This window comes from Barbatula barbatula (assembly GCF_947034865.1).
Source record: "Barbatula barbatula genome assembly, chromosome: 24".
NCBI lineage: Eukaryota > Metazoa > Chordata > Actinopteri > Cypriniformes > Nemacheilidae > Barbatula > Barbatula barbatula.
This window is the reverse complement of record NC_136787.1, coordinates 7,717,493-7,789,581: the sequence shown is the minus strand read 5'-3', so window position 1 is coordinate 7,789,581 and position 72,089 is coordinate 7,717,493.

Here is a 72,089-nt window from a genome sequence, read left to right as displayed (position 1 = left end):
CTCCCACACCTTCATCGGAGTTAACGGCTAATGATTTTGCATCGTTCTTCGTAAAGAAAACTACCGCCATCAACAGCCAGATTTCTACACCACCATCACCCGCCTTTTCTCCTCTGTCTGAAAATGATGTTTCCAAGGTCATTGGTTCCAACCACCCTACCACCTGCCCACTGGATTCCATTCCCACCCATCTCCTCCATGCCATCTCTCCGGCAGTTGTGCCTGATTTGACCCACATCATCAACTCTTTGCTCACCACTGGGACATTTCCCACTGCGTTCAAAGAGGCCTGCATCACACCGCTACTGAAGAAACCCACTCTCAACCTTACACTGCTAGAACACTACAGGCAGGTGTAGTGTGTGAAAATGCATATCTTCTGTCAAAATGTAGATGACTGATTTTAACCTCTAATTCTTTTCTGTATTCTTAAAAAAAAAATAATGTTTTTACTTACCTCACTATTCTTAGCTTTGTCTACTTTGCTAGGCTTTAATGGACTGGATTTAATTAACTTATGCATTTTGTTGCCTATATTGTTATAATTGCTTCCAATGTTTCCTCGTCTGTAAGTCGCTTAAGATAAAAACGTCTGCTAAATGACTAAATGTACATTTTATGAAATGTGTAATGTCATGTGTAATGTGTAGTGTGTGGCCTTGAAATTTTAGCATGTCTACGTAATCATGAATAAATGCTTCTTGAGACACACAGTGTTGCTTCTTTGCATGCATCAAACAAATTGTTTCTGGCTATATGCATCCATGCATCAGTTTGAGAGGGGTGGAAATGGGACACTTGGGTGAAACAAAACTGCCCCAAAAGTACCCCCACCCACTTTAAATACAGTTTTTTCTAAGTCAATTTGGTACATTTCTCAGATCCGATTTGAAATTATCAAAACTTCTTGTTCAATCCTTACATCCTTGTGTCACTTGTGCACATCAAACAAGCATTTTCTCATTTCTTTGAACAAGTTGCAAATGCTTTGGTACATCCATGCAAGTGAATATGACACAATTCTGTGCAGATTCCTACATTATCAATTGCTCATGTCATGTTGATCAAAATGCATTATAATGGGTCTCTGTTGAATAGTATAATCCCCCATGACATTTAAGCACTAGTTTTACAATATACAGTAAGTATAATTTAAGTAAACAGTGGCATTTTATTTTACTCAATTTAGTGTTTTGCATTACTAAATTCTTTCCACATAGGATTGCAAGACAACTTCAATGTGTTGCAGACGGCCCCTTTTCACACCTAAACAGTCTTTTGGCACTCTGTACAGGGATCACATCAGGATTCCCTCCCTCCTGCTTTTCCTCTGCTGTCTTTTCTGCACTCCCCCCCTCTGAGGAGCTCTCTCTTTTGAATACCAACAGTGCCACAGACACTCTGTGTTCCACGCTTACATCCTGCTTGGACAACCTATGCCCTCCTACATCTGGACCAGCCCGTGCATCCCTGTCTGCCCCCTGGTTATCGGATGTACCACGTGAGCATCGCACCAGCCTCCAGTCAGCTGAGAGAAAATGGCCCAAGTCAAAAGACCATACTGACCTCTCTCCTGACTCTCACACACTCTTAAAAACCTTCTCTGCTCTCCTCTGTCCGTCTGCTCCCACACCTTCATCGGAGTTAACGGCTAATGATTTTGCATCGTTCTTCGTAAAGAAAACTACCGCCATCAACAGCCAGATTTCTACACCACCATCACCCGCCTTTTCTCCTCTGTCTGAAAATGATGTTTCCAAGGTCATTGGTTCCAACCACCCTACCACCTGCCCACTGGATTCCATCCCCACCCATCTCCTCCATGCCATCTCTCCAGCAGTTGTGCCTGGTCTGACCCACATCATCAACTCTTTGCTCACCACTGGGACATTTCCCACTGCGTTCAAAGAGGCCTGCATCACACCGCTACTGAAGAAACCCACTCTCAACCTTACACTGCTAGAACACTACAGGCCGGTGTAGTGTGTGAAAATGCATATCTTCTGTCAAAATGTAGATGACTGATTTTAACCTCTAATTCTTTTCTGTCTTCTTAAAAAAATATTTTTTTTACTTACCTCACTATTCTTAGCTTTGTATACTGTGCTAGGCTTTAATGGACTGGATTTAATTAACTTATGCATTTTGTTGCCTATATTGTTATAATTGCTTCCAATGTTTCCTCGTCTGTAAGTCGCTTTGGATAAAAACGTCTGCTAAATGACTAAATGTAAATTTAATGAAATGTGTAATGTCATGTGTAATGTGTGGTGTGTGGCCTTGAAATTTTAGCATGTCTACGTAATCATGAATAAATGGTTCTTGAGACACACAGTGTTGCTTCTTTGCATGCATCAAACAAATTGTTTCTGGCTATATGCATCCATGCATCAGTTTGAGAGGGGTGGAAATGGGACACTTGGGTGAAACAAAACTGCCCCAAAAGTACCCCCACCCACTTTAAATACAGTTTTTTCTAAGTCAATTTGGTACATTTCTCAGATCCGATTTGAAATTATCAAAACTTCTTGATCAATCCTTACATCCTTGTGTCACTTGTGCACATCAAACAAGCATTTTCTCATTTCTTTGAACAAGTTGCAAATGCTTTGGTACATCCATGCAAGTGAATATGACACAATTCTGTGCAGATTCCTACATTATCAATTGCTTATGTCATGTTGATCAAAATGCATTATAATGGGTCTCTGTTGAATAGTATAATCCCCCATGACATTTAAGCACTAGTTTTACAATATACAGTAAGTATACTTTAAGTAAACAGTGGCATTTTATTTTACTCAATTTAGTGTTTTGCATTTTCTAAATTCTTTCCACATAGGATTGCAAGACAACTTCAATGTGTTGCAGACGGCCCCTTTTCACACCTAAACAGTCTTTTGGCACTCTCTACAGGGATCTCATCAGGATTCCCTCCCTCCTGCTTTTCCTCTGCTGTCTTGTCTGCACTCCCCCCCCTCTGAGGAGCTCTCTCTTTTGAATACCAACAGTGCCACAGACAATCTGTGTTCCACGCTTACATCCTGCTTGGACGACCTATGCCCTCCAACATCTGGACCAGCCCGTGCATCCCTGTCTGCCCCCTGGTTATCGGATGTACCACATGAGCATCGCACCAGCCTCCAGTCAGCTGAGAGAAAATGGCCCAAGTCAAAAGACCATACTGACCTCTCTCCTGACTCTCACACACTCTTAAAAACCTTCTCTGCTCTCCTCTGTCCGCCTGCTCCCACACCTTCATCGGAGTTAATGGCTGATGATTTTGCATCGTTCTTCGTAAAGAAAATACTGCCATCAACAGCCAGATTTCTACACCACCATCACCCGCCTTTTCTCCTCTGTCTGAAAATGATGTTTCCAAGGTCATTGGTTCCAACCACCCTACCACCTGCCCACTGGATTCCATCCCCACCCATCTCCTCCATGCCATCTCTCCAGCAGTTGTGCCTGGTCTGACCCACATCATCAACTCTTTGCTCACCACTGGGACATTTCCCACTGCGTTCAAAGAGGCCTGCATCACACCGCTACTGAAGAAACCCACTCTCAACCTTACACTGCTAGAACACTACAGGCCGGTGTAGTGTGTGAAAATGCATATCTTCTGTCAAAATGTAGATGACTGATTTTAACCTCTAATTCTTTTCTGTCTTCTTAAAAAAATATTTTTTTTACTTACCTCACTATTCTTAGCTTTGTATAATGTGCTAGGCTTTAATGGACTGGATTTAATTAACTTATGCATTTTGTTGCCTATATTGTTATAATTGCTTCCAATGTTTCCTCGTCTGTAAGTCGCTTTGGATAAAAACGTCTGCTAAATGACTAAATGTAAATTTTATGAAAAGTGTAATGTCATGTGTAATGTGTAGTGTGTGGTTTTGAAATTTTAGCATGTCTACGTAATCATGAATAAATGCTTCTTGAGACACACAGTGTTGCTTCTTTGCATGCATCAAACAAATTGTTTCTGGCTTTATGCATCCATGCATCAGTTTGAGAGGGGTGGAAATGGGACACTTGGGTGAAACAAAACTGCCCCAAAAGTACCCCCACCCACTTTAAATACAGTTTTTTCTAAGTCAATTTGGTACATTTCTCAGATCCGATTTGAAATTATCAAAACTTCTTGTTCAATCATTACATCCTTGTGTCATTTGTGCACATCAAACAAGCATTTTCTCATTTCTTTGAACAAGTTGCAAATGCTTTGGTACATCCATGCAAGTGAATATGACACAATTCTGTGCAGATTCCTACATTATCAATTGCTTATGTCATGTTGATCAAAATGCATTATAATGGGTCTCTGTTGAATAGTATAATCCCCCATGACATTTAAGCACTAGTTTTACAATATACAGTAAGTATACTTTAAGTAAACAGTGGCATTTTATTTTACTCAATTTAGTGTTTTGCATTTTCTAAATTCTTTCCACATAGGATTGCAAGACAACTTCAATGTGTTGCAGACGGCCCCTTTTCACACCTAAACAGTCTTTGGCACTCTCTACAGGGATCTCATCAGGATTCCCTCCCTCCTGCTTTTCCTCTGCTGTCTTGTCTGCACTCCCCCCCTCTGAGGAGCTCTCTCTTTTGAATACCAACAGTGCCACAGACACTCTGTGTTCCACGCTTACATCTTGCTTGGACAACCCATGCCCTCCTCCTACATCTTTATTTTACTCAATTTAGTGTTTTGCATTACTATATTCTTTCCATATAGGACTGCAAGACAACTTCACTGGGTTGCAGACGGCCCCTTTTCACATCCCTGAACAAGAGAGGGGGCAGATTGGAGATGACCTGCCAAAGTACGTGTTAGTTTGGGACAATGTCAGTTTCCATCGCTCCAACATCATCAGGCAATGGTTTGCGGCCCACAACAGGATGCTGGTGGAGTTCCTCTCACCCTACTCAACGCCGTTGAGGAATTTTTCTCAGCATGAAGATTAAAAGTATATGATCGCCAGCCGCATACACAGATGACCCTTCTGGCTGCCATGGATGTAACGTGTGATGAAATCACAGCTGATGCCTCCAGAGGCTAGATTAGACACTCTGAAAGATGATTTTCACGCTGTATCGCAAGAGAAGATATTTGTTGTGATGTGGATGAGAATCCGTTGCCCAAAAGACAGGAATGTCAGGAGGTGTAGGAAGACTGCACTGTAATTCCACTGCACTGCATGTACAGTTTTCCCTAAGGAGATTGTCTTATGTTCAGATTTCTACATTTGTTTGTGCTATGCAGTGCTGTCTTTTCCTGTCTGCATCGCAATGACACTGTCTGTCAATAAATTATTGTACAAACAGTAAAAGCGTTAACGTGAATCATGTGCCGTCTCTTGCAATAAAACAATCAAAACCAGAAATGCACTTACTGTTTTGCAAATGTCAAGGATGATTCGAGAAATGCTCCACTCATCACTCTCAGGTCACTCCGCTGCACACGTCTGATCACTTCTTTGTCACCCCCGACCTCACCGCTCCCGACAACGCAGATGTCTTACCGCTGGTCACTTTCCGGCGCTACCTACTGTCCCTCCCTCCTGCTTTTCCTCTGCTGTCTTGTCTGCACTCCCCCCCTCTGAGGAGCTCTCTCTTTTGAATACCAACAGTGCCACAGACACTCTGTGTTCCACACTTACATCCTGCTTGGACAACCTATGCCCTCCTACATCTGGACCAGCCCGTGCATCCCTGTCTGCCCCCTGGTTATCGGATGTACCACGTGAGCATCGCACCAGCCTCCAGTCAGCTGAGAGAAAATGGCCCAAGTCAAAAGACCATACTGACCTCTCTCTCTACCAGTCTCTTCTCTCTACTTTCTCCGTTGACCTCACCTCTGCAAAAACTGATTATAACCACTCGAAGATCAGCAACTCTCCTGACTCTCACACTCTTAAAAACCTTCTCTGCTCTCCTCTGTCCGCCTGCTCCCACACCTTCATCGGAGTTAACGGCTAATGATTTTGCATCGTTCTTCGTAAAGAAAACTAACGCCATCAACAAACAGATTTCTACACCACCATCACCCGCCTTTTCTCCTCTGTCTGAAAATGATGTTTCCAAGGTCATTGGTTCCAACCACCCTACCACCTGCCCACTGGATTCCATCCCCACCCATCTCCTCCATGCCATCTCTCTAGTAGTTGTGCCTGGTCTGACCCACATCATCAACTCTTTGCTCACCACTGGGACATTTCCCACTGCGTTCAAAGAGGCCTGCATCACACCGCTACTGAAGAAACCCGCTCTCAACCTTACACTGCTAGAACACTACAGGCCGGTGTAGTGTGTGAAAAGGCATATCTTCCGTCAAAATGTAGATGACCGATTTTAACCTCTAATTCTTTTCTGTCTTCTTAAAAAAATTTTTTTTAGTTACCTCACTATTCTTAGCTTTGTATACTGTGCTAGGCTTTAATGGACTGGATTTAATTAACTTATGCATTTTGTTGCCTATATTGTTATAATTGCTTCCAATGTTTCCTCGTCTGTAAGTCGCTTTGGATAAAAAATTCTGCTAAATGACTAAATGTAAATTTTATGAAATGTGTAATGTCATATGTAATGTGTAGTGTGTGGCCTTGAAATTTTAGCATGTCTACGTAATCATGAATAAATGGTTCTTGAGACACACAGTGTTGCTTCTTTGCATGCATCAAACAAATTGTTTCTGGCTATATGCATCCATGCATCAGTTTGAGAGGGGTGGAAATGGGACACTTGGGTGAAACAAAACTGCCCCAAAAGTACCCCCACCCACTTTAAATACAGTGTTTTCTAAGTCAATTTGGTACATTTCTCAGATCCGATTTGAAATTATCAAAACTTCTTGTTCAAACCTTACATCCTTGTGTCACTTGTGCACATCAAACAAGCATTTTCTCATTTCTTTGAACAAGTTGCAAATGCTTTGGTACATCCATGCAAGTGAATATGACACAATTCTGTGCAGATTCCTACATTATCAATTGCTTATGTCATGTTGATCAAAATGCATTATAATGGGTCTCTGTTGAATAGTATAATCCCCCATGACATTTAAGCACTAGTTTTACAATATACAGTAAGTATACTTTAAGTAAACAGTGGCATTTTATTTTACTCAATTTAGTGTTTTGCATTACTAAATTCTTTCCACATAGGATTGCAAGACAACTTCAATGTGTTGCAGACGGCCCCTTTTCACACCTAAACAGTCTTTTGGCACTCTCTACAGGGATCTCATCAGGATTCCCTCCCTCCTGCTTTTCCTCTGCTGTCTTGTCTGCACTCCCCCCCTCTGAGGAGCTCTCTCTTTTGAATACCAACAGTGCCACAGACACTCTGTGTTCCACGCTTACATCCTGCTTGGACAACCTATGCCATCCTACATCTGGACCAGCCCGTGCATTCCTGTCTGCCCCCTGGTTATCGGATGTACCACGTGAGCATCGCACCAGCCTCCAGTCAGCTGAGAGAAAATGGCCCAAGTCAAAAGACCATACTGACCTCTCTCCTGACTCTCACACACTCTTAAAAACCTTCTCTGCTCTCCTCTGTCCGCCTGCTCCCACACCTTCATCGGAGTTAACGGCTAATGATTTTGCATCGTTCTTCGTAAAGAAAAATACCGCCATCAACAGCCAGATTTCTACACCACCATCACCCGCCTTTTCTCCTCTGTCTGAAAATGATGTTTCCAAGGTCATTGGTTCCAACCACCCTACCACCTGCCCACTGGATTCCATCCCCACCCATCTCCTCCATGCCATCTCTCCAGCAGTTGTGCCTGGTCTGACCCACATCATCAACTCTTTGCTCACCACTGGGACATTTCCCACTGCGTTCAAAGAGGCCTGCATCACACCGCTACTGAAGAAACCCACTCTCAACCTTACACTGCTAGAAAACTACAGGCAGGTGTAGTGTGTGAAAATGCATATCTTCCGTCAAAATGTAGATGACTGATTTTAACCTCTAATTCTTTTCTGTCTTCTTAAAAAAATATTTTTTTACTTACCTCACTATTCTTAGCTTTGTCTACTGTGCTAGGCTTTAATGGACTGGATTTAATTAACTTATGCATTTTGTTGCCTATATTGTTTTAATTGCTTCCAATGTTTCCTCGTCTGTAAGTCGCTTTGGATAAAAACGTCTGCTAAATGAGTAAATGTAAATTTTATGAAATGTGTAATGTCATGTGTAATGTGTAGTGTGTGGCCTTGAAATTTTAGCATGTCTACGTAATCATGAATAAATGCTTCTTGAGACACACAGTGTTGCTTCTTTGCATGCATCAAACAAATTGTTTCTGGCTATATGCATCCATGCATCAGTTTGAGAGGGGTGGAAATGGGACACTTGGGTGAAACAAAACTGCCCCAAAAGTACCCCCACCCACTTTAAATACAGTGTTTTCTAAGTAAATTTGGTACATTTCTCAGATCCGATTTGAAATTATCAAAACTTCTTGTTCAAACCTTACACCCTTGTGTCACTTGTGCACATCAAACAAGCATTTTCTCTTTTTTTTGAACAAGTTGCAAATGCTTTGGTACATCCATGCAAGTGAATATGACACAATTCTGTGCAGATTCCTACATTATCAATTGCTTATGTCATGTTGATCAAAATGCATTATAATGGGTCTCTTTTGAATAGTATAATCCCCCATGACATTTAAGCACTAGTTTTACAATATACAGTAAGTATACTTTAAGTAAACAGTGGCATTTTATTTTACTCAATTTAGTGTTTTGCATTACTAAATTCTTTCCACATAGGATTGCAAGACAACTTCAATGTGTTGCAGACGGCCCCTTTTCACACCTAACCAGTCTTTTGGCACTCTCTACAGGGATCTCATCAGGATTCCCTCCCTCCTGCTTCTCCTCTGCTGTCTTGTCTGCACTCCCCCCCCTCTGAGGAGCTCTCTCTTTTGAATACCAACAGTGCCACAGACACTCTGTGTTCCACGCTTACATCCTGCTTGGACAACCTATGCCCTCCTACATCTGGACCAGCCCGTGCATCCCTGTCTGCCCCCTGGTTATCGGATGTACCACGTGAGTATCGCACCAGCCTCCAGTCAGCTGAGAGAAAATGGCCCAAGTCAAAAGACCATACTGACCTCTCTCCTGACTCTCACACACTCTTAAAAACCTTCTCTGCTCTCCTCTGTCCGCCTGCTCCCACACCTTCATCGGAGTTAACGGCTAATGATTTTGCATCGTTCTTCGTAAAGAAAACTAACGCCATCAACAAACAGATTTCTACACCACCATCACCCGCCTTTTCTCCTCTGTCTGAAAATGATGTTTCCAAGGTCATTGGTTCCAACCACCCTACCACCTGCCCACTGGATTCCATCCCCACCCATCTCCTCCATGCCATCTCTCTAGTAGTTGTGCCTGGTCTGACCCACATCATCAACTCTTTGCTCACCACTGGGACATTTCCCACTGCGTTCAAAGAGGCCTGCATCACACCGCTACTGAAGAAACCCGCTCTCAACCTTACACTGCTAGAACACTACAGGCCGGTGTAGTGTGTGAAAAGGCATATCTTCCGTCAAAATGTAGATGACCGATTTTAACCTCTAATTCTTTTCTGTCTTCTTAAAAAAAATTTTTTTAGTTACCTCACTATTCTTAGCTTTGTATACTGTGCTAGGCTTTAATGGACTGGATTTAATTAACTTATGCATTTTGTTGCCTATATTGTTATAATTGCTTCCAATGTTTCCTCGTCTGTAAGTCGCTTTGGATAAAAAATTCTGCTAAATGACTAAATGTAAATTTTATGAAATGTGTAATGTCATATGTAATGTGTAGTGTGTGGCCTTGAAATTTTAGCATGTCTACGTAATCATGAATAAATGCTTCTTGAGACACACAGTGTTGCTTCTTTGCATGCATCAAACAAATTGTTTCTGGCTATATGCATCCATGCATCAGTTTGAGAGGGGTGGAAATGGGACACTTGGGTGAAACAAAACTGCCCCAAAAGTACCCCCACCCACTTTAAATACAGTGTTTTCTAAGTCAATTTGGTACATTTCTCAGATCCGATTTGAAATTATCAAAACTTCTTGTTCAAACCTTACATCCTTGTGTCACTTGTGCACATCAAACAAGCATTTTCTCATTTCTTTGAACAAGTTGCAAATGCTTTGGTACATCCATGCAAGTGAATATGACACAATTCTGTGCAGATTCCTACATTATCAATTGCTTATGTCATGTTGATCAAAATGCATTATAATGGGTCTCTGTTGAATAGTATAATCCCCCATGACATTTAAGCACTAGTTTTACAATATACAGTAAGTATACTTTAAGTAAACAGTGGCATTTTATTTTACTCAATTTAGTGTTTTGCATTACTAAATTCTTTCCACATAGGATTGCAAGACAACTTCAATGTGTTGCAGACGGCCCCTTTTCACACCTAAACAGTCTTTTGGCACTCTCTACAGGGATCTCATCAGGATTCCCTCCCTCCTGCTTTTCCTCTGCTGTCTTGTCTGCACTCCCCCCCTCTGAGGAGCTCTCTCTTTTGAATACCAACAGTGCCACAGACACTCTGTGTTCCACGCTTACATCCTGCTTGGACAACCTATGCCATCCTACATCTGGACCAGCCCGTGCATTCCTGTCTGCCCCCTGGTTATCGGATGTACCACGTGAGCATCGCACCAGCCTCCAGTCAGCTGAGAGAAAATGGCCCAAGTCAAAAGACCATACTGACCTCTCTCCTGACTCTCACACACTCTTAAAAACCTTCTCTGCTCTCCTCTGTCCGCCTGCTCCCACACCTTCATCGGAGTTAACGGCTAATGATTTTGCATCGTTCTTCGTAAAGAAAAATACCGCCATCAACAGCCAGATTTCTACACCACCATCACCCGCCTTTTCTCCTCTGTCTGAAAATGATGTTTCCAAGGTCATTGGTTCCAACCACCCTACCACCTGCCCACTGGATTCCATCCCCACCCATCTCCTCCATGCCATCTCTCCAGCAGTTGTGCCTGGTCTGACCCACATCATCAACTCTTTGCTCACCACTGGGACATTTCCCACTGCGTTCAAAGAGGCCTGCATCACACCGCTACTGAAGAAACCCACTCTCAACCTTACACTGCTAGAAAACTACAGGCAGGTGTAGTGTGTGAAAATGCATATCTTCCGTCAAAATGTAGATGACTGATTTTAACCTCTAATTCTTTTCTGTCTTCTTAAAAAAATATTTTTTTACTTACCTCACTATTCTTAGCTTTGTCTACTGTGCTAGGCTTTAATGGACTGGATTTAATTAACTTATGCATTTTGTTGCCTATATTGTTTTAATTGCTTCCAATGTTTCCTCGTCTGTAAGTCGCTTTGGATAAAAACGTCTGCTAAATGAGTAAATGTAAATTTTATGAAATGTGTAATGTCATGTGTAATGTGTAGTGTGTGGCCTTGAAATTTTAGCATGTCTACGTAATCATGAATAAATGCTTCTTGAGACACACAGTGTTGCTTCTTTGCATGCATCAAACAAATTGTTTCTGGCTATATGCATCCATGCATCAGTTTGAGAGGGGTGGAAATGGGACACTTGGGTGAAACAAAACTGCCCCAAAAGTACCCCCACCCACTTTAAATACAGTGTTTTCTAAGTAAATTTGGTACATTTCTCAGATCCGATTTGAAATTATCAAAACTTTTTATTCAATCTTTACATCCTTGTGTCACATGTGCACATCAAACAAGCATTTTCTCATTTCTTTGAACAAGTTGCAAATGCTTTGGTACATCCATGCAAGTGAATATGACACAATTCTGTGCAGATTCCTACATTATCAATTGCTTATGTCATGTTGATCAAAATGCATTATAATGGGTCTCTGTTGAATAGTATAATCCCCCATGACATTTAAGCACTAGTTTTACAATATACAGTAAGTATACTTTAAGTAAACAGTGGCATTTTATTTTACTCAATTTAGTGTTTTGCATTACTAAGTTCTTTCCACATAGGATTGCAAGACAACTTCAATGTGTTGCAGACGGCCCCTTTTCACACCTAAACAGTCTTTTGGCACTCTCTACAGGGATCTCATCAGGATTCCCTCCCTCCTTCTTTTCCTCTGCTGTCTTGTCTGCACTCCCCCCCTCTGAGGAGCTCTCTCTTTTGAATACCAACAGTGCCACAGACACTCTGTGTTCCACGCTTACATCCTGCTTGGACAACCTATGCCCTCCTACATCTGGACCAGCCCGTGCATCCCTGTCTGCCCCCTGGTTATCGGATGTACCACGTGAGCATCGCACCAGCCTCCAGTCAGCTGAGAGAAAATGGCCCAAGTCAAAAGACCATACTGACCTCTCTCCTGACTCTCACACACTCTTAAAAACCTTCTCTGCTCTCCTCTGTCCGCCTACTCCCACACCTTCATCGGAGTTAACGGCTATTGATTTTCCATCGTTCTTCGTAAAGAAAACTACCGCCATCAACAGCCAGATTTCTACACCACCATCACCCGCCTTTTCTCCTCTGTCTGAAAATGATGTTTCCAAGGTCATTGGTTCCAACCACCCTACCACCTGCCCACTGGATTCCATCCCCACCCATCTCCTCCATGCCATCTCTCCAGCAGTTGTGCCTGGTCTGACCCACATCATCAACTCTTTGCTCACCACTTGGACATTTCCCACTATGTCAAAGAGGCCTGCATCACACCGCTACTGAAGAAACCCACTCTCAACCTTACACTGCTAGAACACTACAGGCAGGTGTAGTGTGTGAAAATGCATATCTTCTGTCAAAATGTAGATGACTAATTTTAACCTCTAATTCTTTTCTGTCTTCTTAAAAAATTTTTTTTTAGTTACCTCACTATTCTTAGCTTTGTATGCTGTGCTAGGCTTTAATGGACTGGATTTAATCAACTTATGCATTTTGTTGCCTATATTGCTATAATTGCTTCCAATGTTTCCTCGTCTGTAAGTCGCTTTGGATAAAAACGTCTGCTAAATGACTAAATGTAAATTTAATGAAATGTGTAATGTCATGTGTAATGTGTAGTGTGTGGCCTTGAAATTTTATCATTTCTACGTAATCATGAATAAATGCTTCTTGAGACACACAGTGTTGCTTCTTTGCATGCATCAAACAAATTGTTTCTGGCTGTATGCATCCATGCATTAGTTTGAGAGGGGTGGAAATGGGACACTTGGGTGAAACAAAACTGCCCCAAAAGTACCCCCACCCACTTTAAATACAGTTTTTCTAAGTCAATTTGGTACATTTCTCAGCTCCGATTTGAAATTCTCAAAACATCTTGTTCAATCCTTACATCCTTGTGTCACTTGTGCACATCAAACAAGCATTTTCTCATTTCTTTGAACAAGTTGCAAATGTTTTGTTACATCCATGCAAGTGAATATGACACAATTCTGTGCAGATTCCTACATTATCAATTGCTTATGTCATGTTGATCAAAATGCATTATAATGGGTCTCTGTTGAATAGTATAATCCCCCATGACATTAAAGCACTAGTTTTACAATATACAGTAAGTATACAGTGGCATTTTATTTTACTCAATTTAGTGTTTTGCATTACTAAATTCTTTCCACATAGGATTGCAAGACAACTTCAATGTGTTGCAGACGGCCCCTTTTCACACCTAAACAGTCTTTTGGCACTCTCTACAGGGATCTCATCAGGATTCCCTCCCTCCTGCTTTTCCTCTGCTGTCTTATCTGCACTCCCCCCCTCTGAGGAGCTCTCTCTTTTGAATACCAACAGTGCCACAGACACTCTGTGTTCCACGCTTACATCCTGCTTGGACAACCTATGCCCTCCTACATCTGGAACAGCCCGTGCATCCCTGTCTGCCCCCTGGTTATCGGATGTACCACGTGAGCATCGCACCAGCCTCCAGTCAGCTGAGAGAAAATGGCCCAAGTCAAAAGACCATACTGACCTCTCTCTCTACCGGTCTCTTCTCTCTACTTTCTCCGTTGACGTCACCTCTGCAAAAAACTGATTATAACCACTCGAAGATCAGCAACTCTCCTGACTCTCACACACTCTTAAAAACCTTCTCTGCTCTCCTCTGTTCGCCTGCTCCCACACCTTCATCGGAGTTAACGGCTAATGATTTTGCATCGTTCTTCGTAAAGAAAACTACCGCCATCAACAGCCAGATTTCTACACCACCATCACCCGCCTTTTCTCCTCTGTCTGAAAATGATGTTTCCAAGGTCATTGGTTCCAACAACCCTACCACCTGCCCACTGGATTCCATCCCCACCCATCTCCTCCATGCCATCTCTCCAGCAGTTGTGCCTGGTCTGACCCACATCATTAACTCTTTGCTCACCACTGGGACATTTCCCACTGCGTTCAAAGAGGCCTGCATCACACCGCTACTGAAGAAACCCGCTCTCAACCTTACACTGCTAGAACACTACAGGCCGGTGTAGTGTGTGAAAATGCATATCTTCCGTCAAAATGTAGATGACCGATTTTAACCTCTAATTCTTTTCTGTCTTCTTAAATTTTTTTTTTTAGTTACCTCACTATTCTTAGCTATGTATACTGTGCTAGGCTTTAATGGACTGGATTTAATTAACGTATGCATTTTGTTGCCTATATTGCTATAATTGCTTCCAATGTTTCCTCGTCTGTAAGTCGCTTTGGATAAAAACGTCTGCTAAATGACTAAATGTAAATTTAATGAAATGTGTAATGTCATGTGTAATGTGTAGTGTGTGGCCTTGAAATTTTAGCATGTCTACGTAATCATGAATAAATGCTTCTTGAGACACACAGTGTTGCTTCTTTGCATGCATCAAACAAATTGTTTCTGGCTATATGCATCCATGCATCAGTTTGAGAGGGGTGGAAATGGGACACTTGGGTGAAACAAAACTGCCCCAAAAGTACCCCCACCCACTTTAAATACAGTGTTTTCTAAGTCAATTTGGTACATTTCTCAGATCCGATTTGAAATTATCAAAACTTCTTGTTCAAACCTTACACCCTTGTGTCACTTGTGCACATCAAACAAGCATTTTCTCATTTTTTTGAACAAGTTGCAAATGCTTTGGTACATCCATGCAAGTGAATATGACACAATTCTGTGCAGATTCCTACATTATCAATTGCTTATGTCATGTTGATCAAAATGCATTATAATGGGTCTCTTTTGAATAGTATAATCCCCCATGACATTTAAGCACTAGTTTTACAATATACAGTAAGTATACTTTAAGTAAACAGTGGCATTTTATTTTACTCAATTTAGTGTTTTGCATTACTAAATTCTTTCCACATAGGATTGCAAGACAACTTCAATGTGTTGCAGACGGCCCCTTTTCACACCTAAACAGTCTTTTGGCACTCTCTACAGGGATCTCATCAGGATTCCCTCCCTCCTGCTTTTCCTCTGCTGTCTTGTCTGCACTCCCCCCCTCTGAGGAGCTCTCTCTTTTGAATACCAACAGTGCCACAGACACTCTGTGTTCCACGCTTACATCCTGCTTGGACAACCTATGCCCTCCTACATCTGGACCAGCCCGTGCATCCCTGTCTGCCCCCTGGTTATCGGATGTACCACGTGAGCATCGCACCAGCCTCCAGTCAGCTGAGAGAAAATGGCCCAAGTCAAAAGACCATACTGACCTCTCTCCTGACTCTCACACACTCTTAAAAACCTTCTCTGCTCTCCTCTGTCCGCCTGCTCCCACACCTTCATCGGAGTTAACGGCTAATGATTTTGCATCGTTCTTCGTAAAGAAAACTAACGCCATCAACAAACAGATTTCTACACCACCATCACCCGCCTTTTCTCCTCTGTCTGAAAATGATGTTTCCAAGGTCATTGGTTCCAACCACCCTACCACCTGCCCACTGGATTCCATCCCCACCCATCTCCTCCATGCCATCTCTCTAGTAGTTGTGCCTGGTCTGACCCACATCATCAACTCTTTGCTCACCACTGGGACATTTCCCACTGCGTTCAAAGAGGCCTGCATCACACCGCTACTGAAGAAACCCGCTCTCAACCTTACACTGCTAGAACACTACAGGCCGGTGTAGTGTGTGAAAAGGCATATCTTCCGTCAAAATGTAGATGACCGATTTTAACCTCTAATTCTTTTCTGTCTTCTTAAAAAAATTTTTTTTAGTTACCTCACTATTCTTAGCTTTGTATACTGTGCTAGGCTTTAATGGACTGGATTTAATTAACTTATGCATTTTGTTGCCTATATTGTTATAATTGCTTCCAATGTTTCCTCGTCTGTAAGTCGCTTTGGATAAAAAATTCTGCTAAATGACTAAATGTAAATTTTATGAAATGTGTAATGTCATATGTAATGTGTAGTGTGTGGCCTTGAAATTTTAGCATGTCTACGTAATCATGAATAAATGCTTCTTGAGACACACAGTGTTGCTTCTTTGCATGCATCAAACAAATTGTTTCTGGCTATATGCATCCATGCATCAGTTTGAGAGGGGTGGAAATGGGACACTTGGGTGAAACAAAACTGCCCCAAAAGTTTTTTTCTAAGTCAATTTGGTACATTTCTCAGATCCGATTTGAAATTCTCAAAACTTCTTGTTCAAACCTTACATCCTTGTGTCACTTGTGCACATCAAACAAGCATTTTCTCATTTCTTTGAACAAGTTGCAAATGCTTTGGTACGTCCATGCAAGTGAATATGACACAATTCTGTGCAGATTCCTACATTATCAATTGCTTATAATGGGTCTCTGTTGAATAGTATAATCCCCCATGACATTTAAGCACTAGTTTTAAAATATACAGTAAGTATACTTTAAGTAAACAGTGGCATTTTATTTTACTCAATTTAGTGTTTTGCATTACTAAATTCTTTCCACATAGGATTGCAAGACAACTTCAATGTGTTGCAGACGGCCCCTTTTCACACCTAAACAGTCTTTTGGCACTCTCTACAGGGATCTCATCAGGATTCCCTCCCTCCTGCTTTTCCTCTGCTGTCTTGTCCGCACTCCCCCCCTATGAGGAGCTCTCTCTTTTGAATATCAACAGTGCCACAGACACTCTGTGTTCCACGCTTACATCCTGCTTGGACAACATATGCCCTCCTACATCTGGACCAGCCCGTGCATCCCTGTCTGCCCCCTGGTTATCGGATGTACCACGTGAGCATCGCACCAGCCTCCAGTCAGCTGAGAGAAAATGGCCCAAGTCAACAGACCATACTGACCTCTCTCTCTACCAGTCTCTTCTCTCTACTTTCTCCGTTGACCTCACCTCTGCAAAAACTGATTATAACCACTCGAAGATCAGCAACTCTCCTGACTCTCACACACTCTTAAAAACCTTCTTTGCTCTCCTCTGTCCGCCTGCTCCCACACCTTCATCGTAGTTAACGGCTAATGATTCTGCATCGTTCTTCGTAAAGAAAACTACTGCCATCAACAGCCAGATTTCTACACCACCATCACCCGCCTTTTCTCCTCTGTCTGAAAATTATGTTTCCAAGGTCATTGGTTCCAACCACCCTACCACCTGCCCACTGGATTCCATCCCCACCCATCTCCTCCATGCCATCTCTCCAGCAGTGGTGCCTGGTCTGACCCACATCATCAACTCTTTGCTCACCACTGGGACATTTCACACTGCGTTCAAAGAGGCCTGCATCACAACCGCTACTGAAGAAACCCACTCTCAACCTTACACTGCTAGAACACTACAGGCAGGTGTAGTGTGTGAAAATGCATATCTTCTGTCAAAATGTAGATGACCGATTTTAACCTCTAATTCTTTTCTGTCTTCTTAAAAAAATATTTTTTTTACTTACCTCACTATTCTTAGCTTTGTCTACTGTGCTAGGCTTTAATGGACTGGATTTAATTAACTTATGCATTTTGTTGCCTATATTGCTATAATTGCTTCCAATGTTTCCTCGTCTGTAAGTCGCTTTGGATAAAAACGTGTGCTAAATGACTAAATGTAAATTTTATGAAATGTGTAATGTCATGTGTAATGTGTAGTGTGTGGCCTTGAAATTTTAGCATGTCTACGTAATCATGAATAAATGGTTCTTGAGACACACAGTGTTGCTTCTTTGCATGCATCAAACAAATTGTTTCTGGCTATATGCATCCATGCATCAGTTTGAGAGGGGTGGAAATGGGACACTTGGGTGAAACAAAATTGCCCCAAAAGTACCCCCACCCACTTTAAATACAGTTTTTTCTAAGTCAATTTGGTACATTTCTCAGATCCGAATTGAAATTCTCAAAACATCTTGTTCAATCCTTACATCCTTGTGTCACTTGTGCACATCAAACAAGCATTTTCTCATTTCTTTGAACAAGTTGCAAATGCTTTGGTACATCCATGCAAGTGAATATGACACAATTCTGTGCAGATTCCTACATTATCAATTGCTTATGTCATGTTGATCAAAATGCATTATAATGGGTCTCTGTTGAATAGTATAATCCCCCATGACATTTAAGCACTAGTTTTACAATATACAGTAAGTATACTTTAAGTAAACAGTGGCATTTTATTTTACTCAATTTAGTGTTTTGCATTACTAAATTCTTCCACATAGGATTGCAAGACAACTTCAATGTGTTGCAGACGGCCCCTTTTCACACCTAAACAGTCTTTTGGCACTCTCTACAGGGATCTCATCAGGATTCCCTCCCTCCTGCTTTTCCTCTGCTGTCTTATCTGCACTCCCCCCCTCTGAGGAGCTCTCTCTTTTGAATACCAACAGTGCCACAGACACTCTGTGTTCCACGCTTACATCCTGCTTGGACAACCTATGCCCTCCTACATCTGGACCAGCCTGTGCATCCCTGTCTGCCCCCTGGTTATCGGATGTACCACGTGAGCATCGCACCAGCCTCCAGTCAGCTGAGAGAAAATGGCCCAAGTCAAAAGACCATACTGACCTCTCTCCTGACTCTCACACACTCTTAAAAACCTTCTCTGCTCTCCTCTGTCCGCCTGCTCCCACACCTTCATCGGAGTTAACGGCTAATGATTTTGCATCGTTCTTCGTAAAGAAAACTACCGCCATCAACAGCCAGATTTCTACACCACCATCACCCGCCTTTTCTCCTCTGTCTGAAAATGATGTTTCCAAGGTCATTGGTTCCAACCACCCTACCACCTGCCCACTGGATTCCATCCCCACCCATCTCCTCCATGCCATCTCTCCAGCAGTTGTGCCTGGTCTGACCCACATCATCAACTCTTTGCTCACCACTGGGACATTTCCCACTGCATTCAAAGAGGCCTGCATCACACCGCTACTGAAGAAACCCGCTCTCAACCTTACACTGCTAGAACACTATAGGCCGGTGTAGTGTGTGAAAATGCATATCTTCCGTCAAAATGTAGATGACCGATTTTAACCTCTAATTCTTTTCTGTCTTCTTAAAAAATTTTTTTTAGTTACCTCACTATTCTTAGCTTTGTATACTGTGCTAGGCTTTAATGGACTGGATTTAATTAACGTATGCATTTTGTTGCCTATATTGCTATAATTGCTTCCAACGTTTCCTCGTCTGTAAGTCGCTTTGGATAAAAACGTCTGCTAAATGACTAAAGGTAAATTTTATGAAATGTGTAATGTCATGTGTAATGTGTAGTGTGTGGCCTTGAAATTTTAGCATGTCTACGTAATCATGAATAAATGCTTCTTGAGACACACAGTGTTGCTTCTTTGCATGCATCAAACAAATTGTTTCTGGCTATATGCATCCATGCATCAGTTTGAGAGGGGTGGAAATGGGACACTTGGGTGAAACAAAACTGCCCCAAAAGTACCCCCACCCACTTTAAATACAGTTTTTTCTAAGTCAATTTGGTACATTTCTCAGATCCGATTTGAAATTATCAAAACTTCTTGTTCAATCCTTACATCCTTGTGTCACTTGTGCACATCAAACAAGCATTTTCTCATTTCTTTGAACAAGTTGCAAATGCTTTGGTACATCCATGCAAGTGAATATGACACAATTCTGTGCAGATTCCTACATTATCAATTGCTCATGTCATGTTGATCAAAATGCATTATAAGGGGTCTATATTGAATAGTATAATCCCCCATGACATTTAAGCACTAGTTTTACAATATACAGTAAGTATACTTTAAGCAAACAGTGGCATTTTCTTTTACTCAATTTAGTGTTTTGCATTACTAAATTCTTTCCACATAGGATTGCAGCACAACTTCAATGTGTTGCACACGGCCCCTTTTCACACCTAAACAGTCTTTTGGCACTCTCTACAGGGATCTCATCAGGATTCCCTCCCTCCTGCTTTTCCTCTGCTGTCTTGTCTGCACTCCCCCCCCTCTGAGGAGCTCTCTCTTTTGAATACCAATAGTTCCACAGACACTCTGTGTTCCACGCTTACATCCTGCTTGGACAACCTATGCCCTCCTACATCTGGACCAGCCCGTGCATCCCTGTCTGCCCCCTGGTTATCGGATGTACCAAGTAAGCATCACACCAGCCTCCAGTCAGCTGAGAGAAAATGGCCCAAGTCAAAAGACCATACTGACCTCTCTCCTGACTCTCACACACTCTTAAAAACCTTCTCTGCTCTCCTCTGTCCGCCTGCTCCCACACCTTCATCGGAGTTAACGGCTAATGACTTTGCATCGTTCTTCGTAAAGAAAACTACCACCATCAACAGCCAGATTTCTACACCACCATCACCCGCCTTTTCTCCTCTGTCTAAAAATGATGTTTCCAAGGTCATTGGTTCCAACCACCCTACCACCTGCCCACTGGATTCCATTCCCACCCATCTCCTCCATGCCATCTCTCCGGCAGTTGTGCCTGATTTGACCCACATCATCAACTCTTTGCTCACCACTGGGACATTTCCCACTGCGTTCAAAGAGGCCTGCATCACACCGCTACTGAAGAAACCCACTCTCAACCTTACACTGCTAGAACACTACAGGCAGGTGTAGTGTGTGAAAATGCATATCTTCTGTCAAAATGTAGATGACTGATTTTAACCTCTAATTATTTTCTGTCTTCTTAAAAAAATAATGTTTTTACTTACCTCACTATTCTTAGCTTTGTCTACTGTGCTAGGCTTTAATGGACTGGATTTAATTAACTTATGCATTTTGTTGCCTATATTGTTATAATTGCTTCCAATGTTTCCTCGTCTGTAAGTCGCTTTGGATAAAAACGTGTGCTAAATGACTAAATGTAAATTTTATGAAATGTGTAATGTCATGTGTAATGTGTAGTGTTTGGCCTTGAAATTTTAGCATGTCTACGTAATCATGAATAAATGCTTCTTGAGACACACAGTGTTGCTTCTTTGCATGCATCAAACAAATTGTTTCTGGCTATATGCATCCATGCATCAGTTTGAGAGGGGTGGAAATGGGACACTTGGGTGAAACAAAACTGCCCCAAAAGTACCCCCACCCACTTTAAATACAGTTTTTTCTAAGTCAATTTGGTACATTTCTCAGATCCGATTTGAAATTATCAAAACTTCTTGTTCAATCCTTACATCCTTGTGTCACTTGTGCACATCAAACAAGCATTTTCTCATTTCTTTGAACAAGTTGCAAATGTTTTGTTACATCCATGCAAGTGAATATGACACAATTCTGTGCAGATTCCTACATTATCAATTGCTTATGTCATGTTGATCAAAATGCATTATAATGGGTCTCTGTTGAATAGTATAATCCCCCATGACATTAAAGCACTAGTTTTACAATATACAGTAAGTATACAGTGGCATTTTATTTTACTCAATTTAGTGTTTTGCATTACTAAATTCTTTCCACATAGGATTGCAAGACAACTTCAATGTGTTGCAGACGGCCCCTTTTCACACCTAAACAGTCTTTTGGCACTCTCTACAGGGATCTCATCAGGATTCCCTCCCTCCTGCTTTTCCTCTGCTGTCTTGTCCGCACTCCCCCCCTATGAGGAGCTCTCTCTTTTGAATATCAACAGTGCCACAGACACTCTGTGTTCCACGCTTACATCCTGCTTGGACAACATATGCCCTCCTACATCTGGACCAGCCCGTGCATCCCTGTCTGCCCCCTGGTTATCGGATGTACCACGTGAGCATCGCACCAGCCTCCAGTCAGCTGAGAGAAAATGGCCCAAGTCAAAAGACCATACTGACCTCTCTCTCTACCAGTCTCTTCTCTCTACTTTCTCCGTTGACGTCACCTCTGCAAAAACTGATTATAACCACTCGAAGATCAGCAACTCTCCTGACTCTCACACACTCTTAAAAACCTTCTTTGCTCTCCTCTGTCCGCCTGCTCCCACACCTTCATCGTAGTTAACGGCTAATGATTCTGCATCGTTCTTCGTAAAGAAAACTACTGCCATCAACAGCCAGATTTCTACACCACCATCACCCGCCTTTTCTCCTCTGTCTGAAAATTATGTTTCCAAGGTCATTGGTTCCAACCACCCTACCACCTGTCCACTGGATTCCATCCCCACCCATCTCCTCCATGCCATCTCTCCAGCAGTGGTGCCTGGTCTGACCCACATCATCAACTCTTTGCTCACCACTGGGACATTTCCCACTGCGTTCAAAGAGGCCTGCATCACACCGCTACTGAAGAAACCCACTCTCAACCTTACACTGCTAGAACACTACAGGCCGGTGTAGTGTGTGAAAATGCATATCTTCTGTCAAAATGTAGATGACTGATTTTAACCTCTAATTCTTTTCTGTCTTCTTAAAAATTTTTTTTTTACTTACCTCACTATTCTTAGCTTTGTATACTGTGCTAGGCTTTAATGGACTGGATTTAATTAACTTGTGCATTTTCTTGCCTATATTGTTATAATTGCTTCCAATGTTTCCTCGTTTGTAAGTCGCTTTGGATAAAAACGTCTGCTAAATGACTAAATGTAAATTTTATGAAATGTGTAATGTCACGTTTAATGTGTAGTGTGTGGCCTTGAAATTTTAGCATGTCTACGTAATCATGAATAAATGCTTCTTGAGACACACAGTGTTGCTTCTTTGCATGCATCAAACGAATTGTTTCTGGCTATATTCATCCATGCATCAGTTTGAGAGGGGTGGAAATGGGACACTTGGGTGAAACAAAACTGCCCCAAAAGTACCCCCACCCACTTTAAATACAGTTTTTTCTAAGTCAATTTGCTACATTTCTCAGATCCGATTTGAAATTTTCAAAACTTCTTGTTCAATCCTTACATCCTTGTGTCACTTGTGCACATCAAACAAGCATTTTCTCATTTCTTTGAACAAGTTGCAAATGCTTTGGTACATCCATGCAAGTGAATATGACACAATTCTGTGCAGATTCCTACATTATCAATTGCTTATGTCATGTTGATCAAAATGCATTATAATGGGTCTCTGTTGAATAGTATAATCCCCCATGACATTTAAGCACTAGTTTTACAATATACAGTAAGTATACTTTAAGTAAACAGTGGCATTTTATTTTACTCAATTTAGTGTTTTGCATTACTAAATTCTTTCCACCTAGGATTGCAAGTGTGGGAATTAAGATCAATATATAGATCAATATAAAAATGGATGATGTAATTTCCTACATGACATGATTGTGAACAAAAGCTTGAAGCTGAGAGTTCTACAGTTGCTAGATGTTGCCAGAGATCGGAATGTGGTCAGTAAGTGGGGGGTGCATGTTCTGCTTATGTATGTGTGTAACAAGTTTGGGGGAAGAAATGTGCACACTGAAGGATTTGATCTTATTGTGGTATTAAACGTGCCTTTACATTTAATATGCCTTAGGATTTCATGATAGATTACTAATTGTGCATAATATGTTGAAAATATAACCAAGTGTGTGAGTTGTGTTAACCAAGAACCAAGGGCTGATATTGAGTGTATTTTTCCACAGGAAATACTATGTATGTGTGTTAAGATCAGGTTACGCACAGAGCATGTTGGGGCCTCCTATATAATTTGTTACAGATGGATGGTGGTTTGAAAAACAAGGCAGTGAGCTGATTGGCTGGAGAGCAGACAAAGGGGAGACGATCTGATTGGACCCCACCATGGAGAAGAGACTCGTCGAAAAATACATATAAATAGCTGTAAAGCTGTTTCTGGGGGTCGATTCTTTGTGAGACGTTTTGAGTCTGAGAATCCACCCATCAGCTGGTGTACACAGCTGATGTATTTTGTTTTAATCTTCTGATCAATAAACTTCAACATTTTCTTAACTGGCCTCCTCTCCAATTTTGAACGCGCAGAACATTGCCTAAAATGTTCAACAGATGGTGACTTCCGACGTGATTGGAGAAAGGGGCATCTAAAGACAATTGTAAAACTCGGGGATTGACCGAACATCGGGACGAGACAACTTTTAATTCAACACACTGTCGACAGATAAGATAAGGTAAGCAGAGATTTTTACGAGTTTTATTTACGTTAACAAGATGCGGTGAAAGGCCCGTCACGGTTTCACGAGTTCGCCCTCGCTAATAAACAGCTCCTTGTTGGGATAGATGGTAAAGCATGGGAATGAAGGTTATGCGTATTTGGCGTGTTGTGCAGGGAGTGGGCTCCGAGCCCGCCGGATCTATCCGAACCCGGAGCACTCTACCCTGCTCAGAGCAAGTGCTCCGGGCTCGGAACCGGCTCGAGCCCAGAACACACCCCCCCGGGGGTCCTGCGGGACTTTAGAAAAATGAGAGGAGCTGGGGTGGAGGAGGGATGCTTATCTGACAAGATGCAACAGGTAAGATTGTTTGTCTATTTATGATAGAGCTTGCAGGAGCTGATAGGGTAGATACGGTGATTGCTGATGGTGAACCAGCCTAGATCATTAAGTAGAGATTACGTGCTCGGCTGATAGGTGATTGCTGATGGTGAACCAGCCTAGATAATTAAGTAGAGATAGCGTGCTCGGCTGATAGGTGATTACTGCTGATGGAACATCGGGCTGATTTATATGCTTAGGTTCCTCCCGAACTTTGTTAATAAAACATCATTTCACGAGTTCGCCCTCGCTAATAAACAGCTCCTTGTTGGGAAAGATGGTAAAGCATGGGAATGAAGGTTATGCGTATTTGGCGTGTTGTGCAGGGAGTGGGCTCCGAGCCCGCCGGATCTATCCGAACCCGGAGCACTCTACCCTGCTCAGAGCAAGTGCTCCGGGCTCGGAACCGGCTCGAGCCCAGAACACACCCCCCAAATGCAAATAAAGCTGGACAACCGCCTAAGTACGCATACACCCCCCCAAATGCCATGCTGTGCGTTACGGAGGTACAACCTGAATTTTAATAAACGAAAGGATGAGGGCCTGTTAGGGCTATCGCTGCTGCGATACTGACCTCATGGCTAGTAGTGTCTGCTGCTACAGAGCTTTGTTGGAAGCTCGGGCCCCTGCGGGGGCAGTTGCTGCTGTGATACTAACCTCATTGCTAGTAGTGTCTGCTGCTACAGAGCACTTGTTGGAAGCTCGGGCCCCTGCGGGGGCAGTTGCTGCTGTGATACTAACCTCATTGCTAGTAGTGTCTGCTGCTACATAGCACTTGTTGGAAGCTCGGGCCCCTGCGTGGGCAGATGCTGCTGTGATACTTACCTCATTGCTAGTAGTGTCTGCTGCTACAGAGCACTTGTTGGAAGCTCGGGGCCCCTGCGGGGGCGGTCGACCCTTGTGCGACCAATGCGCGTTTCGTGACCAATGCACGAGTGTGACCCTTGTGCGACCAATGCGCGTTGCGTGACCAATGCACGAGTGTGACCCTTGTGCGACCAATGCGCGTTTCGTGACCAATGCACGAGTGTGACCCTTGTGCGACCAATGCCCGTTGCGTGACCAATGCACGAGTGTGACCCTTGTGCTACCAATGCCCGTTGCGTGACCAATGCACGAGTGTGACCCTTGTGCGACCAATGCGCGTTTCGTGACCAATGCACGAGTGTGACCCTTGTGCGACCAATGCGCGTTGCGTGACCAATGCACGAGTGTGACCCTTGTGCGACCAATGCGCGTTGCGTGACCAATGCACGAGTGTGACCCTTGTGCGACCAATGCGCGTTTCGTGACCAATGCACGAGTGTGACCCTTGTGCGACCAATGCGCGTTGCGTGACCAATGCACGAGTGTGACCCTTGTGCGACCAATGCGCGTTGCGTGACCAATGCACGCTGGTGGTGCCTGCTGCTACAGAGCACTTGTTGGAAGCTCGGGCCCCTGCGGGGGCGGTCGCTGCTGCGATACTGGCTTCATTGCTGGTGGTGCCTGCTGCTACAGAACACTTGTTGGAAGCTCGGGCCCCTGCGGGGGCGGTCGCTGCTGCGATACTGGCTTCATTGCTGGTGGTGCCTGCTGCTACAGAGCACTTGTTGGAAGCTCGGGCCCCTGCGGGGGCGGTCGCTGCTGCGATACTGGCTTCATTGATGGTGGTGCCTGCTGCTACAGAGCACTTGTTGGAAGCTCGGGCCCCTGCGGGGGCGGTCGCTGCTGCGATACTGGCTTCATTGCTGGTGGTGCCTGCTGCTACAGACCACTTGTTGGAAGCTCGGGCCCCTGCGGGGGCGGTCGCTGCTGCGATACTGGCTTCATTGCTGGTGGTGCCTGCTGCTACAGAGCACTTGTTGGAAGCTCGGGCCCCTGCGGGGGCGGTCGCTGCTGCGATACTGGCTTCATTGCTGGTGGTGCCTGCTGCTACAGAGCACTTGTTGGAAGCTCGGGCCCCTGCGGGGGCGGTCGCTGCTGCGATACTGGCTTCATTGATGGTGGTGCCTGCTGCTACAGAGCACTTGTTGGAAGCTCGGGCCCCTGCGGGGGCGGTCGCTGCTGCGATACTGGCTTCATTGCTGGTGGTGCCTGCTGCTACAGAACACTTGTTGGAAGCTCGGGCCCCTGCGGGGGCGGTCGCTGCTGCGATACTGGCTTCATTGCTGGTGGTGCCTACTGCTACGGAGCACTTGTTGGAGGCTAGGACCCCTGCGGGGCCGTTTGGGCGAGTGGTGCAGTCTTCGAGACTTTGAGAACAACGTCGTGAGATGGAAGCGCTGGCTGCCTTGTTAACAAACTGTATTGTGGTGCCGCCTTCAGCAAAGAAGACTGGCTCAGCCGAGCCCCAGATGTGAGAACCATCTCCTCCGAAGGTGTTCCCGGGTGTCAAAGCTGGACAACTGGTAACTTGTTAATGCGACGCCTGCTTGAGTCGATTGGTCCGAAGGTGATGCGATCTTCAAGGAATCATGAGTCAAAGTGGCTGAGGTTTGATCTAACATCCGAGACTATCAGATGATACGGGCAAGGAGTGTTTGCTGGGCTTCCCTGAGGAGCGACAAGTCTGTCCGGATGTAGCTTCTAAAAGCCTCTGATGACCAACGGCCTAGGGCTTGGATCTGCGGCTGGGATAGGCCCTTTTGGGCGGCTGTGGTAGCTGCGCCTATGCGGAAGGAGTGACCGGAAAAGTTGTCTGCTGGGATGCCAGATTGGAGCAGGACGGCTTTGAGGTGCTTCTGAAACCAGAAGCGTGAGGCCGGGCGATTAGAGTCGTCGACGAAGAGGGGATCCGATAAGGCCGCTGACCGGGGTTGTCTGTAGCGAAGGTAGGCTAGGAGGGTTCGATATGGCTGAATCGGTGAATTGATGTTGAACACGTAGACGAAATGACCTCTCCTGATCTGGTCAGTCTTACTTTGCTTAATCGAGTAAGAAATCGTCTCCGAATCCAGCACCTGGAGGTCATTCATGGTGGGGTGAACTGAAGGGTCGAATTTGGATGTGGTGGTGATCTCTGAGCATCGTAGAAAGCCGAAGAACGCCAATGTGAACATGGCGTCAAGTGTGCGGGCAACATGTGTGGAGTGATATCCCTTGCGGAGGGTGGAGATGCATTTGGTGAGAATCTCCAAGGTAATGGGCCTCCTAGCGTCCTGACGGGCGGGTTGGGATCTTCGTATGCCTTGGATAACCATTGATGTTTGGGAGCTTGCTATGGCCGGTGACGGGGAGTTGAAAATCAATTTATGGAAGAACTGGAGTCCGCTGAGGTAACCTCTGATGGAGCTGGCCTGAAGGTTTTTTGCGGTGTTGAGAAATGAGATGTATGAGGTAATTGTGAGGAGAGAAAATTCTGGGAAGGGAATGCTGAAAGCCTGGTGAAATGATCTGAAGCTTCTCCACGCCGTGAGGTATGATTGCAGGGTCCTGGGGGAAACTGCCTTAGTTATGGAATTGAGAGAGGCATCGAGAAGCGTTTGCAGTGGGTGATTCACTGGAAGATCAACTCCGGATAAGGTTGTACAGGAATAGGCCTGGGGTCCGCTTCGAGCGCCAGCAGCCTGGACTTCTGCCAAAATCTGCGCTCTGATGTTGCTGGAGACTGGTGGAGGTTCCATCACATGCACGTGTGGAGGCGCTGGCATCGCAGCGGCTGTGGCCAATGAAAACGTGGGGCGTGCCTGTTGAAGAGAGAGAATGGCAGTCGTTTGCGCGTTGTGCGGCGACAAGCTCGTGCTAGCGTTGGCAGCGGCGCCGGAGATATGAGGCCCAGGGACTGAGGCCTGTGACTCTAACGGAGGCAGCCTCACCCCAGAAATCAATTCCGGCGCCGCGGGCCAAGATCCAGGGGCGGGAAAAGCGAATCTAGTGGCGGCCGCTTGTGCGTCTAACAGAGATAGGCTCGGGGTAGCGGTGGTAGCGGTGTCAAGGAATTGTGGTACGGAGACCAGCGCTTGTGTCCCCAGCGGAGGCAGCCTCGCACTGGGGAGCCATGAGCCCGGGGCGGGCAAGGCGAATCTAATGGCGTCCGCTTGTGCATCTAACGGAGACATGCTCGCGCTAGCGGCGGAAGCGAAGAACTGCGGTCCGGAGACCAGAGCTTGTGTCCCCAGCGGAGGCAGCCTCGCACTGGGGAGCCAAGAGCCCGGGGCGGGCAAGGCGAATCTAATGGCGTCCGCTTGTGCATCTAACGGAGACATGCTCGCGCTAGCGGCGGAAGCGAAGAACTGCGGTCCGGAGACCAGCGCTTGTGTCCCCAGCGGAGGCAGGCTCGCACTGGGGAGCCAAGAGCCCGGGGCGGGCAAGGCGAATCTAATGTCGGGCGTTTGTATGTGTAACGGAGACAAGCTTGCGCTAGCGACGGCGCCAAAGAAAAGTGGTCCAGAGACCAGCGGTTGTATTCCCACCGGAGGCAGCCTCACGCCTGAGACGTATGGGTGAGCCAGGGCTCCTGAGAGTTGCCGGCCAGCCTGTACGGGGCGGTCATCTACAGTCGCTGTGCTGTCCCACACGTTGAGCTGATATGCCGCGGGCTGCCGGAGGTGCTCGATCGGGATATCCGTGGCTTCTAGCATGACCTGAACGCTTCCAAGACTTGCCGAAGGCTTGCTGCGTCGGCTCGAGTGAGGGAGGCCTAGCCGAGCCGCGGAGGTAGATTGCCCGTGCCTGGAATAGACGGGACCCCGAGCCGAGCCTGGCTCCTTATTGACAGCCGATCGTGCCAACCTCATCGAGGGGACGTCAGCCTGGGACGACACGTAAAGGGTGTAGAGCTCTAGTTTCGACATCCGCCTGCTGAATGGGACGTCCGCGTTGGCAAGGGCCAGACGAAGGCTCTGGATCGTCCACTTGCTGCATGCAGATATCTTGCAGAGGCGTATCATGCAGAGGCGTATGATGACGCCGGTGAATGAGGTGGAGATCGTGCCGGTGGGAGCGATGACGAACCCTTCCTCTTAGATGCACGCCGCTCAGAGCGGCGGGGATGGCGGCCCCGCGGCGAAGCTTGGAAATAGTCCGTATAATCCGACCCTGAGCTGGAAAGCTGGGGTGCGCATGATGGCACCGAAGGATCTGGAACGTTTGCTACTTTAGAGACCACGGGAGACTCTGACATAGTGGCGAAACTTGACGATGCTTATCTGACAAGATGCAACAGGTAAGATTGTTTGTCTATTTATGATAGAGCTTGCAGGAGCTGATAGGGTAGATACGGTGATTGCTGATGGTGAACCAGCCTAGATCATTAAGTAGAGATTACGTGCTCGGCTGATAGGTGATTGCTGATGGTGAACCAGCCTAGATAATTAAGTAGAGATAGCGTGCTCGGCTGATAGGTGATTACTGCTGATGGAACATCGGGCTGATTTATATGCTTAGGTTCCTCCCGAACTTTGTTAATAAAACATCATTTATTTACATTAACAAGACCGGTGAAAGGCCGCGTCACGAGTTTTATTTACGTTAACAAGACCGGTGAAAGGCCGCGTCACGAGTTTATTTATAAAGGTACACTAAAAGCCAATTAAACTGTGCATATTGTGTACTGAATATCAGTTTGTAGAATGTCTGAGTTTGAGAGAGAATGTGAGGAATATGGGTGTTCCCCGGTAATTATACAATGGAGTCAGAAATGTATGGAAGGAATCGGAGAATGTATTAATTAAGATAACACCAAAAATCAGAGAAATGGAGGAAAAAGCGCATACAAGTTTAAACAGCAGAAAGAGCTAAATGGATGCTGGATAGCATTATGGGAAGATTGCTCATGACAGAATGAGTGTGTGGCTGTGCTTGAGACAGTGTAGGGGAGGGGTGTGTATGTGTGTGTGAGACGGAGAGAGAGGGAGAGTGAGAGAGTGCCAGAAAGGGAGCGAAAGACAGAAAACAGCAACATTTAGGCATTTGTGTATGTGTTAATGGGAAACCAATGAGAGTTAGGTGTATGTTTAATGTATAAAGCCAGTGGCTGGATGAAGAGGTAGAATGGGTGTTCTGAGTGCATATATACAGTATACAGAGAAAGAAAGAGTTTTCTTAAACAAACACTTTGACTTCTGCAAAGATTAATTGTATTATATTTTATTATAGTTTGCTCATTCATCATGTGTTATAGGTCATGCAACTCAAAGTTCTCAGTTTAATTGTCAATTATTATTATTTTTTCCTGGGTGATTTCCCTGAAATTCTTTAGGTGGAATAAAATTGACCCCAAGGCTAATAATTTTGTATTGGAAAAAGTGAATGTCAAAATCAATTTTTGTTATTACAGACTTTGTTATCCTGGCAAGACAGAAGGTGAAACAAATGTCCCAGCAGCCACCCCCACATACAGGCCCACCCTATGGTGCTCATCCCTATGAGGGGTACCCATAAGCACTATAACCATACACAAACCTTAACCAACCATGGGGATAAAACGGGGGAAGACAGGGAGACGGGCGGAGCAGGGATCAGTGTTATGCGTGTGGCAGATATGGACACTGGGCAAGAGATTGCCACGACTGGCACAAGGTCAAGGTCAGCAAAACGGACTACCTGAGGGGGGATGGGGTCCCCAAAGAGGTAGGTCCAGTGGTCGTGGCAGGGGACCATACACCCCAAAATAACCCGGGGCAACATCTCTCGTCATTCTCCAACCTACAGGCGCCTATGCACCCTAACATAGGGCCCGGTGAATGGGGCGGAGCAATGTTGAAAGGGCACACAGAGAAAGGTGTGATTAAAGATGGCCTATGACTAAAACCATTACAAGTGAAAGTTTCAGGTCAGTGTCTGTCGCATTAATTCCTGTATTCCTGTAACGCCCAAATCCCTTTATTAGTGAAACATTTACTGATTAAATTATATTTGAGTTAGTAATAGTCACATTACCAGATTTGACCAAAGCAAATTGTTACCTTTCAGGTAACACACCTCATGTGGGGAAGAGAGGGACGTAGACATATATTGGGTAGTATTAGACCATAGTGTAGCGCCAAACTATATAATGAATGGTCACTCAACTTAACAAATGGTTCACATGTATTGATTTGGCAAGCGCTTTTTCCCGTATATCCATTGAAGAATGTAAACCCTGTGTGGCATTCACATACCGGGGGTGTCAATATTATTACAACAGACTAACCCAAGGATTTTTATAAGCTGCAGATATGCAGACCTAATGTTATATTTCCAGGTTGCATGATCACCTCACAGGGCTTGACGCTTACTGTAACACAAAGGCAGGGAATTCTGAGTCATCCAAAAACCAACCACGGTGAAAGAAATGTTGTTATTTTTGGGCCTAAAAGGGTACAGTAGACATTAAATCCAAAATATGTAGCTTTTACAACCCCATTGCGACACCTCATCAAGCCACATGGCATGAAGAATCTCAAGGTAGTGTTAAATTGAACATTTAAAAAAAGAACGCACGTTTATAGACCTTGAGTCCCATTTGGCCCATGCAGCTAACTTGAACTGCCCAAATAAAAAATTGTCACAGCACTCATTAAATTATACACAGACGGTTGTTGCTTGAGAGCAGAAGATGGTAGTTTGAAAGTGGCTTATGCAGTGGTAAAGCAGGAAGGACATGAGATGATTATGAGGGATGCAGCAAGGTTTGATGGGAAGCAGTCAGCACAGAGGGCAGAAATGGTAGCAGTGATCAAAGCCTTGTGACATGCTGGTGAACACCGTGTGAACATCTATTCTGACTCTGATTATGTTATCACAGCTGTAAATATTGAAATGCCCTTAAGGCGACGATGTGGCTTTATCACATCGTCTGGTCGACCAATTAAGCATGCGCATGCGGACGGAGACCTTTAGAGGCTCTGATGATCCCTAGGGAGGTGGCAGTAATTAAAAAATGCACTGGCCACTCTAAGATGGAAGGTAACGATGCTGAAGATCTGGCAGCGAAAGCAGATGAACCTTAATTTAAAACTAAAATTGGCTAAAATCTGTGCACAGACAAAACTTAATTGGCTATCAGCTCTCACTTTCACACTAATGTTTATCAGCTTATCTGTAAATAGAATAACAGGTTTAACTCATTTTGAATTGCTTACAGGTAGATCTTTTCCAGGACCGTCGACGCCGCTGAAGCCGACACCTGTGTACCACTTTCACATTGTGTGTATTTTGACAAACTGACTGCTATGATTCAACATTTCTCTCAGCAGACTCCCTCTGACATTGCTGGAGAACCTGTCGAGCCCTGTTCACAGTGGGTGCGCCTGAAAAAGTTTTGAAGGAAGTGGAATGAGCAACGCTGGACGGAGCTTCTGAAAGTGATGGCAAGGACATCACATTGTGTCCGTCTATCTGGCAAGGGCGACACCTGGTATCACTTGTCTTCTTGTGTTAACTGTGATCCACCAAACAGGTCGCTGTCAGAGACTGCTGTGGACCTGAGGGCTCAGGTCCAAGAGAGGGAGGGTATCTCTGGAGCAGAAAGTGGAGCAGAAAGTGGGACACAGGCATCAACAACAGTGGCATTAAAAATCTAGTGCAAAAAAGGCTGTGGTTTGGACAATTTAGATTTTCAAAAAGTCAAGAGTATATTGAGATAGGTGTTCACAGGAGTACAGATAGTGATAACCATATACTCATTATAATCAAGGGTTATCAACATTTTCATATCAGGATTTTCCATATTTTCCATATTTACTATTTTTCATATTTTTATATTCACAGTTTTCATATTACATATTCAGTATTTTCCATATTTTTATATTGCTATTGTGATTTTTATATTGTCATATTCATGAACGTATAACCATTTATTCCTTACAATTAGGTACATTTTGTGTTATTTTAACTATATATTTTTTCCTTAATCGCATATTTCCATTAAGTATACTGTGTGTTCAACCATTTAAAATTTTCAAGATTGTGTTTATTGTTCCTTTAAAGTCCAAGAGAGGGTAACGAGATGAAGCTGTGGGAAAACTGTAAGCTGTTGGGGATCCTATTAATAATTACAGGAGTTGTAGTAGGAATATTTTTTAGCCCAACTAAGGGTCAGGAAAGCAACAACACCATATCGAAACCGAGATACGAAAGAACCGAGCCTTTGGACCCGTACCTCAGCAAAATTTGATTTCAAAATGCAGAAAGATTACAGTGCAAGCCAAAATCCACTCACCCTTTCAATATCCACCAGAACGGGATCAGCCAATTATACAGGGGAGTTTTTTCTTATAATGGGGGTTCACATGCAAGGAACAGATAGAAAAGACAGACCTAACCCCTCCCAAATATACCATGCCTCTATTGTCTGGCGACCACTTCCTAGATGAGGAGGATAACGGTGATTGTGATGATTTGTGACCACTTTTTTTTTAGTGGTAAAGAGGGGGAATTGTGGGAATTAAGATCAATATTTAGATCGATATAAAATGGATGATGTATTTTCCTACATGATATGATTGTGAACAAAAGCTTGAAGCTGAGAGTTCTACAGTTGCTAGATGTTGCCAGAGATCGTAATGTGGTCAGTAAGTGGGGGGTGCATGTTCTGCTTATGTGTGTGTGTAACAAGTTTGGGGGAAGAAATGTGCACACTGAAGGATTTGATCTTATTGTGGTATTAAACGTGCCTTTACATTTAATATGCGTTAGGATTTCATGATAGATTACTAATTGTGCATAATATGTTGAAAATATAACCAAGTGTGTGAGTTGTGTTAACCAAGAACCAAGGGCTGATATTGAGTGTATTTTTCCACAGGAAATACTATGTATGTGTGTTAATATCAGGTTACGCACAGAGCATGTTGGGGCCTCCTATATAATTTGTTACAGATGGATGGTGGTTTAAAAAAAAAGGCAGTGAGCTGATTGGCTGGATAGCAGACAAAGGGGAGACGATCTGATTGGACCCCACCATGGAGAAGAGACTCGTCGAAAAATACATATAAATAGCTGTAAAGCTGTTTCTGGGGGTCGATTCTTTGTGAGACGTTTTGAGTCTGAGAATCCACCCATCAGCTGGTGTACACAGCTGATGTATTTTGTTTTAATCTTCTGATCAATAAACTTCAACATTTTCTAAACTGGCCTCCTCTCCAATTTTGAACGCGCAGAACATTGCCTAAAATGTTCAACACAAGCCAACTTCAATGTGTTGCAGACGGCCCCTTTTCACACCTAAACAGTCTTTTGGCACTCTCTACAGGGATCTCATCAGGATTCCCTCCCTCCTGCTTTTCCTCTGCTGTCTTGTCTGCACTCCCCCCCTCTGAGGAGCTCTCTCTTTTGAATACCAACAGTGCCACAGACACTCTGTGTTCCACGCTTACATCCTGCTTGGACAACCTATGCCCTCCTACATCTGGACCAGCCCGTGCATCCCTGTCTGCCCCCTGGTTATCGGATGTACCACGTGAGTATCGCACCAGCCTCCAGTCAGCTGAGAGAAAATGGCCCAAGTCAAAAGACCATACTGACCTCTCTCTCTACCAGTCTCTTCTCTCTAATTTCTCCGTTGACGTCACCTCTGCAAAAACTGATTATAACCACTCGAAGATCAGCAACTCTCCTGACTCTCGCACACTCTTAAAAACCTTCTCTGCTCTCCTCTGTCTGCCTGCTCCCACACCTTCATCGGAGTTAACGGCTGATGATTTTGCATCGTTCTTCGTAAAGAAAACTACCGCCATCAACAGCCAATTTTCTACGCCACCATCACCCGCCTTTTCTCCTCTGTCTGAAAATGATGTTTCCAAGGTCATTGGTTCCAACCACCCTACCACCTGCCCACTGGATTCCATCCCCACCCATCTCCTCCATGCCCATCTCTCCAGCAGTTGTGCCTGGTCTGACCCACATCATCAACTCTTTGCTCACCACTGGGACATTTCCCACTATGTCAAAGAGGCCTGCATCACACCGCTACTGAAGAAACCCACTCTCAACCTTACACTGCTAGAAAACTACAGGCAGGTGTAGTGTGTGAAAATGCATATCTTCTGTCAAAATGTAGATGACCGATTTTAACCTCTAATTCTTTTCTGTCTCCTTAAAAAAATATTTTTTTTACTTACCTCACTATTCTTAGCTTTGTCTACTGTGCTAGGCTTTAATGGACTGGATTTAATTAACTTATGCATTTTGTTGCCTATATTGCTATAATTGCTTCCAATGTTTCCTCGTCTGTAAGTCGCTTTGGATAAAAACGTGTGCTAAATGACTAAATGTAAATTTTATGAAATGTGTAATGTCATGTGTAATGTGTAGTGTGTGGCCTTGAAATTTTAGCATGTCTACGTAATCATGAATAAATGCTTCTTGAGACACACAGTGTTGCTTCTTTGCATGCATCAAACAAATTGTTTCTGGCTATATGCATCCATGCATCAGTTTGAGAGGGGTGGAAATGGGACACTTGGGTGAAACAAAACTGCCCCAAAAGTACCCCCACCCACTTTAAATACAGTTTTTTCTAAGTCAATTTGGTACATTTCTCAGATCCGATTTGAAATTATCAAAACTTCTTGTTCAATCCTTACATCCTTGTGTCACTTGTGCACATCAAACAAGCATTTTCTCATTTCTTTGAACAAGTTGCAAATGCTTTGGTACATCCTTGCAAGTGAATATGACACAATTCTGTGCAGATTCCTACATTATCAATTGCTCATGTCATGTTGATCAAAATGCATTATAAGGGGTCTATATTGAATAGTATAATCCCCCATGACATTTAAGCACTAGTTTTACAATATACAGTAAGTATACTTTAAGCAAACAGTGGCATTTTCTTTTACTCAATTTAGTGTTTTGCATTACTAAATTCTTTCCACATAGGATTGCAGCACAACTTCAATGTGTTGCACACGGCCCCTTTTCACACCTAAACAGTCTTTTGGCACTCTCTACAGGGATCTCATCAGGATTCCCTCCCTCCTGCTTTTCCTCTGCTGTCTTGTCTGCACTCCCCCCCCTCTGAGGAGCTCTCTCTTTTGAATACCAATAGTTCCACAGACACTCTGTGTTCCACGCTTACATCCTGCTTGGACAACCTATGCCCTCCTACATCTGGACCAGCCCGTGCATCCCTGTCTGCCCCCTGGTTATCGGATGTACCAAGTAAGCATCACACCAGCCTCCAGTCAGCTGAGAGAAAATGGCCCAAGTCAAAAGACCATACTGACCTCTCTCCTGACTCTCACACACTCTTAAAAACCTTCTCTGCTCTCCTCTGTCCGCCTGCTCCCACACCTTCATCGGAGTTAACGGCTAATGATTTTGCATCGTTCTTCGTAAAGAAAACTACCACCATCAACAGCCAGATTTCTACACCACCATCACCCGCCTTTTCTCCTCTGTCTGAAAATGATGTTTCCAAGGTCATTGGTTCCAACCACCCTACCACCTGCCCACTGGATTCCATTCCCACCCATCTCCTCCATGCCATCTCTCCGGCAGTTGTGCCTGATTTGACCCACATCATCAACTCTTTGCTCACCACTGGGACATTTCCCACTGCGTTCAAAGAGGCCTGCATCACACCGCTACTGAAGAAACCCACTCTCAACCTTACACTGCTAGAACACTACAGGCAGGTGTAGTGTGTGAAAATGCATATCTTCTGTCAAAATGTAGATGACTGATTTTAACCTCTAATTCTTTTCTGTCTTCTTAAAAAAATAATGTTTTTACTTACCTCACTATTCTTAGCTTTGTCTACTGTGCTAGGCTTTAATGGACTGGATTTAATTAACTTATGCATTTTGTTGCCTATATTGCTATAATTGCTTCCAATGTTTCCTCGTCTGTAAGTCGCTTTGGATAAAAACGTCTGCTAAATGACTAAATGTAAATTTTATGAAATGTGTAATGTCATGTGTAATGTGTAGTGTGTGGCCTTGAAATTTTAGCATGTCTACGTAATCATGAATAAATGCTTCTTGAGACACACAGTGTTGCTTCTTTGCATGCATCAAACAAATTGTTTCTGGCTATATGCATCCATGCATCAGTTTGAGAGGGGTGGAAATGGGACACTTGGGTGAAACAAAACTGCCCCAAAAGTACCCCCACCCACTTTAAATACAGTGTTTTCTAAGTCAATTTGGTACATTTCTCAGATCCGATTTGAAATTATCAAAACTTCTTGTTCAAACCTTACATCCTTGTGTCACTTGTGCACATCAAACAAGCATTTTCTCATTTCTTTGAACAAGTTGCAAATGCTTTGGTACATCCATGCAAGTGAATATGACACAATTCTGTGCAGATTCCTACATTATCAATTGCTTATGTCATGTTGATCAAAATGCATTATAATGGGTCTCTGTTGAATAGTATAATCCCCCATGACATTTAAGCACTAGTTTTACAATATACAGTAAGTATACTTTAAGTAAACAGTGGCATTTTATTTTACTCAATTTAGTGTTTTGCATTACTAAATTCTTTCCACATAGGATTGCAAGACAACTTCAATGTGTTGCAGACGGCCCCTTTTCACACCTAAACAGTCTTTTGGCACTCTCTACAGGGATCTCATCAGGATTCCCTCCCTCCTGCTTTTCCTCTGCTGTCTTGTCTGCACTCCCCCCCTCTGAGGAGCTCTCTCTTTTGAATACCAACAGTGCCACAGACACTCTGTGTTCCACGCTTACATCCTGCTTGGACAACCTATGCCATCCTACATCTGGACCAGCCCGTGCATCCCTGTCTGCCCCCTGGTTATCAGATGTACCACGTGAGCATCGCACCAGCCTCCAGTCAGCTGAGAGAAAATGGCCCAAGTCAAAAGACCATACTGACCTCTCTCCTGACTCTCACACACTCTTAAAAACCTTCTCTGCTCTCCTCTGTCCGCCTGCTCCCACACCTTCATCGGAGTTAACGGCTAATGATTTTGCATCGTTCTTCGTAAAGAAAACTACCGCCATCAACAGCCAGATTTCTACACCACCATCACCCGCCTTTTCTCCTCTGTCTGAAAATGATGTTTCCAAGGTCATTGGTTCCAACCACCCTACCACCTGCCCACTGGATTCCATCCCCACCCATCTCCTCCATGCCATCTCTCCAGCAGTTGTGCCTGGTCTGACCCACATCATCAACTCTTTGCTCACCACTGGGACATTTCCCACTGCGTTCAAAGAGGCCTGCATCACACCGCTACTGAAGAAACCCACTCTCAACCCTACACTGCTAGAAAACTACAGGCAGGTGTAGTGTGTGAAAATGCATATCTTCTGTCAAAATGTAGATGACTGATTTTAACCTCTAATTCTTTTCTGTCTTCTTAAAAAAATATTTTTTTACTTACCTCACTATTCTTAGTTTTGTCTACTGTGCTAGGCTTTAATGGACTGGATTTAATTAACTTATGCATTTTGTTGCCTATATTGTTTTAATTGCTTCCAATGTTTCCTCGTCTGTAAGTCGCTTTGGATAAAAACGTCTGCTAAATGACTAAATGTAAATTTTATGAAATGTGTAATGTCATTTGTAATGTGTAGTGTGTGGCCTTGAAATTTTAGCATGTCTACGTAATCATGAATAAATGCTTCTTGAGACACACAGTGTTGCTTCTTTGCATGCATCAAACAAATTGTTTCTGGCTATATGCATCCATGCATCTTTTTGAGTTGGGTGTGTAGGGTGGTTGGGTGAAACATGCTTCCACTTATCACTCACGCCACCGGACCCGCGTCACGGCTCTCGTCCCGCCTTCCTCACCCCCATCACCCCTTACAGGCCGGGGGGCACCACCGAGACTGTACCTACTCCACCCCCGGGGAGCCAGTCTCGGAGTCCGCGGCGCCTGGGGGTATGCACCGGCGAGACGAAAGAACGGAGACAGGAGCCCCCGGAGCGACAGGGACGAGAGAGGGGAGAGAGGAAAAGAAAAAAAAAATTGTCCGGTTCCCTGACAAGCTGTCGCTCGGTCCTCAGCCAGCCGAGAAACTCTTTTTCGTGGTGCCATGCGATGGTACTGGACGTTCGGTGGACGGCTCGATCCTCCGCCCCCTGGCGGCCGGCGATGGCCCTCCAGCTGAGGGCAGCTGGTCCTCCGTTCCCTGCTCCTCCCCATCATGGCGGCTGGCAGCAGGCTCGGCCCACAGCGAACGGGCCTTGGCTCCCTCCTGGACGGCAGCCACCCCACCTCGACCCAGGAGCACGGCAGCCAGGTCCTCGTCCCATCCGACTTCTCGATCCAGCACCACCTCCTCGGGCAGCCACTTGCGGACTTCCCTCGTCCGCGCTGCCCGAACTCCTCAGCACCGCGATCACCCTCGGCAGCGAGGGCTCTTTGACAGCATGTCCCTCCTTCCCCCCGGGTTACGGCACCAGTGTAATGAAGATCCATAGAAGGGAAGGAAGGAGGCGGGAACCGGCGAACATTCAAATACGAAAACTTTAATTAAATAAACAATAAACACTGAAGTAACTGACCGACAGCCACCTCACGGTAGACTGCCGGCCATAAAACATACACACACTAAACATATGTCCGGGCCCGGTCCTCTCTCGTCAACAGTCCTGCCGAACATCCTTTTAAGCTCCCAATCTCCTCCGTGATAAGATGCTGGACCGGTGCGCGCACCGCTGCTTCCACTTATCACTCACGCCACCGGCCCCGCGTCACGGCTCTCGTCCCGCCTTCCTCACCACACCGGTGTAGTGTGTGAAAATGCATATCTTCCGTCAAAATGTAGATGACAGATTTTAACCTCTAATTCTTTTCTGTCTTCTTAAAAAACAATTTTTTTTAGTTACCTCACTATTCTTAGCCTTATATACTGTGCTAGGCTTTAATGGACTGGATTTAATTAACTTATGCATTTTGTTGCCTATATTGCTATAATTGCTTCCAATGTTTCCTCGTCTGTAAGTCGCTTTGGATAAAAACGTCTGCTAAATGACTAAATGTAAATTTTATGAAATGTGTAATGTCATGTGTAATGTGTAGTGTGTGGCCTTGAAATTTTAGCATGTCTACGTAATCATGAATAAATGCTTCTTGAGACACACAGTGTTGCTTCTTTGCATGCATCAAACAAATTGTTTCTGGCTATATGCATCCATGCATCAGTTTGAGAGGGGTGGATATGGGACACTTGGGTGAAACAAAACTGCCCCAAAAGTACCCCCACCCACTTTAAATACAGTTTTTTCTAAGTCAATTTGGTACATTTCTCAGATCCGATTTGAAATTATCAAAACTTCTTGTTCAATCATTACATCCTTGTGTCACTTGTGCACATCAAACAAGCATTTTCTCATTTCTTTGAACAAGTTGCAAATGCTTTGGTACATCCATGCAAGTGAATATGACACAATTCTATGCAGATTTCTACATTATCAATTGCTTATGTCATGTTGATCAAAATGCATTATAATGGGTCTCTGTTGAATAGTATTATCCCCCATTACATTTAAGCACTAGTTTTAAAATATACAGTAAGTATACTTTAAGTAAACAGTGGCATTTTATTTTACTCAATTTAGTGTTTTGCATTACTAAATTCTTTCCACATAGGATTGCAAGACAACTTCAATGTGTTGCAGACGGCCCCTTTTCACACCTAAACAGTCTTTTGGCACTCTCTACAGGGATCTCATCAGGATTCCCTCCCTCCTGCTTTTCCTCTGCTGTCTTGTCTGCACTCCCCCCCTCTGAGGAGCTCTCTTTTTTGAATACCAACAGTGCCACAGACACTCTGTGTTCCACGCTTACATCCTGCTTGGACAACCTATGCCCTCCTACATCTGGACCAGCCCTTGCATCCCTGTCTGCCCCCTGGTTATCGGATGTACCACGTGAGCATCGCACCAGCCTCCAGTCAGCTGAGAGAAAATGGCCCAAGTCAAAAGACCATAATGACCTCTCTCCTGACTCTCACACACTCTTAAAAACCTTCTCTGCTCTCCTCTGTCCGCCTGCTCCCACACCTTCATCGGAGTTAACGGCTAATGATTTTGCATCGTTCTTCGTAAAGAAAACTACCGCCATCAACAGCCAGATTTCTACACCACCATCACCCGCCTTTTCTCCTCTGTCTGAAAATGATGTTTCCAAGGTCATTGGTTCCAACCACCCTACCACCTGCCCACTGGATTCCATCCCCACCCATCTCCTCCATGCCATCTCTCCAGCAGTTGTGCCTGGTCTGACCCACATCATCAACTCTTTGCTCACCACTGGGACATTTCCCACTATGTCAAAGAGGCCTGCATCACACCGCTACTGAAGAAACCCACTCTCAACCTTACACTGCTAGAAAACTACAGGCAGGTGTAGTGTGTGAAAATGCATATCTTCTGTCAAAATGTAGATGACTAATTTTAACCTCTAATTCTTTTCTGTCTTCTTAAAAAAATATTTGTTTTACTTACCTCACTATTCTTAGCTTTGTCTACTGTGCTAGGCTTTAATGGACTGGATTTAATTAACTTATGCATTTTGTTGCCTATATTGTTATAATTGCTTCCAATGTTTCCTCGTCTATAAGTCGCTTTGGATAAAAACGTCTGCTAAATGACTAAATGTAAATTTTATGAAATGTGTAAAGTCATGTGTAATGTGTAGTGTGTGGCCTTGAAATTTTAGCATGTCTACGTAATCATGAATACATGCTTCTTGAGACACACAGTGTTGCTTCTTTGCATGCATCAAACAAATTGTTTCTGGCTATATGCTTCCATGCATCAGTTTGAGAGGGGTGGAAATGGGACACTTGGGTGAAACAAAACTGCCAAAGTCTCTGTTGAATAGTATAATCCCCCATGACATATAAGCACTAGTTTTAAAATATACAGTAAGTATACTTTAAGTAAACAGTGGCATTTTATTTTACTCAATTTAGTGTTTTGCATTAGTAAATTCTTTCCACATAGGATTGCAAGACAACTTCAATGTGTTGCAGACGGCCCCTTTTCACACCTAAACAGTCTTTTGGCACTCTCTACTGTTGGACTTTTCATTCAGTCCTGCATGTTCAAAAATTTGAGATATTGAAGAGACAATTTTTCACAAAAATAAGTGAAGTTTATTCATCAGATTTTAAAAGTTTAACAGCGCGCTGGGTTGTTTCTCCACAATGAGCTAAACCAACAACCCCTAAAGTTTCACAAAAACTCATTAAATACAGCATGTGACGTCGATCTCTCTTCTGGTTTCTTTGTTCCCTCCTAGCCAATCTGTGACCTCCTCCTTATCTGGGCGGTTCTTCTTTCTTTCGGCAGCCAATCAGTGCCGCCACCTCGAACTGACTCCACTTTCAAAATCTGTAACACAACACGTTCTCCAAAATACGTTGTGTGTGTGTGCTCCCTTTTCGTGTGCACATACACATAAACAGAACATGCTTTTCCCTTCAGTTCTGGGTCACCATCCCCCATCTCCAGGGAGCCTCTTCTGCAACCCCCATATACTGACCGCATTCCGATCTCTGGAACAACACATTCTTACAACTTTTGAAACCAGCCTTTGTCTGCAAGTTTCCTTGCCTTTAACAAAACATCTTTTCAATAGTTATATAGCATACACATAGCATACACTTGGTTATATAATTAAAACACATCTATTAAACTTAAAATACTTCATAATTTTGACACAAACACACAATACATCAGATAACATACGACCTCATTCACACTTATACATATAGCTCACGCAGTCATTCGAACACACACACAAAAGTGTACTGGTTAAAAGACAAAGAAACACTTATGGTTTTATCCATTCATTTTAATTCCCACAATTCCCTCTCTATGACCTCGAAAGAGGTCATAAATCATCTTCTTGTTCTTCTAACTCACTGGACAATAAAGGCATAAGGTACTGGGGTGGGCTTACTTTTTCCTCTATGGCTGTCATAATGAGCATGTTACACAATGATCTAATACACGGAATACAACAACATCTGCAGGTGATTGTGATCTTCAAAAATACTCCTATGGACCCTACAATGGACATCACTAATGCTTTCCATTTCCCCAACGCCTTATCTAACCATTCCCCGATCGGATTTTGTCCACTCCCGAGTGTTCCTTCATTTCGACAGACAAAGCTTTTAAACCTTCCAATGCTCTAGTGACTGATCCGTCTGGTGCCGTATTATTAGGGATGTACGTACAACAAAGATCACCAAACATCACACATACTCCTCCCTTCTCTGCCAACAGCATGTCCAGAGCCATACGGTTCTGTATAGCCATCAGTGAAGTTGGTGCTAGTTGCTCCGCTAAACCATCTACTGCATCCCTTGTCATATTTGCTAGTCTCATCACATTATAATGAACATAATTAATCCTATCTACATTCTTGTTTGGGGTGACTGGAAAAAGAGCAGCTATTATGGGTATATTCTCAAAACCTGCTGCCACTTGGTTTGCTAGCTTGTATTCATCTGGTACACCTCTGGGAATCCCTATCGCATAAATATATGTCGGACTATTTAATGATAAATCTACACTTGAACCTATTGCTCTTTGTTTAATGATGTGTCTCCTACGTCTTCTTGTCAATGTTGCTGAATTTATGGTTTCCGTTCTGACTGCTCTGTCACCTATCAGAGTTATTGGGGCTCCCAGTCTTACCAAAGCACACACTCCCTTTGCCTTCTCAGGTATCCTAGTAAACAATCTTCGATCTCCACAATAATAATACAAACCTGCCCTAGCCCACGTACCTATTTTAGTCCCATTATCTACTATTATCTGATCACACCACTCCTTGTTTATCTCCCCCAGGTTGATGGTTGGTGATTGACGTTTAATATCATAACAGGTATAATTTGCTTTCTTTGGTGTAAATGGACCTGCCCGTGAAAAGTTGGTTATTGGTGGGAATATTGCTGCGAGTGTTGTACAATTTTTTGGACTGGCCATCCGTGTCAATGCCAACATACACTCATAGCCCCACGTATCATTTTGGTACAACGGGGCTGGTTCAATATATAAATGGGGTCTTGCATTAGCACATCCTACACAATCATCTAAGCTCTGTTTTCTGGCTGTGGTAATTATCCATTCCAGCCACAAATTATTTTCCCCATATCCTGTGGCTCTTTCTATCATATCTTCTGGTTTTAACATGGTATAATCTATTTCTACCACTCCATTCTTTTGTCCTACCAATAGTGGCTCAGCTACTGTCCCATTTCTTTCCTCCTCAGGTGAACTGTCCACAACAAATTTTATTACTGCTTTTTTATCTGTTCCTGGGCTGTGCACCCCCATTATAAGGAAAAACTCCCCTGTATAATTGGCTGATCCCATTCTGGTGGATATTGAAAGGGTGAGTGGATTTTGACTTGCACTATAATCTCTTTGTATTTTGAAATCAAATTTTGCCGAGGTACGGGTCAAAAGGCTCGGTTCTTTCGGGGTCCAACCACCGGTATATGCTATTACCTTATTCCACGAGGGACACCATTCACCCCTATAGGTTTGCCTAGACTGGTACGCCTTACAAACATTGTCCATATTCCCGTCCGTACATACATATACCTCGTACCCCCTCCATGAGCTATTTTTTCCCCCACAATTTATGACAGCGCACAGGTCGAAAGTAAATGATGTGGTCTTACCCCAAACATAGTTAATTACGAGTTGTTCACACGGTAACCTCGTATCGGCTATGGCTCTTTTGTAACTCGTTTTCGATATGGTGTTGTTGCTTTCCTGACCCCCAGTTATGCTAAAAATTATTCCTACTATAACCCCTGAAATTATTAATAGGATCCCTGACAGCTTACAGTTTTCCCACAGCTTCATCTCGTTACCCTCTCTAGTACTTAAAAGGGAACAATAAACACACTCTTGGAAATTAAAATTGTTAAACACACAGTATACTTAATGGGAATATGCAATTAAGGAAAAAATATATTTAAAATCCCACAAAATAGAAATGTAAGGAATAAATGGTTATACATTAATGAATATGACAATATAAAAATCACAATAGCAATATAAAAGTATGAAAAATAGTAAATATACAAATATGAAATATATGAAATATATGAAAAATAATAAATATGAAAATATGTGAATATTTAAAATATGAAAAATCACAATTATTACAATATATATTGATTATAAAGAATAAACGGTAACACGTATTTCCACCTCCGTTATTATTCACTCAAAGTTTGTTGCACTTTTGGAAAATGATTCTACCGTCCTTCTCTTTGGTCACAGCACATTCACCTGGTTGTCTGTTCTGTGCAATCACCTTTTCAGTACCATATCTGTGTATGGACTTGTGAACACGACACCTGTCTTGTGAATGATTTGCAATTGTTATTGTACTGGTGGTGTTGTGATTTCACCTGTGGCTTCTTCAGCCTCTGGTTCTCCACCCGTTTCCCTCTCTTGGACCTGACGACACAGGTCCACCCGTGTCTCTGCAAGATCCCTACAAGGGGGTTCACAAGCCACACAAGAGGTTAAGTGAAACCAGGTGCCTCCTTTTCCCTGGAGTTGAACACAATGTGAGGTACGTGCTGTCACTCTGTGGGGTTGTGACCAGCGTGGTTCATTCCATTTCCTTCGGAATGTTCTAATCCTGACCCAGTCCGCCGTGACTGGGGTGAGCCGTTCAGCTGGAGCAGGGTTGACCTGATGGGAAAAGGTTTTAATCAGAGCAGTGAGTTTGCCAAAATATACAGTGTGAGACAATGGGCGTACAGGTTCCTCCTTCAGCGCTGTCGTGGGTGCTGGAAACTGTCGACCTGTAAGCAATTCAAAAGGAGTGAAACCGGTGATTCTATTAACAGATGAACGGATAGACATTAGTGCGATAGGGATAGCGGCTAGCCAATTAAGTTTTGTCTGTGCACAGATTTTAGCCAATTTCAGTTTTAATGTCAGGTTCATCCGTTCGACTTTACCCTGGCTCTCAGGATGATAGACGGCACCGTACGCATATATAAGACCCAAAGATTGTTCCACTATTTTTAGGTGCTCGTTCTTGAAATGACTCCCATTGTCAGATCTGATACGACGGGGGAACCCATAATGAGGTATATATTGGTTAACTAAACACTTAACCACGGCCGTACTGTCCTCTCGGCCGACATGATAAGCTTCCGGCCATCCAGTGAAATAGTCAACAATCACCAAAACATAGCGCTTGCCATTTACTCTCATAATCATGTCGGTAAAATCAATGACAATCTCCTCCCCTGGGCCACAGGTCAGAGGGAATGAACCCTTTTTAGGCTTAATGGTGAGTTTCACATTATGTTCTTGACATATGTTACAGGTTGTCACATGCCCTGTGACCATGGCCTTCAAAAAAGGGTGCCACCAGTGTTCAAGGGCCCTCATCATTTGTTTATCCCCCATGAGCTTGTGTAAGGATTGATGGGGACAATGTGATGGGAAGCGCAGGGCGTCCATCGGGTGCTTGCCACAGCCCATCCGAGGCACACACTGCCCCGTGTTGAACCCATACTGATTTTTCTTCTGGGCTGCATTTTTGTTGTTCCATCTGCAGATATTCTCGTGTAAAACGTGGTAATAGGTCAGTGCTGGTTCTCTCAGATCGACATAACATCTGTGAGGTGATATAACCAGCAGCTGCCTTCGCTGCCAGATCTGCAGCATTGTTACCTTTAGTTAAAGGACCGTCCGTCTTAGAGTGGCCAGTACATTTAATTACTGCCACCTCCCTAGGGATCATCAGAGCCTCCAAAAGGTCTCTGGCTTCATGCGCATGCGTAATTGGTCGACCAGAGGATGTGTTAAAGCCACATCATCGCCATAAGGGCATTTCAACATGTACCGCTGTAACAACATAAGCTGAGTCAGAATATATGTTCACACGGCGTTCACCAGCATAGTGCAGAGCCCTAGTCACTGCTACCATTTCTGCTCTTTGAGCTGACTGCTTTCCTTCCAATTTACCTGCATCCCTAGTTCCCTATCAAAAGCTACACTTGATGCTGCGTTTCAAACGCTATGGGAGAACGTCTTTGTTCGACCGGTTGTGAAGCACGTGTGTCAAACACGCCAAAAATTCTTTTGGCTTTAAATAACCTCGGCAGGTAATTTGGTTAATTACACCATCACCTGCAGGTTATAAATACGCGTGGCGCGAACGCGTCTTCAGGTTCTTTTGTCTTCAAGGACCGCATTGTATGCATGTGTGTGTGTGAAAGCAAAGCGAAACTGAGTGAAAGCAAAGCGAAACTAAGTGAATGCTAAGCGAAACTAAAGTTAACGCTAAGAGAAACTGAAGTGAAAGCAAAGCGAAAGCAAAGTTTTCTTAAGTTAAGAATAAAAATAAAGAATCATGTCTACTCCAGAACGGAGATGTGTGCCTCCGTGTCAGAGACAGCTTGACGAACTGGATAGACATGAATTCTGTTTTGAGTGTTTGGGGGTTGATCATGCCACCATGGGACTGGAGGGACTGTGCGAACTCTGTGATGTGTTCGACATTAAGGTTCTCCGTGCTCGGCGCTCATTCTTTAAGAGCGATCGAGCCGTCTCTCCCCCGAGCTGGGGTTCGCGGTTCAATCTAGCAGAGGCACGGGAGACGGAAGCCGTTTCTCCCGTGCACTCGCCGAGTCGCGACGTCCTCGCGTCCGCTTCCGAAGCGTGCCTCGGCACTTCTTCGGATCGGGCTGAGGACGAGGCATCTCTTGTTTCTGCGGGCTTGGAGAGCGCCGCCTCGGGGCGCTCCTCTCGTGACGCAAAAGCGTTAGATGAGCTGCTCGGGGCGGTGACAAATGCAGTCGACCGTCTAAAGCTCGACTGGCCGCAGGAACAAGAGATCCCCAGACACTCAAAATTAGACGACAGATATCTGTCGGGTGGCCAAGGGGAGGAGCCCAAAAGTCGGGCTCTCCCATTTTTTGAGGATCTCCACGCCGAGTTTTCACGGTCATGGCAGAGACCTCATTCCTCCCGTGTTTTCGTGCCGTCAACGTCGATTTATTCGACTATTGTCGGCGCGAAATCACGAGGGTACACGATGGTGCCCCGTGTGGAAGAGACACTGGCAGGTTATCTCTCCCCTGGGACATCATCATCCCTGAAAAAGCCTTCTCTCCCTACCAAGCCTTGCAGGGTTACATCTGCGCTGGTGGGGAAGGCTTTTCAGGCAGCCGGTCAGGCTGGTGCTGCCCTGCACACCATGGCGGTTCTGCAGGCATATCAGGCTGACCTGCTGCATGACGTGAGCACGGACGGGGTGATCGATGAAACGGCGTTCTCAGAACTACGCCGGGCCACAGATTTGTCTCTCCGTGCGACCAAGCAGACGGCCCGTGCCATCGGCCGTTCAATGGCTGCGTTGGTAACCACGGAGAGACACCTGTGGTTGAACCTCACGGGCATCAGGGACCGGGACCGTGCGTTCCTCCTTGATGCCCCGATCTCGCCTTCTGGGCTGTTTGGTGATGCGGTTAATACCGTAGTCACCAGGTTCAGGGAGGCGAGAAAACACGAGGAGGCTTTCGTGAGGTATCTCCCCCGTCGTGCTCAAGCGTCTGGAGTGTCGGCCACCCACTCTGGACCAGTTCCCCAGTCCCGGCCAGGCACACAGTCTCGGGTGGGTCCGGTCTACCTGAGACGTGAGGTCGTCAGGCAGAGTGTGGCGAATCGCGCCCCCCCTCAAAGAGGCAGGGGAGCGGCCCACCGTGCCCCTCAGGCCACCTCGGGGAGGCCGGACTTGAGGCAGTCCATCTCCTCTAAAAAGAAGAGACCCTGAGATGAGTGTGCCCGGGACTGTGGGGGTGTGCCCCCCCAGGGAGGGGTGCTTAAAATTCCAAGAGAAATTAGAGGCTCCTCTTCGGCACCCTCACAGGGCCGCTGTGCAATCTCCGCCGCCACCGGCGTTTCGGGGATTGGCGGTCTCAAAAATGCTAAATGTTCGGTCGTCTCCTGCCATGATTCAGGACGCCGAACGTCTGGCATCCCCCCAACTAGAGGAAGTGTCAACACTTATACCCCTTTCAGAGAAGCTGGCAGCGTGGAAACTACTGCCAGGTATCTCTCCATGGGTAGAAAGAACTATTGCCAAAGGCTAAAGAATTCAATTTGCATATCGTCCTCCGCGTTTCAACGGAGTGGTCTCCACTTCCGTCCAACCGGAGCGAGCACATCTGTTGACACAAGAGTTACAAACTCTGCTGGACAAAGGGGCCATAGAACGTGTTCCCCTATCAGACAGAATGTCAGGCTATTACAGCCGGTATTTTCTAGTTCCCAAGAAGGATGGGGGGTTGCGTCCAATTCTAGATCTTCGCGGAATGAACCGCTACCTAAAGACACACAAGTTCAAAATGTTGACAATCAAGATGATTGTGTCTCAAATTCAGTGTCACGACTGGTTCGTGACGATCGATCTCAAAGACGCATACTTTCACATAGAGATCTTGCCACAACACAGGAAATTCCTGAGGTTCGCTTTCGGGGGCGAAGCTTACCAGTATCGGGTTCTTCCATTCGGCCTAGCCTTGTCATCCCGCACATACACAAAGTGCATGGATGCAGCTCTGGCTCCTCTGCGACTCCAGGGCATCCGGATTTTGAATTACATAGACGACTGGCTGATTTTAGCTCAGTCTCGGGAGATAGCGCTTCGACATCGGGATGTCGTCCTAGTTCATCTCGAGACTCTCGGGTTAAGACTCAACGTCAAGAAGAGCGTTCTTTCCCCTACACAGAATACAACGTATCTGGGGGTTATATGGGACTCGATCGCAATGCAGGCACAACTGTCACCTGCACGTGTCGAATCCATTCAGAACACCCTGAGGAGCATCAGGTTAGGCCAGAGAGTGACAAATCATCACTTTCAAAGAGTTCTAGGTCTCATGGCGGCGGCTTCAACAGTAATACCTCTGGGCCTCCTGCACATGAGACCGTTTCAGTTGTGGCTCAGAGCCAGGGGGTTTCATCCAAGGGCCAACCCCCAGAGGCAAATAAGGGTGACGCGCCAGGGGCTTCGCACCCTTTCTATGTGGTTCAGACCTCGGTTTCTGACTCTAGGTCCCACTCTCGGTCCGTGTTGTCGTCGCAGGATGTTAACGACAGACGCTTCCCTCACGGGTTGGGGTGCGGTTTTAGATGGCCGTCCAGCCCAAGGGATCTGGAGAGGTCATCTTCTCGATTGGCACATAAATTGCCTAGAAATGATGGCTGTATTTCTGGCCCTGAAATACTTCCTCCGGCAGTTACGAGGCTACCATGTCCTAGTGCGGGTGGACAACACTTCAGTAGTCTCGTACATAAATCACCAGGGTGGGCTGCGGTCGCGCCACCTGAACAAGTTGGCCCAGCAGATCCTGCCCTGGGCAGAGGGCAAATTCCTGTCCCTCAGAGCGATTCACATCCCGGGGCATATGAATGTGGGAGCAGACTTTCTGTCCAGACAAGCTGTGACGAACGGGGAATGGAAACTCCACCCCGAGATAGTGAGACAAATCTGGGAAAGATTTTACGAAGCAGAGGTGGACATCTTTGCTACACAGGAGACAGCACAATGTCCCCTCTACTTCTCTCTGAGTCATCCAGCTCCCCTGGGTCTGGACGCGATGGCCCACACGTGGCCCAGACTGCGTCTTTACGCATATCCTCCGATAGCTCTGCTCCCGGGAGTCCTAGCGAAGGTCCGTCAACAGGGGTGTCGCCTCTTATTGGTAGCTCCCCGTTGGCCAACCAGAATTTGGTTTTCGGACCTAATATCCCTCCTCGACGAGACGCCATGGGCGATCCCAGTCAGGAGAGATCTTTTGTCTCAGGCACAGGGGACGGTGTTTCATCCCCATCCCGAGCTATGGAACCTCCATGTCTGGCCCCTGAAGGGCACCAGCTGAGAGGTTCAGGGCTTCCGCCTGATGTAATAGAGACTATTTTAAGTGCTAGGGCTCCCTCCACTAGAAGGAGCTACGCCCTTAGATGGAGCGTTTTTGAAAGATGGTGCATGGTACACCATGCAGACCCAATTCACTGCCAGATTGTTTCAGTGCTGGAGTTTCTGCAAGAGAAACTGTCCTCAGGGACAAAACCCGGTACTCTCAGGGTTTATGTGGCCGCTATTTCAGCTTGCCATGCCCTGATTGATGGGGTTTCTGTGGGAAAACACCCTTTAGTCGCCCGCTTTATTCGTGGAGCGAGGCGGCTAATGCCTCCTTCTAGACGGACTGTTCCATCATGGGACTTAGCAATAGTGCTCGAGGGTCTGGTTAGCGCCCCTTTTGAACCTATGGAGTCAGCACCTATTAGGCTTCTGACCTTTAAGATGGTTTTTCTAATGGCAATCACCTCTCTTAAGAGAATTGGAGATTTGCAGGCGCTCTCGACCTCACCGTCCTGCTTAATATTTGCCCCTGGGATGGTCAAAGCTATTCTGCATCCTCACCCGAGTTATCTGCCTAAAGTTCCGTTCTCCACCGTGCATCCGGTTGTTCTTGAGGCCTTCTGTCCTCCGCCGTTCACGACGTCGGAGCAGGAACGATTACACTTACTGTGTCCAGTACGTGCTCTTCAGAATTATATCCACCGCACTAGCCAGTGGCGTAAATCGGAGCAGCTTTTCATATGTTATGGGAGCCGCAACAAAGGGGCGGCTGCCACCAGGCAAACAATGTCACATTGGGTAAGGGATGCTATTGCTCTGGCCTATGAGGCGCGAGGCCAAACTTCACCTCTGGGTATCAGAGCCCATTCAACAAGGGGGGTTTCATCTTCTATGGCTTTAGCAAGAGGTGTCCCCTTGCAGCAAGTGTGTGATGCGGCGGGCTGGTCCTCTCCGCACACATTTGTCAGATTTTATAGTCTGGATGTCCACGCTACTCCAGGCTCACAAGTCCTGGAGTCTACATCCCAGAGTCACGTCTGATGCCTTCTCTTGGCTTGTGCACACATACCACACCTTGGGGGGTCCAGACACTTCCAGTGCGGCGGCGTTGGTATTCTCGTTCCCATAGCGTTTGAAACGCAGCATCAAGTGTAGCTTTTGATAGGGAACGTCTCGGGTTACTTGCTGTAACCCTGTTCCCTGAAAAAGCGGGAACGAGATGCTGCGCCTCAATGCCGCACTGTAGGCGTGCCGGACGTCCTTTCAGACAAAATTGGAACCTGAAGACGCGTTCGCGCCACGCGTATTTATAACCTGCAGGTGATGGTGTAATTAACCAAATTACCTGCCGAGGTTATTTAAAGCCAAAAGAATTTTTGGCGTGTTTGACACACGTGCTTCACAACCGGTCGAACAAAGACGTTCTCCCATAGCGTTTGAAACGCAGCATCTCGTTCCCGCTTTTTCAGGGAACAGGGTTACAGCAAGTAACCCGAGACGTTACCAGTGCATCCCCCACCCGTTCCACTACTGCATACGCTGCCTTCAGGCTCCCATCCTCTGCCCTGAAACAACAACCATCTGTGTACAGAGTCATAACCGGTGGTGGGGTTGACAGTGGTTTAGCAGAAAGATCAAATCTAACCTTTGACGCCCTCTCTGTGATAGGCGCACAGTCATGTGGCTGACCGTCTTCCATCAAATCAGCCATGTTGATGCCCTCGTGTGTGTACACTATATGGTCAGCTAGTAAGACTGCTGCGATTCGCCTCTGGCGCAAAGGAGAAAATGTAAATGACTCTGAATTGACAAAAGAAGCAATTGAGTGTGTGGTTAATACAACAAGGTGATGTCTCATAACAATGTGTGAGGTTTTCTTCACAATCTTTGCCAAACCTGCAATAAATCTACTACACGGAGGCTGCCTTTGTTCAATGTTGTCTAGCAATATACTCACGTACATCAGCACTTTCCTATTACCCTGCTCTTTCTGATAGAGCACACCGTGTGCACACGATCCTGTTTCAGACACATCTAGGAAAAATGGTTAAGTATAATTTGCACAGTTTAGGTTAGCTGCATGGGCTAACTGGGTTTTAAGTGCTATGAATGTGCGCTCTGCCTCTTGCGTCCATTCTATTTCTGCCCTGAGATTTTTCATTCCATGTTCTCTGATTAGATCTCTTAATCGGGTTGTCAGTGTAGCATACATCGGGATATAGTGTCTACTATAGCCCGTGAGACCCAAAAATGACAACATTTCTTTTACCGTAGTTGGCCTTGGATGACTCAAAATACCTTTCCTTTGTGATGCAGTAAGCGTGGACCCCTGTGGGGTGATCATGCGACCCAAAAATGTAACACAAGGTCTGCATAGTTGCAGCTTTTCCTTACTTACTTTGAACCCACACTTGTGTAACTGTTGTAACAAAAGCTGGCTCCCCTCCAGGCATGCCTGTTCTGTGGTGGCTGCCAAGAGTAGGTCATCAACATACATGATTAGCACACAGTCTTCCGGCAGACTACAATCCTGCAACTGTTGCTTCAGTGCGTGATTGAAAATCCCAGGGGACAAAACAAACCCCTGGGGTAGCCTGTTGTAAGAATATTGACAACCCCGATAGGTAAATGTCACGCAAGCCTTACATTCCTCTGCAATGGGTATACAGAAAAATGCATTAGCTAGATCAATACACGTGAACCATTTATGGTTTGGAGACAGAGCCGGACAGTAACGGAGTACATTTACTCGAGTACAGTACTTGAGTACAATTTTGAGGGATCTGTACTTTACTTGAGTATAATTTTTGGGGAGTACTCATGACTTTATTCAAGTACATTTGAGAGTCAAATATTGTACTCTTTACTCCGCTACATTTCTATCCATAACCGTAAGTACACGTTACTTCTGAAAAGGAAAAAGAAAAATCTCGGAAACCACCAATTTGTTTTTTCCCTCTTAAACGTGATTGGATTGTGCAAGGCGCCACTTATTGGGCGAGCCTATCAGCAACAATCACCCAGACCTCAGAGCTCTATCATTTGCTGTACACAGCTGTCAATCATCTCACGTCTGCATGACACGTCCTGTGTACACTTCCTCATTCAGGACATCCGCGATGAAGCTAAAGTGACAATTTCTTCACCAAAACAAGAAGCTAATAAATGCACGATTGAAGAATATGTGTTTTGTGTGTATTTTCATGCGATTTGTGTGTATTTTTATATGAATAAAGAATAAAGGTAAGGGAAGAGTAGCCAATAGCGTCATATAAAATGCTAAATATAACATGAAATGAACTTGAAAACATCGCGACCGGTCAGCTGATTTTCTTTAATCATTATTATTTTCTCTTCTTTGCTCTATGCTGCGTGTATAACACGGTCAGGTTCAGAGGTGTGTCAGAACATTGCTATATCGCCTTCTTTGCTGTTTTAGGTTTATTGATTTCAGGGGCGGCGTTTGTGTATGGCCCTAGCGTTCAGAAAACATTGTTGAAACAAAGTACGTGTGCATAATGAGACTCATTATAGATAATTAAACTGCTTTACACTGATGTGTACATGTAGCATAGGCGTCGGAAGCATGTGTATTTAAGAATGTATAAACACCGTTAATTCACATAGCGTCATTGACGTATAGTCGGTAAGACCGAAGATATGTAGTTTTGACGTGACATCATCGTAATGTTGGTTCGATGCTCTTTTTGGCTAAACTCGTTTGTCTGCATTTTCCACATTTAAGATCATATACAGGCATTTATTTTCAATAAAACAAAGAAACTGTCTACAAAATGCCTAACAGTGGTTTTGGAATCAAGTGTGAGGTTATGGGTAGTGGGGATGGTCTTTATTTTCCCAATTAGTTGGCATCCATTTAATAATTTTAATAAATCGAATAATTTACACTATTGTTATTGTATTTCATTCATAATGTACAACGCTATCTGTGAAAAATTAAAAAAATATATTGTACGGAAAGACTTTGTAGTGCAGTCGCAGTTTAGGCTATTATGTATTTTGCGATTTGCCACTAGCTATGCCAGGATTAGCTTAAAAATGAAAAGAATCAAGGCTTAACAACCCTGCGACAAGGTAAGACATGTTTTATATTTAATCTTGTTTGCTGAATCTGATCAATGGTTGGTTTATATTTTAGTCTCATAGTCGATTAACGTAGTCGTTGGTGGTGGTTATGACAACATCTGGCTGGGTTATTTTTTACTACTTTAAGTTTTGTGGTTACATATATGTGGTATCATTTGGTTTCATTGTGGTTCGTTTTTGTATGGTCTGAGGAAATTTCGCCATACCCTAGGTTTTGATGAAACGCCACTACTGATTGATGAAAAAACAGAGAAACTCACATGTACACACAATTGTTAGCTGAATTGTATTTTCTAATATTACTCATTAATGTAAGCCGAGTATTTGCTTTGATGTGAAAAGAATAAAGCATGGTAAAAAGATTAAAATTACTTTATTTTACTTTAAATTCCTTTAACATTCTCCAAGGTATTAACATTAACATTTTTCATAACTCCATGTAGGACGTTTCTGTACATAAATGTAAGCACTGTGGCAGTAGTAATGCAATATTTAGAAAATGTACTCTTGTACTCTTGATACTCAAGTACTTTTAAAAACATGTACTTCAGTACTTTTACTTAAGTACACATCTGACTGTAGTACTTTTACTTGTACTTGAGTAAAATTTAGCAAGGGGTATCTGTACTTTTACTCAAGTAATGAACCTGTGTACTCTGTCCGCCTCTGTTTGGAGATAACATTGAAAGAGCAGTATATGGATTTGGTACTGTCAACGATGGTGTAGCCACAACAGCATTGATTGCTCTCAAATCATGTACCAACCTGTACTTACTTGTGCCTGGTTTGGGCACCGGAAAAATAGGTGTGTTCCACCTCGACTTATATGGTGTAATAACACCTCTCTCTAGGAGACCTTGTACTGTTGCGGCCACACCCTCGTCCGCCTCAGGTTTGTTGCGGTACTGCGGGATCCAGATGGGGTCAGGTGTTTTCAGCTGAAAGTAAACTGGAGACATATTACAAAAACCTACATCTGTTGGTCCCTGGGACCAAAGATCCTCAGGTAAATTTCTAATGATGTCTGCTGCGCCTTTACCATCAGATTGCTCTCTGCCATGGAATCTAGAAATTTGTTCGTGAAGTAGCACCCCAGTGTCTTCTGTGTGTACTTTTACCCAATAGGCTTTTTGTGTCTTTGAATATAAGATTCCCTGGTTTTCGGTGGGTTCCCAGTCATGGGCTGCCAACAATCTTTTGGTCATTTTGCCTAATTCCCTAGCCTCATGGTTTGGATGTAACGCTAAAGAAATGTGTGGTGCTGCCGTGTCTGACATTTCATACCATTTCATTTGTTCTTCTGTCAATAGGATTGGTGCTACGACTCCTTCCTTTCCTACCATAATACCAGATCCCCTCAATACCCATTTACTACCCTCTATTTCCTGAAACATATCTTGATAGGGCGTGGTGTCATCCCTATCGTAATATAGTGTGCAATGAAGGGGGTCTATGGGTGGCAAAAAGATGTCTAAACTGGTAATCCACTGACGATGTTCGTTATACCTAGATAGAATACTATTTGGGGCTACGCTATGGTCTAATATTACCCAATATATATCTGCATCTTCCACCTCCCCACAGGATGTTAGCATCCACTGGCTGTCTGTGGTGTGACCTGAAAGGGAACAATTTGTTTTTGTACCATCTGGAAATGTGACTATAACTCCTTCTGCTGAACACAATATACTTGCTCCTAACTTAGTCAATAAGTCTCTACCTAAAAGGGGAATGGGAGCGTTACAGGAGAACAGGAATGAGTGCGACAAGCACTGATTTGCAACTCGCACTTGTAATGTTTTCGTCATAGGCCATTTCTCAATTTCACCAGAGAACCCTGTCACCGCCACCATTTTGTTACTTAAGTCTGTACTTTGAATCACGCCCTCAGTAACAGTGGAGTAGGTGGCTCCAGTGTCCACCAGAGCCTTCAGTGGTCTATCTTTAACCACGATTTCCATGAGGGGCTCGGCCCGTTCCCTCATGGTGGTTCTCTGTGTGCCTCTTCAACTTTTCTTCCGCCCAATTCTCCGGGTCCCGTGTCGGGTACATGGGCACCTGTAGGTTGGAGAATGGCGGGAGATGTTGCCCCGGGTTGTTTGGGGTCTGTGGTCCCCTGCCTCGACCACCGGAACCACCTCCTCGGGGACCCCATCCCCCCGCAGGTGGACCGTTTTGCTGACCTTGACCTTGTGTCAGTTGTGGACAATCTCTTGCCCAGTGTCCATGTTTGCCGCACACATAACACTGGTCCCTGCTCCGCGACCTCCCCCCGGGCTGTCCCTGCTTGCCTGCATTACCCCTCCAATTTCCTCTTTGCCCATTGCCATGTCCCCAAGACGGGTTAGGCTGTGGGTATAGTTGTGATGCGTTAGGCTGTCCCTCAAAATAGGGTGCCCCATAAGGAGGTCCTGTATATGGTTGGCTTTGTTGTGGCATTTGTTTAATCTTTTTTACCCCCCCTTCAGTTTTTGCCTTTTCTAACTGCAGTTTTAACAATTGTGTCTTCACCTTCTCAAGATCCTCTGTCTCCTTTACAGCCTTCTCTACCGCTCTGTCAGTGTGATGTACTAAATGCCTTTCCCATACCTCGTTGCTTGCTATTGGGATGTCTGGGTTATTTTCCATAAGTTGTTTGATACCATTTGGGGCACCTGTCATAACTGCTGTTCTAAATATATCTCGTGTAATGGGATTGTTCAAACAATTTTCTTCCGCCATCTGTTCCCACTCAGCAGCGCAACGAAAATAATAAGCCGCTCCAGTCTCACCTGGCTTAATGCGGAACTTGATGTTTTGATACACAGTGGGTGGCAAAGGATACAATCGTCCAAGTGCTCTGCCTATATCTGTGCTCACTCCAGCGAATGGCGTCCCATTTGACGTCATAATTGTTTGGGCTTCGAGTTCAAAACTGTGCATTTGTGAGGTTGTCAATATCTGGCCTAACAGGCATCTTATGTCACCCACGGCCAAAATGTTACCATGACTGAGTGTTGTTAATTTACTCAGCCACCTGGAGCCCCCTGAGGTAATCGGTGGGAGCTTACTAGCGATTGATGTCATGTCGCTGTGTGATTGGGTACAGAGGGCTGGTCTTTTCAGGGGGCGGGGCGGATGGTCTACCCTGACTGCTTCCTTTTTCCACTTCCTTTTTCATTTTAGCCTCAGAGCTGCTCACTACTCAATCCTTGTCTTCCACCTTTGCTAAATTAATTGCTGTCGCAATTGCTGCTATTCGACTCCACATTCTTAGCTTTTTCTGCAATTCTTCTTCTTCTCCCTTATATTTCCTTGCACTATACCACTTAACTTTGTCCTTCTCGTTCCTACGTCTATTCAACCTGCAATGCGCTTTCCTTTCCATATTCCTAATTTTAGGTGCTAAAAGCACCCTTAATTTATCTGTATCTCCCCACGCGCAGTCTTCACACAATGCTATCCAACATTTATCAATCTCCTTCTGTCTCTGCTTCTTATCTTTCGGCTCGGTCTGTGCTATTAACATGCCTGTAATGTTTTGCCACTGCACCAAAACCAGAGGATACCTGCACTCATCACATTCCTTCTGAGATTCCGCCATTATTAACACTTTATATAAAATAAAAAAATAAAAATACACGCTTTTTCTTTAAACGTCCCTTATCAAAACATATATATGTAATAATTCTACAATCACGGCCTTTTCAAAACATATATATTCTACAATCACGGCCTTTTCAAAACATATATATGTAATAATTCTACAATCAGATTTTATGGTTCCCAGACCAAAGGAATTTTATTTTAACCCAAAAGCCTTTATAGTCCCAGACTAGAGTTCCAAACTCAAGGCATATATATGTAATAATTCTACAATCAGATTTTATGGTTCCCAGACCAAAGGAATTTTATTTTAACCCAAAAGCCTTTATAGTCCCAGACTAGAGTTCCAAACTCAAGGCATTTATGGTCCCAGACCAAAACATAATTTATGGTCCCAGACCAATAGGGTTCCAAAACCCAGAAAATTATGTTTCCTTTTAAATCTGATTTCTTTCACTTCAGTATCTTAATTGTAGTTTTACTCGATCGAGATGTTCATCAAATTCAACACAGAAATTTAGTATGTTCAATAGCAGAATTCGAATTAACAGGTTTTCTGCTTACCTTTTTTATTAGCCGGCTTTTGTGTTGAACCTGAATCTGTCTCGAGATTTCCCTCGACCCGCAGGGTCCGCGAAAATGTAATGCCGAAATTCTCTTCTCCTCAAATCACGTCGGGGTCACCAAATTGTTGGACTTTTCATTCAGTCCTGCATGTTCAAAAATTTGAGATATTGAAGAGACAATTTTTCACAAAAATAAGTGAAGTTTATTCATCAGATTTAAAAGTTTAACAGCGCGCTGGGTTGTTTCTCCACAATGAGCTAGACCAACAACCCCTAAAGTTTCACAAAAACTCATTAAATACAGCATGTGACGTCGATCTCTCTTCTGGTTTCTTTGTTCCCTCCTAGCCAATCTGTGACCTCCTCCTTATCTGGGCGGTTCTTCTTTCTTTCAGCAGCCAATAAGTGCTGCCACCTCCAACTGACTCCACTTTCAAAATCTGTAACACAACACGTTCTCCAAAATACGTTGTGTGTGTGTGCTCCCTTTTCGTGTGCACATACACATAAGCAGAACATGCTCTTCCCTTCAGTTCTGGGTCACCATCCCCCATCTCCAGGGAGCCTCTTCTGCAACCCCCATATACTGACCGCATTCCGATCTCTGGAACAACACATTCTTACAACTTTTGAAACCAGCCTCTGTCTGCAAGTTTCCTTGCCTTTAACAAAACATCTTTTCAATAGTTATATAGCATACACATAGCATACACATGGTTATATAATTAAAACACATCTATTAAACTTAAAATACTTCATAATTTTGACACACACACACAATACATCAGATAACATACGACCTCATTCACACTTATACATATAGCTCACGCAGTCATTCGAACACACACACAAAAGTGTACTGGTTAAAAGACAAAGAAACACTTATGGTTTTATCCATTCATTTTAATTCCCACACTACAGGGATCTCATCAGGATTCCCTCCCTCCTGCTTTTCCTCTGCTGTCTTGTCTGCACTCCCCCCCTCTGAGGAGCTCTCTCTTTTGAATACCAACAGTGCCACAGACACTCTGTGTTCCACGCTTACATCCTGCTTGGACAACCTATGCCCTCCTACATCTGGACCAGCCCGTGCATCCCTGTCTGCCCCCTGGTTATCGGATGTACCACGTGAGCATCGCACCAGCCTCCTGTCAGCTGAGAGAAAATGGCCCAAGTCAAAAGACCATACTGACCTCTCTCCTGACTCTCACACACTCTTAAAAACCTTCTCTGCTCTCCTCTGTCCGCCTGCTCCCACACCTTCATCGGAGTTAACGGCTAATGATTTTGCATCGTTCTTCGTAAAGAAAACTACCACCATAAACAGCCAGATTTCTACACCACCATCACACGCCTTTTCTCCTCTGTCTGAAAATGATGTTTCCAAGGTCATTGGTTCCAACCACCCTACCACCTGCCCACTGGATTCCATCCCCACCCATCTCCTCCATGCCATCTCTCCAGCAGTTGTGCCTGGTCTGACCCACATCATCAACTCTTTGCTCACCACTGGGACATTTCCCACTGCGTTCAAAGAGGCCTGCATCACACCGCTACTGAAGAAACCCACTCTCAACCTTACACTGCTAGAAAACTACAGGCAGGTGTAGTGTGTGAAAATGCATATCTTCTGTCAAAATGTAGATGACTGATTTTAACCTCTAATTCTTTTCTGTCTTCTTAAAAAAATATTTTTTTTACTTACCTCACTTTTCTTAGCTTTGTCTACTGTGCTAGGGTTTAATGGACTGGATTTTATTAACTTATGCATTTTGTTGCCTATATTGTTATAATTGCTTCCAATGTTTCCTCGTCTGTAAGTCCCTTTGGATAAAAACGTCTGCTAAATGACTAAATGTAAATTTTATGAAATGTGTAATGTCATGTGTAATGTGTAGTGTGTGGCATTGAAATTTTAGCATGTCTACGTAATCATGAATAAATGCTTCTTGAGACACACAGTGTTGCTTCTTTGCATGCATCAAACAAATTGTTTCTGGCTATATGCATCCATGCATCAGTTTGAGAGGGGTGGAAATGCGAAACTTGGGTGAAACAAAACTGCCCCAAAAGTACCCCCACCCACTTTAAATACAGTTTTTTCTAAGTCAATTTGGTACATTTCTCAGATCCGATTTGAAATTATCAAAACTTCTTGTTCAATCATTACATCCTTGTGTCACTTGTGCACATCAAACAAGCATTTTCTCATTTCTTTGAACAAGTTGCAAATGCTTTGGTACATCCATGCAAGTGAATATGACACAATTCTGTGCAGATTCCTACATTATAAATTGCTTATGTCATGTTGATCAAAATGCATTATAATGGGTCTCTGTTGAATAGTATAATCCCCCATTACATTTAAGCACTATTTTTACAATATACAGTAAGTATACTTTAAGTAAACAGTGGCATTTTATTTTACTCAATTTAGTGTTTTGCATTACTAAATTCTTTCCACATAGGATTGCAAGACAACTTCAATGTGTTGCAGACGGCCCCTTTTCACACATAAACAGTCTTTTGGCACTCTCTACAGGGATCTCATCAGGATTCCCTCCCTCCTGCTTTTCCTCTGCTGTCTTGTCTGCACTCCCCCCCTCTGAGGAGCTCTCTCTTTTGAATACCAACAGTGCCACAGACACTCTGTGTTCCACGCTTACATCCTGCTTGGACAACCTATGCCCTCCTACTTCTGGACCAGCCCGTGCATCCCTGTCTGCCCCCTGGTTATCGGATGTACCACGTGAGCATCGCACCAGCCTCCAGTCAGCTGAGAGAAAATGGCCCAAGTCAAAAGAAAATACTGACCTCTCTCCTGACTCTCACACACTCTTAAAAACCTTCTCTGCTCTCCTCTGTCCGCCTACTCCCACACCTTCATCGGAGTTAACGGCTAATGATTTTGCATCGTTCTTCGTAAGAGAAACTACCGCCATCAACAGCCAGATTTCTACACCACCATCACCCGCCTTTTCTCCTCTGTCTGAAAATGATGTTTCCAAGGTCATTGGTTCCAACCACCCTACCACCTGCCCACTGGATTCCATCCCCACCCATCTCCTCCATGCCATCTCTCCAGCAGTTGTGCCTGGTCTGACCCACATCATCAACTCTTTGCTCACCACTGGGACATTTCCCACTATGTCAAAGAGGCCTGCATCACACCGCTACTGAAGAAACCCACTCTCAACCTTACACTGCTAGAACACTACATTCAGGTGTAGTGTGTGAAAATGCATATCTTCTGTCAAAATGTTGATGACTGATTTTAACCTCTAATTCTTTTCTGTCTTCTTAAAAAAAAAATGTTTTACTTACCTCACTATTCTTAGCTTTGTATACTGTGCTAGGCTTTAATGGACTGGATTTAATTAACTGATGCATTTTGTTGCCTATATTGTTATAATTGCTTCCAATGTTTCCTCGTCTGTAAGTCGCTTTGGATAAAAAAATCTGCTAAATGACTAAATGTAAATTTTATGAAATGTGTAATGTCATGTGTAATGTGTAGTGTGTGGCCTTGAAATTTTAGCATGTCTACGTAATCATGAATACATGCTTCTTGAGACACACAGTGTTGCTTCTTTGCATGCATCAAACAAATTGTTTCTGGCTATATGCATCCATGCATCAGTTTGAGAGGGGTGGAAATGGGACACTTGGGTGAAACAAAACTGCCCCAAAAGTACCCCCACCCACTTTAAATACAGTTTTTTCTAAGTCAATTTGGTACATTTCTCAGATCCGATTTGAAATTATCAAAACTTTTTGTACGTCTCGGGTTACTTGCTGTAACCCTGTTCCCTGAAAAAGCGGGAACGAGATGCTGCGTTTCAAACGCTATGGGAGAACGTCTTTGTTCGACCGGTTGTGAAGCACGTGTGTCAAACACGCCAAAAATTCTTTTGGCTTTAAATAACCTCGGCAGGTAATTTGGTTAATTACACCATCACCTGCAGGTTATAAATACGCGTGGCGCGAACGCGTCTTCGGGTTCCAATTTTGTCTGAAAGGACGTCCGGCACGCCTACAGTGCGGCATTGAGGCGCAGCATCTCGTTCCCGCTTGTTCAGGGAACAGGGTTACATCAAGTAACCCGAGACGTTCCCTATCAAAAGCTACACTCGATGCTGCGTTTCAAACGCTATGGGAACGAGAATACCAACGCCGCCGCACTGGAGGTGTCTGGACCCCCCAAAGTTGTGTGGTATGTGTGCACAAGCCAAGAGGAGGCCTCAGACGTGACTCTGGGATGTAGACTCCAGGACTTGTGAGCCTGGAGTAGCATGGACATCCAGACTATAAAATCTGACAAATGTGTGCGGAGAGGACCAGCCCGCCGCATCACACACTTGCTGCAAGGGGACACCTCTTGCTAAGGCCATTGAAGATGAAACCCCCCTTGTTGAATGAGCTCTGACACCTAGAGGTGAAGCTTGACCGCCGGCTCATAGGCCAGAGCAATAGCATCCCTTACCCAATGTGACATTGTTTGCCTGGTGGCAGCCGCCCCTTTGTTGCGGCTCCCATAACATATGAAAAGCTGCTCTGATTTACGCCACTGGCTAGTGCGGTGGATGTAATTCTGAAGAGCACGTACTGGACACAGTAGGTGTAATCGTTCCTGCTCCCACGTCGTGAACGGCGGAGGACAGAAGGCCTCAAGAACAACCGGATGCACGGTGGAGAACGGAACTTTAGGCATATAACTCGGGTGAGGATGCAGAATAGCTTTGACCATCCCAGGGGCAAAAATTAAGCAGGACGGTGAGGTCGAGAGCGCCTGCAGATCTCAAATTCTCTTAAGAGAGGTGATTGCCGTTAGAAAAACCATCTTAAAGGTCAGAAGCCTAATAGGTGCTGACTCCATAGGTTCAAAAGGGGCGCTAACCAGACCCTCGAGCACTATTGCTAAGTCCCATGATGGAACAGTCTGTCTAGAAGGAGGCATTAGCCGCCTCGCTCCACGAATAAAGCGGGCGACTAAAGGGTGTTTTCCCACAGAAACCCCATCAATCAGGGCATGGCAAGCTGAAAGAGCGGCCACATAAACCCTAAGAGTACCGGGTTTTGTCCCTGAGGACAGTTTCTCTTGCAGAAACTCCAGCACTGAAACAATCTGGCAGTGAATTGGGTCTGCATGGTGTACCATGCACCATCTTTCAAAAACGCTCCATCTAAGGGCGTAGCTCCTTCTAGTGGAGGGAGCCCTAGCACTTAAAATAGTCTCTATTACATCAGGCGGAAGCCCTGAACCTCTCAGCTGGTGCGCTTCAGGGGCCAGAAATGGAGTTCCACAGCTCGGGATGGGGATGAAGCACCGTCCCCTGTGCCTGAGACAAAAGATCTCTCCTGACTGGGATCGCCCATGGCGTGTCGTCGAGGAGGGATATTAGGTCCGAAAACCAAATTCTGGTTGGCCAACGGGGAGCTATCAATTAGAGGCGACACCCCTGTTGACGGACCTTCGCTAGGACTCCCGGGAGCAGAGCTATCGGAGGATATGCGTAAAGACGCAGTCTGGGCCACGTGTGGGCCATCGCGTCCAGACCCAGGGGAGCTGGATGACTCAGAGAGAAGTAGAGGGGACATTGTGCTGTCTCCTGTGTAGCAAAGAGGTCCACCTCTGCTTCGTAAAATCTTTCCCAGATTTGTCTCACTATCTCGGGGTGGAGTTTCCATTCCCCGTTCGTCACAGCTTGTCTGGACAGAAAGTCAAGGAGGAACACACGGTCCCGGTCCCTGATGCCCGTGAGGTTCAACCACAGGTGTCTCTCCGTGGTTACCAACGCAGCCATAGAACGGCCGATGGCACGAGCCGTCTGCTTGGTCGCACGGAGAGACAAATCTGTGGCCCGGCGTAGTTCTGAGAACGCCGTTTCATCTATCACCCCGTCAGTGCTCACGTCATGCAGCAGGTCGGCCTGATATGCCTGCAGAACCGCCATTGTGTGCAGGGCAGCACCAGCCTGACCGGCTGCCTGAAAAGCCTTCCCCACTAGCGCAGATGTAACCCTGCAAGGCTTGGTAGGGAGAGAAGGCTTTTTCAATGATGATGATGTCCCAGGGGAGAGATAACTTGCCAGTGTCTCTTCCACACGGGGCACCATCGTGTACCCTTGTGGTCTCGCGGCGACAATAGTCGAATAAATCGACGTTGACGGCACGAAAACACGGGAGGAATGAGGTCTCTGCCATGACCGAGAAATCTCGGCGTGGAGATCCTCAAAATATGGGAGAGCCCGACTTTTGGGCTCCTCCCCTTGGCCACCCGACAGATATCTGTCGTCTAACTTTGAGTGTTTGGGGATCTCTTGTTCCCGCGGCCAGTCGAGCTTTAGACGGTCGACTGCATTTGTCACCGCCCCGAGCAGCTCATCTAACGCTTTTGCGTCGCGAGAGGAACGCCCCGAGGCGGCGCTCTCCTAGCCCGCAGAAACAAGAGATGCCTCGTCCACCACCCTACCACCTGCCCACTGGATTCCATCCCCACCCATCTCCTCCATGCCATCTCTCCAGCAGTTGTGCATGGTCTGACCCACATTATCAACTCTTTGCTCAACACTGGGACATTTCCCACTGCGTTCAAAGAGGCCTGCATCACATCGCTACTGAAGAAACCCACTCTCAACCTTACACTGCTAGAACACTACAGGCATGTGTAGTGTGTGAAAATGCATATCTTCTGTCAAAATGTAGATGACTGATTTTAACCTCTAATTCTTTTCTGTCTTCTAAAAAAATTTTTTTTTTACTTACCTCACTATTCTTAGCTTTGTATACTGTGCTAGGCTTTAATGGACTGGATTTAATTAACTTATGCATTTTGTTGCCTATATTGTTATAGTTGCTTCCAATGTTTCCTCGTCTGTAAGTCGCTTTGGATAAAAACGTCTGCTAAATGACTAAATGTAAATTTTATGAAATGTGTAATGTCATGTGTAATGTGTAGTGTGTGGCCTTGAAATTTTTGCATGTCTACGTAATCATGAATAAATGCTTCTTGAGACACACAGTGTTGCTTCTTTGCATGCATCACACAAATTGTTTCTGGCTATATGCATCCATGCATCAGTTTGAGAGGGGTGGAAATGGGACACTTGGGTGAAACAAAACTGCCCCAAAAGTACCCCCACCCACTTTAAATACAGTTTTTTCTAAGTCAATTTGGTACATTTCTCAGATCCGATTTGAAATTATAAAAACTTCTTGTTCAATCCTTACATCCTTGTGTCACTTGTGCACATCAAACAAGCATTTTCTCATTTCTTTGAACAAGTTGCAAATGCTTTGGTACATCCATGCAAGTGAATATGACACAATTCTGTGCAGATTCCTACATTATCAATTGCTTATGTCATGTTGACCAAAATGCATTATAATGGGTCTCTGTTGAAAAGTATAATCCCCCATGACATTTAAGCACTAGTTTTAAAATATACAGTAAGTATACTTTAAGTAAACAGTAGCATTTTATTTTACTCAATTTAGTGTTTTGCATTACTAAATTCTTTCCACATAGGATTGCAAGACAACTTCAATGTGTTGCAGACGGCCCCTTTTCACACCTAAACAGTCTTTTGGCACTCTCTACAGGGATCTCATCAGGATTCCCTCCCTCCTGCTTTTCCTCTGCTGTCTTGTCTGCACTCCCCCCCTCTGAGGAGCTCTCTCTTTTGAATACGAACAGTGCCACAGACACTCTGTGTTCCACGCTTACATCCTGCTTGGACAACCTATGCCCTCCTACATCTGGACCAGCCCGTGCATCCCTGTCTGCCCCCTGGTTATCGGATGTACCACGTGAGCATCGCACCAGCCTCCAGTCAGCTGAGAGAAAATGGCCCAAGTCAAAAGACCATACTGACCTCTCTCCTGACTCTCACACACTCTTAAAAACCTTCTCTGCTCTCCTCTGTCCGCCTGCTCCCACACCTTCATCGGCGTTAACGGCTAATGATTTTGCATCGTTCTTCGTAAAGAAAACTACCGCCATCAACAGCCAGATTTCTACACCACCATCACCCGCCTTATCTCCTCTGTCTGAAAATGATGTTTCCAAGGTCATTGGTTCCAACCACCCTACCACCTGCCCACTGGATTCCATCCCCACCCATCTCCTCCATGCCATCTCTCCAGCAGTTGTGCCTGGTCTGACCCACATCATCAACTCTTTGCTCACCACTGGGACATTTCCCACTGCGTTCAAAGAGGCCTGCATCACACCGCTACTGAAGAAACCCACTCTCAACCTTACACTGCTAGAAAACTACAGTCAGGTGTAGTGTGTGAAAATGCATATCTTCTGTCAAAATGTAGATGACTGATTTTAACCTCTAATTCTTTTCTGTCTTATTAAAAAAATATTTTTTTTACTTACCTCACTATTCTTAGCTTTGTCTACTGTGCTAGGCTTTAATGGACTGGATTTAATTAACTTATGCATTTTGTTGCCTATATTGTTATAATTCCTTCCAATGTTTCCTCGTCTATAAGTCGCTTTGGATAAAAACGTCTGCTAAATGACTAAATGTAAATTTTATGAAATGTGTAATGTCATGTGTCATGTGTAGTGTGTGGCATTGAAATTTTAGCATGTCTACGTAATCATGAATAAATGCTTCTTGAGACACACAGTGTTGCTTCTTTGCATGCATCAAACAAATTGTTTCTGGCTATATGCATCCATGCATCAGTTTGAGAGGGGTGGAAATGGGACACTTGGGTGAAACAAAACTGCCCCAAAAGTACCCCCACCCACTTTAAATACAGTTTTTTCTAAGTCAATTTGGTAGATTTCTCAGATCCGATTTGAAATTATCAAAACTTCTTGTTCAATCATTACATCCTTGTGTCACTTGTTCAAAGAAATGAGAAAATGCTTGTTTGATGTGCACAAGTTGCAAATGCTTTGGTACATCCATGCAAGTGAATATGACACAATTCTGTGCAGATTCCTACATTATCAATTGCTTATGTCATGTTGATCAAAATGCATTATAATGGGTCTCTGTTGAATAGTATAATCCCCCATTACATTTAAGCACTAGTTTTAAAATATACAGTAAGTATACTTTAAGTAAACAGTGGCATTTTATTTTACTCATTTTAGTGTTTTGCATTACTAAATTCTTTCCACATAGGATTGCAAGACAACTTCAATGTGTTGCAGACGGCCCCATTTCACACCTAAACAGTCTTTTGGCACTCTCTACAGGGATCTCATCAGGATTCCCTCCCTCCTGCTTTTCCTCTGCTGTCTTGTCTGCACTCCCCCCCTCTGAGGAGCTCTCTCTTTTGAATACCAACAGTGCCACAGACACTCTGTGTTCCACGCTTACATCCTGCTTGGACAACCTATGCCCTCCTACATCTGGACCAGCCCGTGCATCCCTGTCTGCCCCCTGGTTATCGGATGTACCATGTGAGCATCGCACCAGCCTCCAGTCAGCTGAGAGAAAATGGCCCAAGTCAAAAGACCATACTGACCTCTCTCCTGACTCTCACACACTCTTAAAAACCTTCTCTGCTCTCCTCTGTCCGCCTGCTCCCACACCTTCATCGGAGTTAACGGCTAATGATTTTGCATCGTTCTTCGTAAAGAAAACTACCGCCACCAACAGCCAGATTTCTACACCACCATCACCCGCCTTTTCTCCTCTGTCTGAAAATGATGTTTCCAAGGTCATTGGTTCCAACCACCCTCTCACCTGCCCACTGGATTCCATCTCCACCCATCTCCTCCATGCCATCTCTCCAGCAGTTGTGCCTGGTCTGACCCACATCATCAACTCATTGCTCACCACTGGGACATTTCCCACTGCGTTCAAAGAGGCCTGCATCACACCGCTACTGAAGAAACCCACTCTCAACCTTACACTGCTAGAAAACTACAGGCAGGTGTAGTGTGTGAAAATACATATCTTCTGTCAAAATGTAGATGACTGATTTTAACCTCTAATTCTTTTCTGTCTTCTTAAAAAAATAATTTTTTTACTTACCTCACTATTCTTAGCTTTGTCTACTGTGCTAGGCTTTAATGGACTGGATTTAATTAACTTATGCGTTTTGTTGCCTATATTGTTATAATTGCTTCCAATGTTTCCTCGTCTGTAAGTCGCTTTGGATAAAAACGTCTGCTAAATGACTAAATGTAAATTTTATGAAATGTGTAATGTCATGTGTAATGTGTAGTGTGTGGCCTTGAAATTTTAGCATGTCTACGTAATCATGAATAAATGCTTCTTGAGACACACAGTGTTGCTTCTTTGCATGCATCAAAAAAATTGTTTCTGGCTATATGCATCCATGCATCAGTTTGAGAGGGGACACTTGGGTGAAACAAAACTGCCCAAAAAGTACCCCCACCCACTTTAAATACAGTTTTTTCTAAGTCAATTTGGTACATTTCTCAGATCCGATTTGAAATTATCAAAACTTCTTGTTCAATCATTACATCCTTGTGTCACTTGTGCACATCAAACAAGCATTTTCTCATTTCTTTGAACAAGTTGCAAATGCTTTGGTACATCCATGCAAGTGAATATGACACAATTCTGTGCAGATTCCTACATTATCAATTGCTTATGTCATGTTGATCAAAATGCATTATAATGGGTCTCTGTTGAATAGTATAATCCCCCATTACATTTAAGCACTAGTTTTAAAATATACAGTAAGTATACTTTAAGTAAACAGTGGAATTTTATTTTACTCAATTAAGTGTTTTGCATTACTAAATTCTTTCCACATAGGATTGCAAGACAACTTCAATGTGTTGCAGACGGCCCCTTTTCACACCTAAACAGTCTTTTGGCACTCTCTACTGTTGGACTTTTCATTCAGTCCTGCATGTTCAAAAATTTGAGATATTGAAGAGACAATTTTTCACAAAAATAAGTGAAGTTTATTCATCAGATTTAAAAGTTTAACAGCGCGCTGGGTTGTTTCTCCACAATGAGCTAAACCAACAACCCCTAAAGTTTCACAAAAACTCATTAAATACAGCATGTGACGTCGATCTCTCTTCTGGTTTCTTTGTTCCCTCCTAGCCAATCTGTGACCTCCTCCTTATCTGGGCGGTTCTTCTTTCTTTCGGCAGCCAATCAGTGCCGCCACCTCGAACTGACTCCACTTTCAAAATCTATAACACAACACGTTCTCCAAAATACGTTGTGTGTGTGTGCTCCCTTTTCGTGTGCACATACACATAAACAGAACATGCTTTTCCCTTCAGTTCTGGGTCACCATCCCCCATCTCCAGGGAGCCTCTTCTGCAACCCCCATATACTGACCGCATTCCGATCTCTGGAAAAACACATTCTTACAACTTTTGAAACCAGCCTCTGTCTGCAAGTTTCCTTGCCTTTAACAAAACATCTTTTCAATAGTTATATAGCATACACATAGCATACACATGGTTATATAATTAAAACACATCTATTAAACTTAAAATACTTCATAATTTTGACACACACACACAATACATCAGATAACATACGACCTCATTCACACTTATACATATAGCTCACGCAGTCATTCGAACACACACACAAAAGTGTACTGGTTAAAAGACAAAGAAACACTTATGGTTTTATCCATTCATTTTAATTCCCACAATTCCCTCTCTATGACCTCGAAAGAGGTCATAAATCATCTTCTTGTTCTTCTAACTCACTGGACAATAAAGGCATAAGGTACTGGGGTGGGCTTACTTTTTCCTCTATGGCTGTCATAATGAGCCTGTTACACAATGATCTAATACACGGAATACAAAAAACGGAATACAAAATCTAATACACTAATGCTTTCCATTTCCCCAACGCCTTATCTAACCATTCCCCGATCGGATTTTGCCCACTCCCGAGTGTTCCTTCATTTCGACAGACAAAGCTTTTAAACCTTCCAATGCTCTAGTGACTGATCCGTCTGGTGCCGTATTATTAGGGATGTACGTACAACAAAGATCACCAAACATCACACATACTCCTCCCTTCTCTGCCAACAGCATGTCCAGAGCCAAACGGTTCTGTATAGCCATCAGTGAAGTTGGTGCTAGTTGCTCCGCTAAACCATCTACTGCATCCCTTGTCATATTTGCTAGTCTCATCACATTATAATGAACATAATTAATCCTATCTACATTCTTGTTTGGGGTGACTGGAAAAAGAGCAGCTATTATGGGTATATTCTCAAAACCTGCTGCCACTTGGTTTGCTAGCTTGTATTCATCTGGTACACCTCTGGGAATCCCTATCGCATAAATATAT